Source organism: Lagopus muta, chromosome 32 (genome assembly GCF_023343835.1).
Source record: "Lagopus muta isolate bLagMut1 chromosome 32, bLagMut1 primary, whole genome shotgun sequence".
In the NCBI taxonomy this organism is placed as follows: domain Eukaryota; kingdom Metazoa; phylum Chordata; class Aves; order Galliformes; family Phasianidae; genus Lagopus; species Lagopus muta.
Window position 1 is genome coordinate 175,277 of NC_064464.1, and position 69,227 is coordinate 244,503.

A 69,227-nucleotide genomic window follows, 5' to 3' on the forward strand; every position below is an offset into this window, starting at 1 on the left:
GGCACACTGCTGGCTTGTGTTCAGCCGAGCATCAACCAACAGTCCCAGGTGTTTGAGGGCCACAAAGATGGTGAAGGGCCTGGAGCATCTCTGCCATGAGGAAAGGCTGAGTGAACTGGGTCTGTTCAGCCTTGAGAAAAGAAGACTGAGAGGGGACCTGATCCAGGTCTATAAGTATGTAAGGTGTGGGGGGCAGAATGGCGAGGCCGGACTCTTTTGAGTGGTGAGTGGAGACAGGACAAGGGGAAACGGCCAGAAACTGCAGCATAGGAAGTTGTGCACCAATGTGCGAAGGAACTGCTGTACAGTGAGGTGACGGAGCACTGGAACAGGCTGCCCAGGAAGGTGGTGGAGTCTCCTTCTCTGTAGATGTTCAAGACCTGCCTGGATGCCAACCTGTGTGACCTGCTGTAGGGAACTGCTTTGGCAGGGGGTTGGACACGATGATCTCTGGAGGTCCCTTCCAACCCCTACAGTTCTGTGATTCTTTATGTTGGTGTTTGAGCTACGAGATGTGGTTTAGTAGCTTGTGGTACTGATAGGAATGGGAGAGGGTTGGACTGGATGATCTTGCAGGTCGTTTCCAACCTTATGATTCTGTGTGATTCTGTGTCCCTTTCCTCTTCACACTCACAGCCACTCATCCCCAAGCCTCTGTGCTGCCTGGGGTTGTTGTGCCCAAATACAGGACCCGGCACTCGGCCTTGTTGAACCTCATCCCATTCACCTCGGCCCAGCGATCCAGCTGATCCAGATCCTCTGCAGGGCCTCCCTGCCCTCAGGCAGATCCACACCACCTCCCATCTCGGTGCCATCTGCAGACTCACTCAGGGTGCACTCAATGCCTTCATCTGAGTCATCAATGAAGATATTAAACAGGATGGGCCCCAACACCGACCCCTGGGGGACACCACTGGAAACAGGTCTCCAGCTGGATTTCACTCCACTGACCACCATTGAGCACAGCCCTCCAGCCAGCTCCTCATCCAACGGAGGGTAAAACTGCCCAAGCCATGGGCAGCCATTTTCCGCAGAAGGATACCATGAGAGACCGTGCCAAAGGCTGTGCTGAAGTCTAGGTAGATACATCAACAGCCCTTCCCTCATCCACCAGCCTGGTCCCCCAGCCGTACAAAGAGATGAGGTTGGTCAAACACCGCCTGCCTTTCATGAAGCCCTGCTGGCTGGGCCGGATCCCATGGATGTCGCGCATGAACCATGAGATCTGTGCCAGCAGGATTTGTTCCATCGCCTTCCCTGGCACTGATGTCAGGCTGACAGGCCTGTAGTTCCCCGGATCCTCCTTACGGCCCTTCTTGTAGATGGGAGTCACATCAGCAAGCCTCCGATCCTCTGGGATCTCACCAGTCAACCAGGAGCGCTGGTAGAGCCGAGAGCGGCTCAGCGATCACCGCCGCCAGCTCCCTCAGCACCCTAGGATGAAGCTCTTCCCCTCTGCAGGGTGCCGTCAGGATGCTCCTGGGGATGTCTGCTACCAACAGGGGCATGCAGCGCTCCCTACCTGGAAGGCGAGCACAAAGATCACAGGGTCATTAAGGTCCTCCTCCTCCTCCAAGCTCATCCAGCCCTACTGTCCCCCTGCCATCAATATTTGCAGTGCTGTCAGTCATTCCTTCTGCCTACCCTGGAAAACTCTCCTGTAGAGCCTGCTTGCTTGCCCTGGGTGAATTTGGAAGGATCAACATTAGAAGCCAACAGAGAGCCTGGCCAGCAGGCAGGGATAACAGCACAAACAAGCTGTTTGAAGCCCCAAATTCTGATGATGAAACACTAGATGATTAGCAAAGTGATTTTACCCCGTCTGCAACAAATGCACTCGTTTGCACGAAGAGTGCTGTGGACATAGACGAGCTGGAACAAAAGCACAGAGACGGGGCAGTTCTCCTCTTTGAAGTAGAGATGGTAATTAGTTTGCATTTCTGTACGTGATGGCTTTAAAATGCTGAACACTGAGCGAGTGTAACTCCTCTGCAGGGTTCCACCTCTTGTGTGACACACAAACTGTTGGATCTCCTTTAGATAACAGGATTTTCTTGCTGTCTTTATGCCTGCATCATCCCCCCCCCCCCCAAGCCTTCTGAAGATTTGCCTGGGATGGGCCTTTGGGTATCATCCCAGCGCTGTGCTATGGGGCAGCAATGCTATGGAGTGGCACTATGGGACAGTGACACTGTGGAGTAGTAGGGTTATGGGGCAATGATGCTATGGGGCGGTCCCACTATGGGCAAGTTATGCTGTGGGGCAGCACTAATGGGCAGCAGCACTTTGAGGTGGCACTGAAATTATGGGGTAGTGGTGCTATGGGGCAATGATGCTGTGGGGTGGCACTGTGGGGCAGTGCTATGTAGCAGTGACGCTGTGGGGAAGCAACACAATGGGGCAGTGATGCTATGGGGCATAGACTTTATGGGGTAGTGGTGCTATGGGGCAGTGTTATGGCATACAACTCTATGGGGCAGTGACTATGGGGCAGCAACACTATGGGCAGGAGCACAATGTGGTAGTGACACTGTGGGGCAGCTCTATGGAGCCAAGAAGCTATGGGGCTGTGACTCTGTGACAGCACTATAGGGCAGTGACACTTCAGTGTGGCGATGCATTGGGGCGGTGCTGGCGGGGGGGCAGTGACGCTATGGGGAGATTCTATGGGGCAACTCTATGGGGCAGTGGCATTTTGGCTCCGTGCTGTGGGGAAGTGATGCTATGGGACAGCACAACGGGGAAGTGATGCTGTGGGGCAGTGACACTGTAGGGCAGCGATACATTGGGCTGGTGCTATGGGGCAGTGACCCTTTGTGGTAGTGACGTTTTGGGGCAATGCACTATGGGGCAGTGACACCATGGGGCAGCAATGTGATGGGGACAAGGACACTGGGGAATCGCTCTGAGACAGTGATGCTACATGGGAGCACGATGGGGCAGTGACACTATGGAGCAAAGCTATGGGGCAGGGACACTAATGGGCCGTGACGCTATGGGGCAGCAGTATGGGGAAGGAATGCTGCATGGCAGGGTCGCTACAGGGGACCTCTATTGAGCGGTGATGCTATAGGGCAGCACAATAGGGCAGCGATGCTGTGGGGTGGCGCTATGGGGCAACGAATCTACGGTGCAGGGCTGCAGTGGGGTGGTGAACTATGAGGGAGCACTGTGGGGCAGCGATGCTATGGCTCAATGCTATGGGGCAGCACTGTGGGGCAGTGACATTGAGAAGCAGGTCTATGGGGCAGTGATGCTATGGGGCGGAGGCGGTATGGGGTAGCACGATGGGGCAGTGATGATATAGGGTGCTGCTATGGGGAATCTCTGTGTAGGGCAGGGGTGCTGTGGGGCGGTGAATCCATGGTGCAAAGTAGCTATAGGGCAGCGATGCTATGAGGCAGCAGCAGCGCGGGGTGGTGACGCCAGGGGGCAGCGACGCTGCAGGGACGAGGACACTTCGGGGAACCTTTATGAGGCAGCGGCGGAATTTGGCAGCTCTATGGGACGTGATGCTGTGGGGCAGCGGTGTGGAGTGGCGACTGCATGGGCAGGGTTGGCCCTTGTGCCGCACACGTCCAAAAGAAGAAATGCTCTGTTTATTGGCCACGGCCAAAGCAGCAGCCTCCGCTTTTCAGCATCCAAAAAAAAAAACCCCAAAAGGCAGCCTCTGTTTTGCTGTGCAAAGAACAAATAGTGGAAATAGAAGAAAGGAACACGGCCACCTCCACAAAGCTCCTGCAAGCAAAGAGGCTCCTTGCTGGAGCAGCCAAGGGCCGGGGAAGCAGCTCACAAAGAGAGAAACTCCAGCCCCAGCCGCTTCTCCGTCCCCAGCACACAAACGCTGTCTGCAGGCATTTCATGTCTCTGCCTTCACATCCTTCGCCTCTTCACATCCTGCCTGCTTCCCCCAGCCCCTGCCTGAGATGAACACGCTGCTGCTCTCCTGCAGGCTGCGATGACCACAAGCGAAAGGCAGAAGTTGAACCGTAGCCCGATGGAACGAGAGCAACGGCAATGGGGAATTTGCAGCTTTTCCTCAGCCGGGGGGTAACAGCCGGCTGCAGCTGAGAGCAGGCAGCAAACCGCTGTGTCAGTTGCTCCCTCCTCCGTCCTGCTTTCTTTCCTTCTCCTGTCACCTGAAACGCAGAAAGAAAACTCTCTCTCCACTCCCCCTCCCCAGTGCGGCGCTAGAAAGCGGCGTTCCTTTATATTGCCTTTTCCATTTCTGCTCTTAAGACTTCTTGCAGGGGTTCAGCAAACTCACATTCTCCATCAAAGGCCGCAGCCTCCATTGCTCCAAAGAACATCCTGCCCTGCCGGCGCTGCTCCCACCTTCAGCTGGACGGTCAGCATTGCTGCTCAGCTTGTCTCCCACCCAGACGTCCCAATGCTTCCACCCAGTACAACGGCATTTTCCAAGCCCTCTGCTCTTGTCTGAACAGGACGGAATGTCTCTGCAACAGAAGAACGTGAGCCTCCACCAGCTGTGTTTTGTGGAACGTACCTTGGACGCGTCCTTTTCCAAAGGCGATTTGGCCTGCGGTCTGTTTAAGATCTCTCTCTCCATTAATTGGCCCCGGCCAGTCAGGCATCTATAGAAATTTTCCTCCTGTAATGGTTGGAAGAACGGATGCAGCTCAGCTTTCCCCATGGCTCCAATTAGTGATTTTACACCTTAATTGCCCAGCCTTCCCGTGACCAGGGCCTCGGCTGGGGTCTCACCTTCATCCTGCACTTACTGCCCTTGTATCCGTGGCTTTTGAGTGACCTGCCTCTGATGAGAGGCATGAAGAGGATGGCCTGCAGGTGTGATTATTGTAGAGGAAGAAAATTGGCTATAAAAGGAAAATGTGACCAGAAGTCAAGCAGAAGAAGCACGTGGTTGGTTTTTTTTCCATAGAATGCAGACGAAATCCTATAAATTGCACCAGGGTTAAGTTTAGGTTGGATATCAGGAAAAACTTCTCTACAGGAAGGGTTGTGAAACACTGGAAGGGGCTCCCCAGGGAGCCTATATGCATATAATGCCTGTATGCCTGTATGCATTTAAAAACCATTTGGATGACGTGATTTAGCAGGGGGGTGTTAGAGTGAGGGTAGGATGGTTGAGTTGTGGTTGGACTCAATGATCTTCAAGGTCTTTTCCAACCTGAGCAGTTCTATGAGTCTATGATTCTATGAGTCTATGGTTCTATGATTCTATGATTTTCTGGATCTTTGCTGCTGTTTTTTTTTCCTGGGCAACGCCATCGCCAACAGCCGAGCTGCTGATGCTGTCTGCGCCCATCAGCTTTCAGCGCTGTTGTAAACACCCAAATAATTTCATCTGGATATCTCTGATGAAAGCAGACTTCATTCGCGATTGCAGCGGCGGGCGTCCCGCGAGCCGGAGCGCCCCTAAGGGCACAAGGGCAGCTTTTGGGCCTTGTTTCCCTCTCTGCCTGCCCCCCTCCCCTGTTCCCCATTGCCTGGATACTCCAGGCTCACAATCTTACCCACAGTTTACATTCACTAATCCGCCTGTTATCTGCTCTCAGTCGGTTGCCACCCCGCCGCTTCCAGGATGTCTCAGTGGTTCTGATACCTGATTTCCTTCCAGGTCTTTGTTAAACACAGAGCGCTGGGCAGGGGGAGGGCAGATGGTCAACCTTCTGCAGGACATTCCTGCTGTGGGTCCGGCCAAGTGCAAGCAGACCCACAGTTGTAAGGCCAAGTGCATGCAGACCCACAGTGGGTGACGCCAAGTGCAAGCAGACCCACAGTTGTAAGGCCAAGTGCACGCAGACCCACAGTGGGGAAGGCCAAGTGCACGCAGACCCACAGTGGGTGACGCCAAGTGCATGCAGACCCACAGTGGGGAAGGCCAAGTGCACGCAGACCCACAGTGGGTGACGCCAAGTGCATGCAGACCCACAGTGGGGAAGGCCAAGTGCATGCAGACCCACAGTGGGTGACGCCAAGTGCACGCAGACCCACAGTGGGTGACGCCAAGTGCATGCAGACCCACAGTTGTAAGGCCAAGTGCATACAGACCCACAGTGGGTGAGGCCAAGTGCATGCAGACCCACAGTGGGTGACGCCAAGTGCAAGCAGACCCACAGTTGTAAGGCCAAGTGCATGCAGACCCACAGTGGGGAAGGCCAAGTGCATGCAGACCCACAGTTGTAAGGCCAAGTGCATGCAGACCCACAGTGGGTGAGGCCAAGTGCATGCAGACCCACAGTGGGTGAGGCCAAGTGCATGCAGACCCACAGTTGTAAGGCCAAGTGCATGCAGACCCACAGTGGGTGAGGCCAAGTGCATGCAGACCCACAGTGGGGAAGGCCAAGTGCATACAGACCCACAGTGGGTGAGGCCAAGTGCATGCAGACCCACAGTTGTAAGGCCAAGTGCATGCAGACCCACAGTGGGGAAGGCCAAGTGCATGCAGACCCACAGTTGTAAGGCCAAGTGCATGCAGACCCACAGTGGGTGAGGCCAAGTGCATGCAGACCCACAGTGGGTGAGGCCAAGTGCATGCAGACCCACAGTTGTAAGGCCAAGTGCATGCAGACCCACAGTGGGTGAGGCCAAGTGCATGCAGACCCACAGTGGGGAAGGCCAAGTGCATACAGACCCACAGTGGGTGAGGCCAAGTGCATGCAGACCCATGGAGCGTGCGTTCCTGGGGAAGGTTCATCTAGAGGGTAAATGATGCAAACAATCAGAGATTCCCCTCCCAAGTATAGTGGAAAGACTCCCAGAAAGAACCATGGCAGTGCAGACCATGACATAAAAAATAGAAAACACAGTTTTCTAATCCAAACGCAGAAACGTTTGACTCCCACTGCTCTGAGCTCTCTGGCCTTACAGTCTGCCTTCTTGGTTCCAGCATTTCTGTTGTACCTCAATATCCTTTTCTTGGTTCCCACCATCCTTCTGTCATTTCCCCTGCATTATGGCCAACGCCAGTAATTTCTTGATTCTATCCTTCTCCTTTCTTTCCTTTGCTTTCTCAGTTTGTTCTCTCCTGTGCCTTGCCTCGGCCTGTGCCTTTCCCAGGCTTCTCCCCCTGGCTCAGCTCTCTCTGATCTTGCAGGCAGCTCCCCTGCCCATGAAAATCCCCATTTTAAAACTTCATTTCATCCTCTAGTTCCTCCAGTCTCAACCAATGAAACCCCTGCTAAATACAAAAACCAATGGTGTCTACTGAATGCTCTTTTCCAGTCCCATTTGCAGCCCCGGAGGCTCCCAGCCGCTGCCTGCAGGCTATCGGGTTTCCTGGATCCCTGCAGATAAGGGCATTCTTGCTTCCATTGCATTCCTCCCCACCTCCCAGATGAGGCACCGTTTTACAGCAGGCTTTGCAGCGTCTCTCCAGCGGCTCTCTCCGTCTCTGAGCGCCTTGCCAGCTGTGGCCGGGGGCTTTTGGGGGGTGGGAGTGTGTGGGGTAGGGCTGTTTCTTGTTCCAGTGCCCGTCTGTTCTGCAAACTGCAACCCATCACAACAACCTACAAACACTTTTAATACACTTCATGCTTTTCAGCACGCACTGCGACACACAGACGCTGCTGCAGCTACAAAAGTAAGATAAAGCTTGACCCAGCGTGCAGATTCACCACCACAGGCAGACAAAAATAAGCAAGCAGCTCGGCGCAGCCGCAGCAGCGCTCGCACATCCACGGTCACAACCAAATCCACGGCGACAGCCTCCATAGGGCAGCACAATCAACAAGCGCTTCAGCTCCTCGTGGGCACCATGGATCTCAATCACCACGTTACTTGTGGGAAACACGGAGGCCGGAGGCCCTTGAATCCCTCCGGAACCCCCTGTAACAGGGACTCAAAGCCCGTTTCTCCTTGGCGCTGTTCTCAAACACCCCTCACCGCGTTTCTCCCAGGAAGCACAGGCTGCTCACGCACTCGGGATGCCTGCTGCTCGGCTGTGGGCTCCTACTCGGGGATCCCCTTGGCTCTGTGCAGCTGGTGCTTCTGTCTCGCCTTACTGGCAGCGATTAAAAGGAGCGCCTCGGCTATTCCGGGGAGCCTGCAGCCATGGCTCAGAGCTACCCGAGAATCACTTGGTGTGTGCACTCAACTCAGCTCCTCTCTGGTCCTTCAGTGGAAGAGATTTCGGTCGCAGTGCCCCATCTGGGTGGGGAAGAAAGCTCTCTAACTCCTATGCGGTGTCAGAAAGTGGAGCAGCCTGGAGGTAAAAGCCAGCTGCAGCTCACAGGAGCAAAACTGCCCCGACCAGTTTCCTCCACAACCGAGCCACTGTGCCCCTTGCTCCCCCCTCTGCCCTTCTTTCTTTCTCCTGCCATTGGCTGTGGCTCCGGGCAGCCTGATCTAGAGGTTGGTGACCCTGCACAAAACAGGGGGGTTGAAACCAGATGATCATTTGGGTCCTTTTCAGCTGTCAGCGCTTTACGGGCTGCTTTGTGAGCAGCGGGGCGGAGGGATCCGCGGATCTGCGCCTCTGGAAAAGGGAAACAGGGACCCCAAAATAACTGAAAACAGTGGCAACGACCTGAGGAAAAACAAACTGATTTACTAAATACAGTATTAGAATACAAGATAACACACCATAATGCAATATAATCAGAATTGAAGCTAATAAATCAAATATAATGAGAGAGAGGATGTCTCTTGTGGTTTTTAGCAACCCACTGTAGTGTTCAGTTCTACCAGAGGCTGGTGCATGGTAGGGGATATGATAAATGCACTCAATGCCATGATCTCTGGCCCAAGTATTTACAGGAGCATTTTGAAATGAGTCCCGTTATCTGACTCAATCCTTTCTGGGGTGCCATGTCGCCACAGGACTTGTTTCTCCAGACCCAATATGGTGTTTCAGGCGGTAGCATGGGGTACTGCATATGTTTCAAGCCACCTGGTTGTTGCCTCCACCACAGTAAGCACATAATGCTTACCACTGTGAGATCGTGGCAAGGTGATATAATCAACCTGCCATGCCTCCCCATATTTGTACTTTTTCCATTGCCCTTCCTCCCAGAGGGGTTTCATCCTCTTGGCTTGTTTACTTGTGCCACATGTGTCACAGTTATGAATAACCTGTGCAATGGCATCCATGGTTAATTCCACCCCTTGGTCTCCAGCCCATTTGTATGTTGCATCTCTTCCTTGATGGTGTGAGGTCTCATGGGCCCATCAAGCCTGAAATAATTCACCCTTGTTTTCTGCCAGTCCAGGTCTATTTGAGCCACCTCAATCCTGGCAGCTCGGTCTACCTGATGGTTATTTTGCTGTTCTTCAGTAGCCCGACTCTTGGGCACATGAGCACCCACATGATGCGCCTTTACAGCCATATCCTTTATTTGGGCAGCAATGTCTTTCCACAGCTCAGCAGCCCAAATAGGTTTACCCCTTCTTTGCCCGTTATTTTGCTCCCACTGCTGTAACCACCCCCATAAGGCATTCGCTACCATCCATGAGTCAGTGTAAAGATAGAGCACTGGCCACCTCTTTCCTCCTCTTTCTTCTCTTCTGAGTTGAGATCTGTTTCATTTTCCATCCTCTTACAGGGGCGACTGACATCAATGGTGGTGCCTCCTGTGGTTTTGGTCAGGCTGGCCAGTTCCGATGCTCTCACTGTCCAGCTCCGCGTGGACTCTGTCTTGTTCGACTATGAGAGTATTTAGTTCAGGTTGGAGGGCATTAAGTTTGGACTGAAGGGAGTCTCGCCCATATTCGAAGGCACCTTGTCGAGATTGGAGATTCCTTTTCTCAGCTCGGAGACTCTCCCCTTTGACTCGGAGACTTTCTTTCTCAGCTCAGAGACACTCCTGCCATGTTTTGAGCTTCTCTCTCCTGGCTAGGAGACTCTTTCTCAACCCGGAGATTCTCTGTCTCGCCTTGGAGACTCTCCCTTTGGATTTGGAGACTCTGTTTCTCGACCAGGAGACTCTCTGGGATTGCAGGGAGTCTCTCCCGCTTTGGAGGGCATCTCTCTGAGTTGAGGACATCCCTCTCAGATTGGAGGCCTTTTCTCTCAACCTTTTCTCTCGCTCAGCCCGGAGATTCTCCCTCTCAGCTCTCAGACGCTCTCTCTCAATTTCACAAGCTCCCTCCCTTTTTGGGATACTATTGAATAATGCCCGATCAGCATTAGCCAGGCCCCAAATCATTTGTGCCTCCTCAGATCTGCCTGAGCCGCAACGTTCCTGTCTCAAATAAATGCTTAAGCTCTCAGGGTCTTTCAGGTGTTCAGGAGAAAAGTTCCATGGCACCGAAGATGTCCATCTCTCTGAAGTCTCTCCCAAGCCTCTCCACACCCCCTGCCACTCAGAATTCCCTGGTTCTGGGGCAGGCTTCCTCAAAATACAATAAATACAAAAACCGACCGCAATTGAGAACAGCAAATTCAGGGAGATTAACAACGCCATCAGGTGAGCATTCAAAAACTGCATAAAGGATTCAAAGGAGAGACTGGGAGCCTGCTTAAAAATCACAAGTTATGCAAAATTAGCGGCTCCCTCCGCAAGCAGGATTAGAAGAGAAAGCAGGATCATTTTTTTCCTCTCTTTACAGAAGCAAGATGGCAGTGCTCCAAGTTTACAATTATCATAGGAACGCTGGAACATTGGCAGTCTGCCTGGACTTTCAAGGTCAAGTTTTCAGTGAGCACCAGTGAAAAAGATAAACTTTCCCGATGGAGCTCTCCGAGAGCAGAGATTTGTTCTAAAAAGCTACAAAGCAACTCGCTGCCTGCATTCTCCACCAAGAATGTCAGCGGTTTACGGGCTGCTTCAGCCCGGTTCTGTGACCAGCGGGGCGGAGGGATCCACGGATCTGCGCCTCCGAAAAAAAGGGAAACAGGGACCCCAAATTAATTGAAAACAGCGGCAATGATCTGAGGAGAAACACACTGTAATACAGTATAATCAGAATTGAAGCTAATAAATCAGATATAATGAGAGAATGTCTGCAAGGTGGACCAGCCTCAGCACAAGGCTGAGGTGAGAGGCGCAGTGCAGCTGAGCCGCGGGGAGATGGGAGCAGCGCCCGCAACAAAGGGGAGGCAGAAAGGAGCATCAGGAGACCTTGCCAGCAGTCAAACCTCCTCTCCCTGACCGCCAAGCCCCCTGGGGAATGCAGCTCTCCTTCTCTTCTGGGCAGGTACCCAGGGCTTGAGCACTAACAGCTCAACTCCCAGTGCCCCACGTGATGTTGTGATGTGGAATGCCGAAAGCCAAAAGTCACAAAACCATGACAGCAATCACAACACTCTCTCTGTCTCTTGCTGCCTGGCCATGCGTCGGTGCGCTCCCCAGCTGCTCTGCCTTCAGATCTGAGTGAGGCCTTCAATTTCAGATACACACTCTCTTCCTCATTTTATTTATGAGCCTCAGTTCCAATTGCATATTGTATTACAGTGTGTTGTCTTGCATCCCAATATCACATGCAGTAAATTAACTCTCCTCCTCAGATCGTTGCCGCTGTTCTGTTTTTAGGTCCCTTCCCCCTTTTCCCCTCCCTTTTCCCAGGGTGAAGATCCGTAGATCCCCAGGCTGAAGCAGCCTGTAAACGGCTGACACCCTTGCCTTGCCTTGCCTTGCCTTGCCTTGCCTTGCCTTGCCTTGCCTCCTCTCCCCTCCCCTTCGCTCCCCTTCCCTTCCCTCCGGTGTGGCCTGATGTCCCCCTGTTACGGAAGGCTTACCAGCCCAAAAAAAGGGGAAGGGAGAAGGGGGAAGGTTGGGAGAAGGGAGCTGGGCCCATAAAAAACAGAACAGCGCCAACGATCTAAGGAGGAAACTTAATTTGATATCGGATTGCTAGATAACAGAATACAACACAATACAATAGGAATTGAGAGCAATTAAATAAAATGAGAGAGAGAGAGAGAGAGTGACACAGTGTCTGAAATCAAAGGCCCTACTCTGATTTGAAGGCTGGGGAGCTCTGGAGAGCCTGGAGTGCTGCAGGCTCTGCATCCTGTGCAGACAGCTAACGAGGCTGGACGGTTCTCACAAAACTGGGGCGCTTCTACAGTCTGCCTGCTTCGTGGACGCATGCGTGGCAGCTGAAATTAGAGCTGCTCTTGAAGCTCTTGCCACACTCGAGACACTTCAAGGATTCCTCTCCTTTGTGGACGCCCCGGTGCTGCTTCAATTCAGAAATGCTTTTGAAGCCCTTCCCACACTCGGAGCACTTAAAGGGCTTCACCCTCGTGTGGATGCGCTGGTGCATGGCGAGGTTGGAACTGCTTTTGAAGCCCTTGCCACACTCAGGGCACTGAAAGGGTCTCTCACTGCTGTGAACGCGCTGATGGTAGGTGAGGTAGGAATTCCTCCTGAAGCTCTTGCCACACTCAGAGCATTTGAAGGGTCTCTCTCCGGTGTGGATGCGCTGATGGTAGGTGAGGTAGGAACTCCTTCTGAAGCCCTTCCCACACTCGGAGCACTTAAAGGGTCTCACCCCCGTGTGGATGCGCTGGTGCACTCTGAGGTTGGAACCGCTCTTGAAGCTCTTGCCACACTCAGAGCATTTAAAGGGTCTCTCTGTGGTGTGAATGCGCCGATGGTAGGTGAGGTAGGAATTCCTTTTGAAGCTCTTCCCACACTCGGAGCATTTAAAGGGTCTCTCTCCGGTGTGGATGCGCCGGTGGAAAGTGAGCTGGGAATTCCTTCTGAAGCTCTTGCCACACTCGGAGCACTTAAAGGGTCTGTCTGCGATGTGGGTGCGCTGGTGCACCCTCAAGTCGAAACTGCTTTCGAAGCTCTCCCCGCACTCGAGACACTTCAAGGATTCCTCTCCTTTGTGGACGCCCCGGTGCTGCTTCAATTCAGAAATGCTTTTGAAGCCCTTCCCACACTCGGAGCACTTAAAGGGCTTCAGCCCTGTGTGGATGCGCTGGTGCATGGCGAGGTTGGAACTGGTTTTGAAGCCCTTGCCACACTCAGGACACTTGAAGGGTCTCTCTCCGGTGTGAACGCGCTGATGGTAGGTGAGGTGGGAGCTCCTTTTGAAGCTCTTCCCACACTCGGAGCACTCATAGGGTCTCTCTCCAGTGTGGATGCGCCGGTGCACAGCGAGCTGGGAACTCCCTTTGAAGCTCTTGCCGCACTCAGGACACTCGTAGGGCCTCTCTCCCGTGTGGATGCGCTGGTGCACCCTGAGGTTGGAACTGCTCTTGAAGCCCTTCCCACACTCTGAGCACTCACAGAGGTTCTCTCTCGCGTGGACTCTCTGGTGGAACTTCAGCTCGGAATGACTTTTGAAGCTCTTCCCACACTCGGAGCACTGGAAGGGCCTCTCTCCTGTGTGGACGCGTTGGTGCACTGTGAGCTGGAAAGTCCTTTGGAAGCTCTTCCCACACTCAGGGCACTGGAAGGGCCTCTCTCCTGTGTGGACGCGCCGGTGCTGGGTGAATTTGGATCTCCATCTGAAGCTCCTTCCACAATCAAAGCACTTGTACTGGCTCTTCCCAGAGCGCTTGCGCTGGCGGTTAACCAGGTTGGCACACCTTTTAAGGCTTTTCCTACGCAACACATGCAGATTCAGCTTCTTCTGGCCCGCTTCCTTGCTCCTCAGGTCTTCAGTCTGCTTTGGACCTGTGCTGAAATCCACAGGCTTCCTCGGCCTCTCTCCCGGATGCTTTCCCAGGGGCTTCTTGAAGCGCCCCGCTTGCTCCAGGCGCCTCTGGACATCCTTTCTGATCCTTCCCACGGAGCCGCGGCCTCTCCGCCTTTTGGCCACACCACTTTTCTGCAGACCCTTCTTTAGATTTGTGATCTCAGCTCCTGCTGGATGACAGAGGAAATAGAAAAGTACCACGCGGCACCCCTAACATTCCCCCACCAGAGAGGGCTTTTGCAGCCCTAACCTCCTCCTTCCCTCCACCACCTCACCTGGGCTGAGTTCTGACAGCGCCTCAGGGCTGCGCACATCTGGGATGCAGGGGTTGCCCCCTCTTTCAAGCAGGGAGATCACGGCAGGTTTGGGGGCTGGAAGTGGACCTTCAACGATAGAAACAGTGGAGGTGAGAGCGCTGCCACCCCTCTGGCACAGTCCTACAACTCCGCTCTGTGTTCCTCCACCATTGAAACCACAATTGTGCGAAACCTAACTGACGCCGGCCCATCACACGCTGCCTTCCACTGGAGCCCAGCATGACTCTGGCATCGCCAAAAATTATTTTTTTTCGGAAATATTTCCTTTAAAATTGCCTTTGAAAGGATTTGATCATTTTCACCCCAGTTCCTCAATGCCAAAGGCATCAGAAAGCTTCATGGGAGCTGAACAGAAAACTTTCTAAAGGAGTAACTGGGGTCAGCACTGTTATGCTGCAGCTGGAGGCACAAGAGCTGTTTGCAGGGAGCTCATCCTCCCCCTCCGAGCTGATGTCTGCTTGCCAGCAGTGACTCTGGGGCTTTTATCAGAATGCACTAATCCCTTCTGAAACTGCTGCTTCGGTTTCCTTTGCTCTTGTTATCAGCGTGTTGGTCAATAAGTAACTGCATGGTAGAATATGCCCTGCTTGCAGAGGGTGGCCGTACAGCCAGAGGTGCCCTAAGGAGGAGGAAAGGCAGCAGAGCCCTCACCCAGCGAGGCCAGGCACTGGTACGTCTCCAGCATCACGTCCCGGTACAGCGCTCGCTGCGCAGGGTCCAGCAGCGCCCACTCCTCCCTGCTGAAATGCACGGCCACCTCCGCAAAGCTCACGGGCTCCTGCAAGCAAAGAGGCTCCTTGCTGGGAGCAGCCAAGGCCCGGGGAAGCAGCTCAAACAGGACACAAACTCCAGCCCCAGCCCTTCTCCATCCCCAGCACACACACACGCTGGCTGAAGCCACCTCCCTCCCCCCCTGCATTCACATCCCTCGCCCTTTGCCCTCTCCTGCCTGCTTCCCCAGCCCCTACCTGAGGTGGCTGTGCTGAGGCCATCTGCTGCTCTCCTGCAGGCTGGGATGGTCGCGGCTGGAAGGCAGGAGTTGAACTGGAGCCTGCAGGGAGAAGAGAAACGGCAGGAGAGCTGTGAGGGAACGCAGCAGCCCCTGCCCAAGCCCAGCCCTCCCCAACCCATCTGCAGGGCACTTGCACAGGAAGACAATCAGCAACAGCACTGGTGAAACTCTGGCTGGAACAGATGAACCAGCACAAACTGGGGGGCTGAAAGAACGGAGAGCAGACACTGAGGCAACAAGTGAGGGGCGAATGCGCGTGTCACAGAGCGGACTGGATCCACCTGCGTCCGTGACGGGGCCGTCATGGTGGTGGTTTAAAGCGTGGGTAGTGTTGTTTGTGAAATCAGCTATTCCGTTAGGGATGGAGCTGTTGGTGAAATTAGCTGCTCCTTCTAGGATGTCCAAATCCAAACCACACCACGTTGCATATGGGTAAAATATAGGCGTCTCCACCAGTGCCATCAGGTAGCCATACACGGATGCAATTCCACAGCACATAAATATGAGCTGGATTATTGGCCAGTAGGTTGTGAGTAACGCCATTGCTTTTAATCCTTTACGCAGCGCCCCCACGATAACGAGTTCATCGCTGGTGCCTGCTAAAGAGGGGTTAATGAATTGCAGCTAACGAGAGGAGGGGAAAAAAAAAGAAAAAAGGCCCTACCCAGACTGAGCAGTGCTCTAAGTTTACAAAGATCCCAGAATGCTGGCAGCACGCCTCATCTTTCAAGGTCAGGCTTTCCAGCACAGAAACCTGAGCTACTGATAATGCTCCGTAACGGAGCTCTCTAAGAGCGGAGAGAAGAAGAGATTCGTTCTAAAAGCTAAAAAGCAGCTCTGCCTGCATTCTCCACCAAAATCTGTCACGCCATTGACCAGATCAGTCGATGTCCGTGACAGGGAGGCGACAGGCCTCTGCCCTCTCCCCCCCACCCCAGTGCCACAAAAATGGGAAGGAAGGAAGGGAAGAAAACAGCGGCAACAATCTATGGAGGAAAACTTATTTTACTATAATATTGGAATACAAGATAACAAAACACAATACAATCTAATTGAAATTGAGATTAATAAATCAGACAAGATGAGAGAGAGAGTTCCCGGGACCGAGTCAAACCTGAACAGCTTGGAACGGCCAGGAAAGCACCTCCAGCACCCACTGCAGGTCAGAAAGAGAGCGACCCCCCACCTGGCAGGGCCAGATCCTGTGACTGCTGTAATGTACAGGGATGGGAACCTGGGATTGGGGCAGTGACACTTTAATGCCCCGTACACTACATGATGTTTTGATGTGGAATACTGAAACCCCAAATAAAAACAAAACAAAAAACAGAACCATGACAGTGCATCAGACCACAGACACAGCATGGCAAGGAGCCGGTCACCTTACCCCAAACGGATGGCAGCCCAAGTGCCCCTGCAGTTCTTGCACAGCAGCAGGCTGCACAGCAGGATCTCCCTTCGACCAGAGCTGCCTCCCAAGGTCCTGCACTGAGATCTCTTGCACCCTGACGTCAATCCCAGCCTCGCCGATGCTGATCTTCTGCAAGAGACGCGTGGTTACACTGAAGCTTTGAGAGCTTCTCTAGGGTTATTTCTTAGACTGGCATACGATCCCATAGACATCAGCCCTGATCAAGACCTGGCACAGCAGTGGATCCGCCTGCTGCAAAGGCTCCTTGCCTTTGTGCTTCTAGTTGAGAAAGCAAGGTCAGCCCTGAGCCTCGTGACTGAACAGCAGGGCCGTCTGTAGGTGCGCGTTAACCCTGTGCAGCAAGTAACCGAGTGGATTCAGCCGTCTCCACTCCTGTCAAGGCGCTGTTAAATCACTACAGCGTATCTGTATCACATTAATAGAGTCCTGCATCCCCCTTAGGAGCACGTATTGTATTTGGAGCCACCCGTGACAACCATTAGGGGCCACACAAGGATGAAAGGCGAGAGGTGGTGCCTGCAAAACGCCACGTTTGGGAGTTGCAACACGAAGCAAAGGAGAACTGAAATAAACAGGAGCAGGGGACAGAAACTAAAGCAAAGGAAAATCAGTCTGAAGTATTACGGACAAATGTCTGAAAGCGGAGTGATTGATCCTGCAGGAAACCAAAGAAGCAAACAGAAAACATGAACCCCGGGCATTCCTAGGGGCGTCGTTCTTAATCAGCCTCCTGCCATTATTTTCAGCCTAATTGTAGCGTTGCAGACGCTGGCTAAGAGTGAAGGAAAGGAGAGCATTTCAGCTCCTGCACTGTCGGGGCCAGCAGAGAAAGGAAAGCGGCTTCCCAGCTCCCCTGTCTACCACCAGCAGAGGAGCAGCAGGGCCTGAGGTCAGAACAAAGGATGCCCAAAGGCTTTGGCCGCTCCTGCCCCAGGAAAAAGATGATCTGTGAACGAACGGCGACAGCCACACGTTCATCTTAATGCCAGATATCCTACGGACCACCTGGGAAAGCCTTTTTCATAAACATCCGAACACAAATGTTGGTGCCGACCCAATTCCATTCCGGGAAGCTGGGCGTGCAGTTCAGACAGCGAGGAGTTAAAGCTGAAATGGGACAAATCGTTGTGTACCAAATCTGGCTTCCGGACCAGAAACGCGCGCCAAACGCTCCTCTGCAATTGTAAACCATCCTGAAAAGCACTCGGGTCTCAGTGACTGAAATGGACGGCCTTGGGGCCCGCTCCTCCAGTCCAAACACTGATCCCAGCCCCAGAGAAACAGGGAGACGGCAGCGCGTCCTCTGCGCCCTTCTCCCCGAACCGAAATCCTCAGCTCCATCTCTGCTGCTGCATGGGGTGGGAGCTGCGATGCTCCTGCTGTCACCCACCTGCCTCTATGGCACACAGACTGAGCTCCTTGACTCCACAAAGAAACGCTGTAATTAAAGGTCCTTCCTCTGAACAGGCGGTGCAGCAGCAGCAGCAGCAGCAGCACGTCTGCTTATCATCTAAGCTAGCTGCAGGCCAAGAAACTGGAGAAATGGGAAAAAGGAGTTGGTCCCGGCGGTAAAGCAAGCGGAGAAATACATCAGGGACAGCCTGTGCCGCCTCGGGGGGCTTTGAAGTGCCTGGAAACACCAGGGGGACGGGCTGCGAAGAACTGCTAGAAAACGGTAAAGAGAAAATCGCCAGGGACGTGCAGAAAAGCACCCAGCTCATTGCGCACCCAGCTCGTTGAGCACCCAGCTCATTGAGCGCCCAGCTCATTGCGCACCCAGCTCATTGAGCGCCCAGCTCATTGAGTCCCCAGCTCTGTTGAGTCCCCAGCTTATTGAGTCCCCAGCTCTGTTGAGTCCTCAGCTCTGTTGAGCCCCCAGCTCATTGAGCACCCAGCTCATTGAGCACCCAGCTCATTGAGTCCCCAGCTCTGTTGAGTCCCCAGCTCTGTTGAGTCCCCAGCTCTGAGCACCCAGCTCACTGAGCACCCAGCTCTGAGCACCCAGCTCATTGAGTCCCCAGCTCTGTTGAGTCCCCAGCTTATTGAGTCCCCAGCTTATTGAGTCCCCAGCTCTGAGCACCCAGCTCATTGAGCACCCAGCTCATTGAGTCCCCAGCTCGCTGAGGAACGCTCTAAGCGCAGCCCCCAGCACCCGCACGCACCGAGCCTCAGCGCAGACCCAGCTGCCAGCAGCGCAGCCTGCCGGAGCACCGCCTCCACCGCCGGTATGGAAGCGGGCAGGGCGCGCAGCCCTCGGGGAAGGCAGCGCCGGGACGCTCCTCCGCTCCGCTCCGCTCCTCCTGCAGATGGCAACGCCGTGCCCACGGTGGGTGACGCGCCGCGCCCCGCTCGTTCTCACCTGCTCTGCTGGGAAGAAGTCGGCCGTTCTCCTGGCAGCGGCACCGACGGCTCCGTCTGTGCGCAGAGCGGCCCGCAGCGCTGAGCGCCGTCACATCCCGGCAGCTGCAGCCTGGGAGGTGACAGCGCCGACGGCGCCGCTCGGAGCGACCTTCAGCGGGGGAGGGGAGGGGACAGGAGGGAGCGTGGGGGACACGGAGCCGCGGAGCCCAGCAAAGGTCGAGCCCCGTCCCGTCGGAAGGCAGCCGTCCGTGGCCGTGACGGAAGAGGAGTTCCGGGCTCGGCCGGGCTGCCTGGACCGGGCCGCCGGGCGGAGCGGAGCCGCCGCCGTGATGACGCGGGGCGGGGGGCGGCCGCAGGACGGGCTGCGCTGCGCTGCGCTGCGTGCCGCGCTCCGGGGGGGCGGCCGTGGGCTCTGCGGCGAAGCGCTGTGCGGGAAGCCTCACGGCCGGAGCTTTCATTGCTCGTGAGATTTCCAGCCCGCAGTTCGTGTCTGGGACGAGCGGAGGCGATGTTTGCTGAGCCTGGGCGGAGACGAGATACCCCCCCTTCCTTCGCTGCTGTAGTTTCAACTGAACGGTGTGGGCTACTTAACCAGCAGCGTTGCTGATGATAACAACGAAGGCGTGATGGATTTATCTGTTTTTGTGATGGCGTAACCCGTCAAGAATTGAAGTGATTTGGGAGTAAAAGTGGTGTAAATGTGGGAGGAAATGTGGAGCAACGTGAGTGTAAATATGGACTGAATGTGGGTTAAATTGGAAGTAAACGTGGAGTAAAGGGGGAGTAAATGTGGGAGAAAATATGGGGTGAATGTGGAGTGGATGTGATGTGGGAATAAACCTGGAGCAATGTGGGAGGAAATGTGGAGAAAACGTGGAGTAAATTGGAAGTAAACGTGGAAGACAGCGTGGAGTAGATGTTGAGAACTGTGGGAGAAAATGTGGAGTAAATGTGGAGTGATGTAAATGTGGAGTAATTTGGGAGTAAGCCTGGAGTAAAATGGAGTAAATGAGGAGTGAATGTGGAGTTAAGTTGGAGTCAATGTGGAATAAATGTAGATTATTTTGGAAGTAAATATAGAGTGCAGTGGGAGTAAAGGGGGAGTAAATCCGTAGTAAAGTGGGTGTGAATGTGGAATGAACTTGGAGTAAAACTGGAGTAAGGGGGGTGTAAATGTGGAGCAAAGGGGACGGATCCAGGATGGGGGTGTGAATGGGGAGCGAAGTGGGAATAGGAGGAGTAAAGGGGGTGTAAATCTGGAATAAATCCGGATTAAAGAGGGTGTAAATGTGGAGTAAAAGGAGTGGGTCTGTGATTGGGAGCGTAAGTGGGGGTGGGAGCTGGAATACACTGGGAGTAAATCCGGATTAGAGATGGAGTAAATCCGGAGTAAAGTGGTGTGAATGCGGAATGAAGTGAACCTGGAGTAAAACTAGAGCGAGGGGGGTGTAAATGTGGAGTAAAGGGGGTGGATCCAGGATGGGAAGTGAGTGGGGAGTGAAGGGGGGGTGGGAGGGGTAAAGGGGTGTAAATCCGGAGTAAATCCGGAGTAAAGTGGGCGTAAATCCGGATTAAGGAGCTGCGGGATTCGCGCCACATTAAAGAGGGGGAACTCAATTGCTGGCGGAACCACCGCGCTCGATATCCGTTTCCCGATGTGACCAACTTCCGGTCTAGAAGCCACTTCCGCCCTCATTTCTCCCAGTGCGGTAAAGAATAAGAAGGGCGCGGCCGGGACATAAGCCACGCCTTTCGTTTCCGGTTTCTGACGCACAGTGGTGACGTCATTTCTGCGCCGCTTCCGGCGCCGCCGCCATTCCTGTCTCCGGACCGGCCCGGCCCCACCGGAACCGCCCGCGGGGTCGGGCCCGGATCCGCCATGGCTGAGGACTACCGGGACCGGGAGAGGCGCTGAGGCGGTAACGGAGGCAGCGGGGGAACCGGGAGCGGAGGGAAGGAGGGACCGGAAGCATCACTGAGAAACGCTGGGATCCATTGAGAGCCATTGAGACCCATTGAGAGCCATAGGGACCCCTAGAAATCCCATAGAGAATCATAGGGACCCGTAGAGACCCCTAGAAATCCCACAGAGAATCATAGGGACCCGTAGGGAGCCATAAAAATCCCATAGAGAATCACAGGCAGCCATAGAGAGCCCTAGAAATCCCATAGAGAATCATGGGGACCCATAGAGACCCCTAGAAATCCCATAGAGAATCATAGGGACCAGTAGGGAGCCCTAGAAATCCCATAGAGAATCATAGGCAGCCATAGAGAGCCCTAGAAATCCCATAGAGAATCATGGGGACCCATAGAGACCCCTAGAAATCCCATAGAGAATCATAGGGGCCCATAGGGACCCCTAGAAATCCCATAGAGAATCATAGGGGCCCATAGAGACCCCTAGAAATCCCATAGAGAATCATAGGGACCCGTAGGGAGCCATAAAAATCCCATAGAGAATCACAGGCAGCCATAGAGAGCCCTAGAAATCCCATAGAGAATCATGGGGACCCATAGAGACCCCTAGAAATCCCACAGAGAATCATAGGGACCCGTAGGGAGCCATAAAAATCCCATAGAGAATCACAGGCAGCCATAGAGAGCCCTAGAAATCCCATAGAGAATCATGGGGACCCATAGAGACCCCTAGAAATCCCATAGAGAATCATAGGGACCAGTAGGGAGCCCTAGAAATCCCATAGAGAATCATAGGCAGCCATAGAGAGCCCTAGAAATCCCATAGAGAATCATGGGGACCCATAGAGACCCCTAGAAATCCCATAGAGAATCATAGGGGCCCATAGGGACCCCTAGAAATCCCATAGAGAATCATAGGGGCCCATAGAGACCCCTAGAAATCCCATAGAGAATCATAGGGACCCATAGGGAGCCCTAGAAATCCCATAGAGAATCATAGGGACCCATAGGGAGCCCTAGAAATCCCATAGGCACCCACTGAGAGCCATTGAGAGCCATAGAAATCCCACAGAGACCCATAGGGACCCATAGAGAGCCACTGAGAGCCATAGGGACACATAGGAATTCCGTGGAGGCATGTAAAAATCCCATAGGGACCCATTGAGACCCGTAGAGAGCCATTGGGACCCATAGAAATCCCATAGGGACCCATAGAGAGCCAGAGAAATCCTATTGGGGCCCATTGAGAGCCATAGAAACCCCTTAGAGATCCATTGAGAGCCATAGGGACACATAGAAACCCCATAGGGCCCCATAGGGAACCATTGAGAGCCATAGGGACACATAGAGATCCCACAAGGACCCACAGGGACCCATAGAAATCGCATGGAGACTCTTAGAAATCCAATCATTCTATAGCTCTCCATGCAACTCATTGAGACGCATGGAGAGCTATAGAAGTCCCATAGGGACCCACAGCGAGCCATAGGGACCCATAGGGATCCATAGAGAGCCAGAGGAACACATGGAAATCCCATTGGGACCCATAGAGAGCCATACAGAGCCACAGAAATCCCATTGAGAGCCATAGAAATCCCTAGAGAACCATAGGGACCCATTGAGAGCCGTAGAAATCCCATAGAAATCCCATAGAGAGGCATTGAGAGCCATAGGGACACAAGAAATCCCATAGAGAGCCATAGAAATCCCACAGGGACCCATAGAGACCCCATAGGGTCCCCAAAGCCCTCAGATTCTATGGAGACCCCATACAGACCCCAAAGCCTCAGACCCCATGGGGCCCCATAGAGATCCCATAGGCATCCCATAGAGACCCTATGGAGACCCCAAAATGCTCACACCCCATAGAAACTCCTAGGGAGACTCTAGACCTGTAGAGACCCTAAATCTGTCACATGCTGTGGAGACCCCATAGGGACCCCACAGAGCCCCCAAAGTCTCGGATCCCGTAGGGACCCCATAGGGACCCCATAGAGACCCCAAAGCCTCGGATCCTGTAGGGACCCCATGGAGACCACATAGAGACCCCAAAGCCTCAAACCCCATAGAGACTCCATAGAGACCCCAAAGTTTTCCACCCCATAGGGAGTCCATAGAGATCTCAAAAATTTCAGACCCCATAGAGACCCCAAAGCCTCAGACCTCATGGGGCCCATAGAGATCCCACAGAGATCCCATAGAGACCCCAAAGTTTCAGACCTCATGGGGCCCCATAGAGATCCCACAGAGATCCCACAGAGACCCCATAGAGACCCCAAAGCTTCAGACCCGAGGAGTACCCCATAGGGACGCCGTAGAGACCCCAAACCCTCGCACCTCATAGGGACCCCATAGAGACTCCAATAAAGATGACCCCCATAGAGACCGTCAAAACTTTCAGTCCACATAGAGACCCCCATAGGGACCCCATAGAGACCCCATGGGGGCCCCATAGGGACCGCAAAGCCGCAGACCCTATGGGGCCCCGTAGAGACCCCAAAACCTTCAGACCCCATAGAAACCCTATGGAGATCCTGTAGGGACCCTGTACAGAACCTATGGGGACTCCATACCCTCAGACACCATTGAGACCCCATAGGGACCCCAGAATCCTCAGATCCCATACGGATCCCATGGAGACCCCATAGAGAACCCATGGAGACGCCACAGAATTCCCATAGAGACCCCTAGAAACCCCAAAGAAACCCCCTCAGACCCCATAGGGACCCCATAGAGACCCCATAGAGCCCTGAAAACCTTCAGTCCACATAGAGACCCTATAGAGATCCCAAAATCCTCAGACTCCATAGAGACCTCAGATACCCATAGAGACCCCATAGAGACCCCAAAGCCTCAGATCCCATAGAGACCCCGTAGAGACCCCATAGAGGCCCCAAAGTATTGGGTCCGATAAAGACCCCATACAGACCCCATACAGACCCCAAAGCCTCACACCCCATAGGACCCATAGAAACCCCAAAACCTTGGATCCCATAGGGACCCCATAGAGACCCCAAAGCCTTACACCCCATAGAGACCCCATTGGAACCCCATACAGACCCCAAAGGCTTGGATCCCGTAGAGCCCCCATAGAAGTTTTGGGGTGTAGGGAGGGGATCGCCCCCCATTTAGGCTGACTCTCAGCATTATGGGGTCTCTCGTTTTTTAGGGTGGGAAGGGGGGGGGGAGGGGATGTTCCTTATGGGGTTTGGGGTTGAGTGACCCCATAACTTTGTGTCTTCCCCACCCTACAACTTATAGGGTCGCGCCATGGACCGGATGAAGAAGATCAAGCGGCAGCTTTCCATGACGCTGAGGGGGGGGCGCGGCCCCGAAAAGAGTCTGGGGGAAACCCGAGACGGCCCCAATAGCGACAGCGGTGAGTCTGGCCCTTTAAGGGGGAGGTCTGGCCCTTTAAGGGGGTTTGGTGGTCCTTTATTGGGATGTCTGGCCCTTTAAGGAGGAGTCTGGCCCTTTAAGGCACTGTTTGGCCCTGTAAAGAGTGTCTGGCCCTTTAAGGGCGTGTCTGGCCCTTTCAAGGGAGTTGGTGGCCCTTTAAAGAGTGTCTGGCCCTTTAAGTGGGGAGTATGGCTTTTTAAGGGGGCTCTGGTCCTTTAAGTAGAAGTCTGGCCCTTTAAGGAGGTGTCTGCCCCTTTAAGTGTCAAGTATGGCTTTTTAAAGCTGGGGGGTCTGGCACTTTAAGAAGGAGTCTGGCCCTTTAAGAGAGGTATATGGCCCTGGGATTGAGGTTTGAGGAGCTGCAGTCCTTTTAAATGGGTTCCTGTCCCTTTAAGAGGCGGATCTGTACCTTTAACATCAACGAGGCTGTCCCTTTAAGAAGCACTGGCCCTTTAAGAGAACTCTGGCCCTTTAAGAGTTCCGGACCTGGCATTTTTAGGGTCCCTGTCCCTTTAAGATCAATGGGGTTGAGCTTTCAGGCGCGCCTGGCCCTTTAAGAGAGCCCAGCTCCCCGCTGTGCCACCATCTGTGCCTGCAGCGTCCCAGCTGTCCCCAAATGTCCCCAAATGTGACCCCAATGTGTCCCCAAATCCCAAATCTGTCCCCAAATGTGCCCCCCTACCCCACTGTGACCCCAAATCTGTCCCCAAATCTGACCCCAGTGTGTCCCCAGATCCCATATCTGTCCCCAGATGTCCCCAAATGTGTCCCCAAATCCCGGATCGGTTCTCAGGTGTCCCTACACGTCCCCAGATGTGTCCCCCCATCCCATAGCTGTCCCCAAATGTCCCCAGCGTGAATTTTGGGGTCCCTGAGTTGGAATTTTGGGATTTCCCACTGGCATTTATGGTTTCCAAAGGGATTTGGGGGTCCCTGGTGTGAATTTTGGGGTCCCCCAATGGGATTCTCTGCTTCCTAGGGGATTTTGGGGTCCCCTGTATGTATTTTGGGGTCTCCCAATGGGATTCTGTATCTCCTGTGGGATTTTGAGGTCCTCTATGGGATTTTGGGGTCTCCTATGGGATTCTATGGGATTTTGGTGTCCCTGGGTAGGAATTTTGGGGTCCCCTATGGGATTCTATGGGTTCCTATGGGATTTGGGGTCCTTAATGGGATTTTGGTGTCCCTGGGTTGCAATTTTGGGGTCCCCCAATGGGATTTTGGGTCTCTGATCTGAATTTTGGGGTCCCTGGGTTGGAATGTTGGGGTCCCTGTGGGATTTTGGGGTCGCACAGTTCCAATGTCGGGGTCCTTTTGCAGCTTTTGGGGTCCCTGGGCTGCAATTTTGGGGCCCCTCCTTTGGGATTTCGGGATCCCCGTCAGCTGGGATTGGCTGATTTATGGGGGTGGCTGTCGCTCATTATGGGGTGGCTGATGTTTTGGGGTCTTCCTCCCCCTCCCCCCCAAAAAAACCAACCAGAAGCGGGGCCGGATGAGGGGCGGATGGGGTCGGATGGGGAAAGTGACCCCCCCTCGGGGACGTCCTCGGATGAGGTGGCCTCACCGGTCAGGGTGCGACTGAGGCAGCACCCAAGGGTGCCCAGTGAGGTGGGTTGAATTTTGGGGGGGGTCTTGGGGGCATTTGAGGGGGTTTGGGGGGGGGGGGGGGGTTAGGGGCACTTAGAGGGGGATTTTGAGGGGGATTGGGAGGGGATTAGGGGGATCTGGGGGGGATTTGGGGGGGATTTGGGGGATTTTGGGGGGATGTGGGGGGGGTCTTGGGGGGATTTAGGGAGCTTTAGAGGGGTCCTGGGGGGGGGTACTGGGGGATTTGGGGGTCCTAGGGGGATTTGAGGGGGATTTGGGGGGGCTTGTGGGGATATTGGGGGATTTGGGGAGCCCTGGGGGGGGTTTGGGGGGTGTTAGGGGCACTTAGAGGGGAATTGGGGGGGGATAAGGGGGATCTGGGGGGGATTTGGGGGATTTTGGGGGGATGTGGGGGGGGTCTTGGGGGGATTTAGGGAGCTTTAGGGGGGTCTTGGGGGATACTGGGGGATTTGGGGGTCCTAGGGGGTCTCGGGGGGATTTGGGGGGGCTTGGGGGGGGTTTCGGGGGTGTTAGGGGCACTTAGAGGGGAACTGGGGGGGATTGGGGGGGGATAAGGGGGATCTGGGGGGGATTTGGGGGATTTTGGGGGGATGTGGGGGGGGTCTTGGGGGGATTTGGGGAGCTTTAGAGGGGTCCTGGGGGGGTACTGGGGGATTTGGGGGTCCTAGGGGGTCTCGGGGGGATTTGGGGGGGATTTGGGGGGGCTTGGGGGGATATTGGGGGATTTGGGGAGCCCTGGGGGGGGTTTGGGGGGTGTTAGGGGCACTTAGAGGGGAATTGGGGGGGGATAAGGGGGATCTGGGGGGGATTTGGGGGATTTTGGGGGGATGTGGGGGGGGTCTTGGGGGGATTTAGGGAACTTTAGAGGGGTCCTGAGGGGGTACTGGGGGATTTGGGGGTCCTAGGGGGTCTCGGGGGGATTTGAGGGGGATTTGGGGGGGCTTGGGGGGATATTGGGGGATTTGGGGAGCCCTGCGGGGGGGTTGGGGGGTGTTAGGGGCACTTAGAGGGGAATTGGGGGGGATTGGGGGGGGATTTGGGGGATTTTGGGGGGATGTGGGGGGGGTCTTGGGGGGATTTAGGGAGCTTTAGGGGGGTCTTGGGGGATACTGGGGGATTTGGGGGTCCTAGGGGGTCTCGGGGGGATTTGGGGGGGATTTGGGGGGGGTTTGGGGGGGCTTGGGTGTCTGTTTTGGGGTCTTGGGGGGATTTGGGAGGGATGTGGGGGAGCCTTGCGGGGATTTTGGGGGTCCTGAGGGGATACTGGGGGACTTGGGGGGGTCTTGGGAGTCCTGGGTCCGTCTTGGGGGTCTTGAGGGGAATTTGGGGTGATTTTGGGGGTCTTGGGAGGCTTTAGGGGAATTTGGGATGATTTTAGGGGTTCTGAGGGGGTCCTGGGGGGGGCATTAGGGAGATTTGGTGGGGTTTTAGGGGGTCTTGGGTGTCTGTTTTGGGGTCTTGGGGAAATGTGGGGGGTCCTAGGGGGTCTTGGGGGGATTTGAGGGGGATTTTTGGGGGAGCCTTGTGGGGATTTTGGGGGGTCTTGGGGGGGATATTGGGGGATTTGGGGCGTCCTGGGGGGGATTTGGGGGGGTGCTGGGAGGTCTTGGGAGGATTTGAGGGGGATTTGGGGGGAGTCTTGAGGGGATTTTTGGGGGCCTTGGGGGGATACTGGGGGATTTGGGGGGTCCTGGGGGGCATTTGGGGGGGTGTTGGGGGGTCTTGGGTGTCTGTTTTGGGGTCTTGGGGAGATTTTGGGGGTCCTAGGGGGTCCTGGGGGGATTTGGTGGGGATCTGGGGGGAGCCTTGCGGGGATTTGGGGGGGTCTTGGGAGTCCTGGGTCAGTCTTGGGGGGTCTTGATTGGAGTTTGGGGTGATTTGGGGGGGTCTCAGGGGGCCTCGGGGGGGATTTGAGGGGTCTTGGGGGGGTTGGGGGGCTTTAGGGGGGTCCTGGGGGTCTTTTTATGGGGTGATTTGGGGGGGGGGGGGTCTTGGGTGTTCTTGGGGAATTTGGACGGACCCATGGGGGGATTTGTGGGGTTTGGGGCGGATTTGGGGCACCTTAGGGGGCCCTGGGGGGCCTTTGGGGGCTCAGGGGGTCTCGGGGGTCTCAGGGTTTGGGGTCTGGCTGCCCGCAGGACATCAACAAGCGGCTCTCGCTGCCGGCCGACATCCGGCTCCCCGAGGGCTGCCTGCAGCGCCTGGTGCTGCCGTCCCCGCTCAGCCGCCGCCTGCGCCGCGTCTCGCTGGTGCGTCCCCTGCAAACCAGTACGAACCAGTACGGACCAGTATGAACTGGTATGGGGCGGTACGGGCCGGTAGAAACCGGTACGGCCCGGTACAGCCCAGTATGGGTCACTATGGCCCAGTACGGCCCAGTCAATCCCAGTACAGCCCAGTATGGGTCACTATGGCCCAGTACGGCCCAGTCAATCCCAGTACAGCCCAGTATGGGTCACTATGGCCCAGTACGGCCCAGTCAATCCCAGTACAGCCCAGTATGGGTCACTATGGCCCAGTACGGCCCAGTCAATCCCAGTACAGCCCAGTATGGGTCGCTATGGCCCAGTACAGCCCAGTATGTCCCAGCACAGCCCAGTATGGGTCACTATGGCCCAGTACGGCCCAGTCAATCCCAGTACAGCCCAGTATGGGTCACTATGGCCCAGTACGGCCCAGTCAATCCCAGCACAGCCCAGTATGTCCCAGTGCGTCCCATTACAGCCCAGTATGGGTCACTATGGCCCAGTATGGCCCAGTACAGCCCAATGCATTCCAGTATGGCCCAGCACACCCCAGTATGGCCCAGTACGTCCCAGTACAATCCCAGTACAGCCCAGTATGGGTTGGTATGGCCCAGTACGGCCCAGTACAATCCCAGTACAGCCCAGTATGGGTCGCTATGGCCCAGTACAGCCCAGTATGTCCCAGTACGTCCCATTATAGCCCAGTATGGGTCACTATGGCCCAGTACGGCCCAGTCAATCCCAGCACAGCCCAGTATGTCCCAGTGCGTCCCATTACAGCCCAGTATGGGTCACTATGGCCCAGTACGGCCCAGTACAGCCCAATGCATTCCAGTATGGCCCAGCACAGCCCAGTATGTCCCAGTACATCCCATTATAGCCCAGTATGAGTTGGTATGGCCCAGTACGGCCCAGTACAATCCCAGTACAGCCCAGTATGGGTCGCTATGGCCCAGTACAGCCCAGTATGTCCCAGTACGTCCCATTATAGCCCAGTATGGGTCACTATGGCCCAGTATGGCCCAGTACAGCCCAATGCATTCCAGTATGGCTCAGCACAGCCCAGTATGGCCCAGTACGTCCCAGTACAATCCCAGTACAGCCCAGTATGGGTTGGTATGGCCCAGTACAGCCCAGTATGTCCCAGTACGTCCCATTATAGCCCAGTATGGGTCACTATGGCCCAGTACAGCCCAGTCAATCCCAGTACAGCCCAGTATGTCCCAGTGCGCCCCATTATAGCCCAGTATGGGTCAGAACGGCCCAGTACAGCCCAGTCAATCCCAGTACGGCCCAGTATGTTCCATTGCATTCCAGTATGGCCCAGCACAGCCCAGTATGGCCCAGTAGATCCCAGTATGATCCCATAAGGCCCAGTACAGCCCTGTGTGTCCCAGTCCATTCCTGTATATCCCAGTTCATCCCAGTATATCCCAGTGTATCCCAGTTACCTCCTAATGCACCGCAGTCTGTCCCAGTCCGTACCGCTGTATCCCAGTCCCTCCCAGTGCATTCCAGTATCTCCCAGCTCCCTCCAGTCCCTACCAGTACATCTCAGTCTCTCCCAGTCCCTCCCAGTCCATCCCAGTTTCCTCCCAGTCCATCCCAATACATTCCGGTGCCCTCCCAGTGCATCCCAGTTCCCTCCCAGTATATCCCAGTCTCTCCCAGTCCATCCCATTTCCCTTCCAGTTCATCCCAGTGCCCTCCCAGTTTATCCCAGTCCCCTCCCACTCCCTCCCCGTCCCCTCCCACTCCCTCCCAGTCCCTCCCAATCCATCCCAGTCCCTCCCAGTCCATCCCAGTATGATCCCACTCTCGCTGTCCCCCCGCAGTCGGAGATCGGCTTTGGCAAACTGGAGACGTACGTCAAACTGGACAAACTGGGAGAGGTGAGCAGAGCCGTGAGCGCGCAGTGGGGCTCCTTGGGGCACCGCGGGGTCACCATTGTGTCACCATTTTGTCACCGTTTTGTCACCTCGGGGTCACTGTTGGGCCCTTCTGTCACCTTGGGTCGCCGCTGGGTCGCTGTTGGAGCGCTGTTGGGTCGTTGGGTCGCCGCTGGGTCACCATTGTGTCACTTCGGGTCACTCTTGGCTCACTGTTGGGACATTGGGTCACACTTGTGTCACTATTGGTTCACGATTGGCTCACTGTTGGGCCAGTCACACTTGTGTCCCTGTTGTGTCCCCATTGTGTCCCTGTTGTGTCCCCATTGTGTCACTGTTGGGTCTTTGGGTCACACTTGTGTCATATGGGCTCACTATTGGGCCAGTCACCCTTGTGTTCCCGTTGTGACCCCCCTGTGTCGCTGCTGGGTCTTTGGGTCACACTTGTGTCACATTTGTGTCCCCATTGTGTCACTGTTGGGCCAGTCACACTTGTGTCACTCTTGGCTCACTATTGGGCAAGTCACACTTGTATCACTGTTGTTCACTATTGGCTCACTATTGGGCCAGTCACACTTGTATCACTATTGGCTCACTATTGGGCCAGTCACACTTGTATCACTATTGGTTCACTGTTGGCTCACTATTGGGCCAGTCACACTTGTATCACTATTGCTCACTGTTGGCTCACTATTGGGCAAGTCACACTTGTATCACTATTGTTCACTATTGGCTCACTATTGGGCCAGTCACACTTGTATCACTATTGCTCACTGTTGGCTCACTATTGGGCCAGTCACACTTGTATCACTATTGTTCACTATTGGCTCACTATTGGGCCAGTCACACTTGTGTCACTATTGGCTCACTATTGGGCCAGTCACACTTGTATCACTATTGGTTCACTGTTGGCTCACTATTGGGCCAGTCACACTTGTATCACTATTGGTTCACTATTGGCTCACTATTGGGCCAGTCACACTTGTGTCACTATTGGCTCACTATTGGCTCACTATTGGGCCAGTCACACTTGTGTCACTATTGGTTCACTATTGGCTCACTATTGGGCCAGTCACACTTGTGTCACTATTGGTTCACTATTGGCTCACTATTGGGCCAGTCACACTTGTATCACTATTGGTTCACTATTGGCTCACTATTGGGCCAGTCACACTTGTATCACTATTGGTTCACTATTGGCTCACTATTGGGCCAGTCACGCTTGTGTCCCCGTTGTCCCCCCCCGTGTCACTGCCGGCTCTTTGTGTCACCCTCGTGTCACCGCTGTGAGCTCGCTCGGCCCCGTGTCCCATCAGCATCCCCTCAGCGTCCCTTTCTGTCCCTTTCTCCCCCCTCGTGGTGTCACCACAGCCCCCTGCTCAGCCCTGTTCCCGCTGTTGTCCCCGCAGGGCACCTACGCCACCGTGTACAAGGGCCGTTCCAAGCTGACCGAGAACCTGGTGGCCCTCAAGGAGATTCGCCTGGAGCACGAGGAGGGGGCGCCTTGCACGGCCATCCGCGAGGGTGGGCGCCTTGCACCGGGCCTGGGGGCTCCCGCACCGCTTTGGGGGCTCCGGAGGGACTTTGCACGGGGGGTTGGGGCGTTTGCACCGCAGCTCGGGGGTCTCTTGTACAATTTTGGGGGGCTCTTGAGGGGCGTTGCAACGGGATTTGGGGTTTTGCACGAGGGGTTGAGGAGGCTTCATGAGGACGGGGGGACTTTGCACGAGGGTTTGGGGGCCCTGGCGCCGTTGTGAGGGGCTCTTTGGAGGACTTGCGGGGGGCTTTGGGGTTCTGCACCAGGGCTTGGAGCCTCTTGCAGTGTTTGGAGGGGTTCCTTGGGGGCATTGCAAGGGGATTTGGGGTTTTGCACGAGGGTTTTGGGGCTCTTGCACCATTCTGAGGGGCTCCTGAGGGACTTTGCACGGGGGGTTGGGTGTTTGCACCAGATTTTGGGGTCTCCTGCACCATTTTGAGGGGCTCTTTAGCAGCACTTCAAGGGGCTTTGGTCTTTTGCACCATTTGTGGGGACTTTTGAGGCGCTTTCCAAGGGGCTTTGGGGATTTACATGAGGGTTTGGGGGTCAATCCAACATTCTGGGGGGCTTTTTGGAGGCTTTTCAGGGGGCTTTGGAGGTTTGCACGAGGATTTGGGGGTCCGTGGCGCCATTTTGAGGGGCCCTTGGGGCACTTTGAGTGTTTGCACGAGGGTTTGGGGTCTGTAGCACCATTTTTGGGGCTCCTTAGAGGGCATTTCAAGGCGGTGCGAGGGTTTGCACGAGGGTTTGGGGTCTCGCACCGTTCTGAGGGCTTTGTGGGCTTTTCAAGGGGGTTTTCACCAGGGTTCTCACGAGGGGGTCCCACAAGGGCTCTTTTCACGAGGGTTTTCACGACTGTTTTCCCCGCAGTGTCGCTGCTGAAGGACCTGAAGCACGCCAACGTCGTGACATTGCACGACATCATTCACACGCAGAGCTGCCTCACGCTCGTCTTCGAGTACCTGGTGAGCCCCCAAAAACCCCAAAATGCCCCCAAATTCCCCTCTGGAATCCCAAAAATTCAACTCTGGAACCCCAAAAATCTGCAAAAGTGACCTCAAAAAATCCCCCCACGGAACCCCAAAATTCCAACCTTGGAACCCCAAAATCATGAAGGGTGGCCCCAAAAATCCTCCGTAGAACGCCAGAATCCTTACATTTGACCCCAAAAATCCACACAGAACCCCAAAATCCCCACATTTGACCCCCAAATCCCCACATTGGACCCCAAAAATCCTCACATTTGACCCCAAAATCCCTCATCCAGCCCCTAAATTCCCAATTTGGAGCCCCCAAATCCCCAAATTTCACCCCCAGGGACCCCAAAATCTCCAAAAGTGTCCCAAAAACTTCTACACGGAACCCAAATGCGCATCTGGAACCCCAAAATCTTGGAAAGTGACCCCAAAAATCCCTCAGGAAACTCAAAATTTGAGATCTGGAGCTCCAAAATCTTGAAAAATGGCCCCAAAAATCCCCCATGGAACCCAAAAAATCCAACTTTGGAACCCCAAAATCGTGAACAGCGTCCCTAAGGAGCTCCAAAATCCCCACATTTGACCCCAAATTCCCCCATAGAAGCCCTAAATTCCCGATTTGGAAGCCCAAAATCCCCAGATTTCACCCCAGAAATCCCCTCAGGCACCCCAAAATCTCCAAGGGTGACCCCAGAAATCCTCACAGAACCCTGAAATCTCCAAAAGTGACCCCCAAAATCCCCATGGAACCACCAGAATCCCCACAGAACCCCAAAATCCCCCACAGAACCCCAAAATCCCCACATTTGACCCCAAAATCCCTCATCCAACCCCTAAATCCCCGATTTGGAACCCCCAGATCCCCAAATTTCACCTCAAAAATCCCCTCTGGGACCCCAAAATCTGACCAAGTGACCCCAAAAATCTTCCATGGAACCCCACCATCCCCGCATTTGACCCCCAAAATCCTCCACGGATGCCCCAAATTCCCAACTTAGAACCCCCAAATCTCCTCAGCGAGACCCCAAAATGCCCCCAAATCACCCCAAAAATCCCCCCTTCCAAAAACGCGACCCCTTTTTTGGCCTTTTTCGGGGGTCTCAGGACCGGGATCTGAAGCAGTACCTGGACGACTGCGGCAGCCTCATCAACATGCACAACGTCAAGGTGTGTTGTGCAAGGGCTTGGGTGTGCAAGGGGCGTGCAAGGGGTGTGGGGTGGGACCGAAGGGGTTTGTGGGGTTTGCAAGGGGTGTGCAGGGAGCGGGGGGGCTGTGGGTGTGCAAGGGGCGTGCAAGGGCCTGGGGAGGGGACAAACAGGGTGGGCGGGTGGGTGTGCAAGGGTTGTGTGAGGTGTTGGGTGTGCAAGGGGGGGGTGAGGTGTGCAGGGGGTCTGGAGAAGGGAGTGGGGGGGTAGTGGGTGTGCAAGGGGTGTGCAAGGGGTGCGGGGTGGGATCAAAGGGGTTTGTGGGGTTTGTGAGGGGTGTGCAAGGGGTTGGGCGTGCAAGGGACGTGCAAGGGGTGCGGGGTGGGATCAGAGGGGTTTGTGGGGTGTGCAAGGGGCGTGCAGGGGGGTTGGGTGTGCAAGGGGTGCGGGGTGGGACCAAAGGGGTTTGTGGGGTTTGTGAGGGGTGTGCAAGGGGTTGGGCGTGCAAGGGGCGTGCAATGGACGTGCAAGGGGTGTGGGGAGAGGACAAAGAGGGTGGGTGGGTGTGCAAGGGTTGTGTGAGGTGTTGGGTGTGCAAGGGGGGGTGGAGAAGGGAGTGGGGGGGTAGTGGGTGTGCAAGGGGTGTGCAAGGGGTGCGGGGTGGGATCAAAGGGGTTTGTGGGGTTTGTGAGGGGTGTGCAAGGGGTTGGGCGTGCAAGGGGTGTGCAGGGGGGTTGGGTGTGCAAGGGGTGTGGGGTGGGACCAAAGGGGTTTTTGGGGTTTGTGTGGGGTGTGCAAGGGGTTGGGCGTGCAAGGGACGTGCAATGGACATGCAAGGGGTGTGGGGAGAGGACAAAGAGGGTGGGTGGGTGTGCAAGGGTTGTGCGAGGTGTTGGGTGTGCAAGGGGGGGGTGAGGTGTGCAGGGGGTCTGGAGAAGGGAGTGGGGGGGGTAGTGGGCGTGCAAGGGGTGTGGGGTGGGATCAGAGGGGTTTGTGGGGTTTGTGAGGGGTGTGCAAGGGGTTGGGCGTGCAAGGGACGTGCAATGGACGTGCAAGGGGTGTGGGGAGAGGACAAAGAGGGTGGGTGGGTGTGCAAGGGTTGTGCGAGGTGTTGGGTGTGCAAGGGGGGGTGGAGAAGGGAGTGGGGGGGTAGTGGGTGTGCAAGGGGTGTGCAAGGGGTGTGGGGTGGGACCAAAGGGGTTTGTGGGGTTTGTGAGGGGTGTGCAAGGGGTTGGGCGTGCAAGGGACGTGCAAGGGGTGCGGGGTGGGATCAAAGGGGTTTGTGGGGTTTGTGAGGGGTGTGCAAGGGGGTTGGGCGTGCAAGGGACGTGCAATGGACATGCAAGGGGTGTGGGGAGAGGACAAAGAGGGTGGGTGGGTGTGCAAGGGTTGTGCGAGGTGTTGGGTGTGCAGGGGGTCTGGAGAAGGGAGCGGGGGGGTAGTGGGCGTGCAAAGGGTGTGCAAGGGGTGTGGGGTGGGATCAAAGGGGTTTGTGGGGTTTGTGAGGGGTGTGCAAGGGGTTGGGCGTGCAAGGGACGTGCAAGGGGTGCGGGGTGGGATTAGAGAGGTTTGTGGGGTGTGCAAGGGGCGTGCAGGGGGGTTGGGTGTGCAAGGGACGTGCAAGGGGTGTGGGGAGAGGACAAAGAGGGTGGGTGGGTGTGCAAGGGTTGTGTGAGGTGTTGGGTGTGCAAGGGGGGGTGAGGTGTGCAGGGGGTCTGGAGAACGGAGTGGGGGGGTAGTGGGTGTGCAAGGGGTGTGCAAAGGGTGTGCAGGGGGGTTGGGTGTGCAAGGGGTGTGCAAGGGGTGTGGGGTGGGACCAAAGGGGTTTGTGGGGTTTGTGAGGGGTGTGCAAGGGGTTGGGCGTGCAAGGGACGTGCAATGGACGTGCAAGGGGTGTGGGGGGAGGACAAAGAGGGTGGGTGGGTGTGCAAGGGTTGTGCGAGGTGTTGGGTGTGCAAGGGGGGGTGGGGTGTGCAGGGGGTCTGGAGAAGGGAGTGGGGGGGTAGTGGGTGTGCAAGGGGTGTGGGGTGGGATCAGAGGGGTTTGTGGGGTTTGTGAGGGGTGTGCAAGGGGTTGGGCGTGCAAGGGACGTGCAAGGGGTGCGGGGTGGGATCAGAGGGGTTTGTGGGGTTTGTGAGGGGTGTGCAAGGGGTTGGGCGTGCAAGGGACGTGCAAGGGGTGCGGGGTGGGATCAGGGGGGTTTGTGGGGTGTGCAAGGGGCGTGCAGGGGGGTTGGGTGTGCAAGGGGCGTGCAATGGACATGCAAGGGGTGTGGGGAGAGGACAAAGAGGGTGGGTGGGTGTGCAAGGGTTGTGCGAGGTGTTGGGTGTGCAAGGGGGGGGTGAGGTGTGCAGGGGGTCTGAGGATGGGAGCGAGGGGGTAGTGGGCGTGCAAGGGGTGTGCAAGGGGTGTGCAGGGGGGGTTGGGGTGTGCAAGGGGTGCGGGGTGGGATCCAAGGGGTTTGTGGGGTTTGTGAGGGGTGTGCAAGGGGTTGGGCGTGCAAGGGACGTGCAAGGGGTGCGGGGTGGGATCAGAGGGGTTTGTGGGGTGTGCAAGGGGCGTGCAGGGGGGTTGGGTGTGCAAGGGGTGCGGGGTGGGATCAAAGGGGTTTGTGGGGTTTGTGAGGGGTGTGCAAGGGGTTGGGTGTGCAAGGGGCGTGCAATGGACGTGCAAGGGGTGTGGGGAGAGGACAAAGAGGGTGGGTGGGTGTGCAAGGGTTGTGCGAGGTGTTGGGTGTGCAAGGGGGGGGTGAGGTGTGCAGGGGGTCTGGAGAAGGGAGTGGGGGGGTAGTGGGTGTGCAAGGGGTGTGCAAAGGGTGCGGGGTGGGATCAGAGGGGTTTGTGGGGTTTGTGAGGGGTGTGCAAGGGGTTGGGCGTGCAAGGGACGTGCAAGGGGTGCGGGGTGGGATCAAAGGGGTTTGTGGGGTGTGCAAGGGGCGTGCAGGGGGGTTGGGTGTGCAAGGGGTGTGGGGTGGGACCAAAGGGGTTTGTGGGGTTTGTGAGGGGCGTGCAGGGGGGTTGGGCGTGCAAGGGGCGTGCAATGGACATGCAAGGGGTGTGGGGAGAGGACAAAGAGGGTGGGTGGGTGTGCAAGGGTTGTGTGAGGTGTTGGGTGTGCAAGGGGGGGTGGAGAAGGGAGTGGGGGGGTAGTGGGCGTGCAAAGGGTGTGCAAGGGGTGCGGGGTGGGATCAGAGGGGTTTGTGGGGTGTGCAAGGGGCGTGCAGGGGGGTTGGGTGTGCAAGGGGTGCGGGGTGGGACCAAAGGGGTTTGTGGGGTTTGTGAGGGGTGTGCAAGGGGTTGGGCGTGCAAGGGGCGTGCAATGGACGTGCAAGGGGTGTGGGGAGAGGACAAAGAGGGTGGGTGGGTGTGCAAGGGTTATGTGAGGTGTTGGGTGTGCAAGGGGGGGGTGAGGTGTGCAGGGGGTCTGGAGAAGGGAGTGGGGGGGTAGTGGGTGTGCAAGGGGTGTGCAGGGGGGTTGGGTGTGCAAGGGGTGTGGGGTGGGATCAGAGGGGTTTGTGGGGTTTGTGAGGGGTGTGCAAGGGGTTGGGTGTGCAAGGGACGTGCAAGGGGTGCGGGGTGGGATCAGAGGGGTTTGTGGGGGTGTGCAAGGGGCGTGCAGGGGGGTTGGGTGTGCAAGGGGTGTGGGGTGGGACCAGAGGGGTTTGTGGGGTTTGTGAGGGGTGTGCAAGGGGTTGGGTGTGCAAGGGGCGTGCAATGGACGTGCAAGGGGTGTGGGGAGAGGACAAAGAGGGTGGGTGGGTGTGCAAGGGTTGTGTGAGGTGTTGGGTGTGCAGGGGGTCTGAGGATGGGAGCGAGGGGGTTGTGGGCGTGCGAGGGGCGTGCAAGGATGGCAGCTGTGGGGATTGCAAGTGTGGTTTCTCTGTGGGCTGTGTGGGGTCATGGGGGGCTGTGGGGCGACGCGTGTGCCAGGGGCGTGCAAGGCGTGCAAGGCGCGTGCCCCGGGGCCGGGGGTCGGGGGGGGGGCAGCTGTTCCTGTTCCAGCTGCTGCGGGGTTTGGCCTTTTGTCACCGCCACAAAGTGCTGCACCGGGACCTGAAACCCCAAAACCTCCTCCTGAGCCGGCGAGGGGAGCTGAAGCTGGCCGACTTCGGTAGGGGGGGGCGGCTGGGGGCACCCCGAAATCCTATAAGGCTGTGGGGACCCCAAAATCCCATTGCGGACCCCGAGTTCTATAGGGAAGAGCCCAAAAACCCCATAGGGTTTGGTATGGGAACCCAAAATCCCATAGGAGAGCCCGAATCCTATAGGAGACCCCAAATCCTACAGAGGGCCCCAAAATCCTTCCGGGGACCCCAAAAATCCTACAGGGGACCCCAAAATCCTACAGGGGACCCTAAATCCTATAGGGGACCCCGAGTTCTATAGGGAAGAGCCCTGAAAACCCCATAGGGTTTGGTAGGGGAACCCAAAATCCCATAGGAGAGCCCGAATCCTACAGAGGGCCCCAAAATCCTGCCGGGGACCCCAAGATCCTACAGGGGACCCCAAAATCCTACAGGGGACCCCAAAATCCTACAGGGGACCCTAAATCCTATAGGGGACCCCAAAATCCGATCGCAGACCCCGAGTTCTATAGGGAAGAGCCCAAAAACCCCATAGGGTTTGGTATGGGAACCCAAAATCCCATAGGAGAGCCCGAATCCTATAGGAGACCCCAAATCCTACAGAGGGCCCCAAAATCCTTCCGGGGACCCCAAAAATCCTACAGGGGACCCCAAAATCCTACAGGGGACCCTAAATCCTATAGGGGACCCCGAGTTCTATAGGGAAGAGCCCTGAAAACCCCATAGGGTTTGGTAGGGGAACCCAAAATCCCATAGGAGAGCCCGAATCCTACAGAGGGCCCCAAAATCCTGCCGGGGACCCCAAGATCCTACAGGGGACCCCAAAATCCTACAGGGGACCCCAAAATCCTACAGGGGACCCTAAATCCTATAGGGGACCCCAAAATCCGATCGCAGACCCCGAGTTCTATAGGGAAGAGCCCAAAAACCCCAAAGGGTTTGGTATGGGAACCCAAAATCCCATAGGAGAGCCCTAATCCTATAGGAGACCCCAAATCCTACAGAGGGCCCCAAAATCCTTCCGGGGACCCCAAAAATCCTACAGGGGACCCCAAAATCCTACAGGGGACCCTAAATCCTATAGGGGACCCCGAGTTCTATAGGGAAGAGCCCAAAAACCCCATAGGGTTTGGTAGGGGAACCCAAAATCCCATAGGAGACCCCAAATCCTACAGAGGGCCCCAAAATCCTGCCGGGGACCCCAAAAATCCTACAGGGGACCCTAAATCCTATGGGGACCCCAAAATCCCATCGCGGACCCCGAGTTCTATAGGGAAGAGCCCAAAAACCCCATAGGGTTTGGTATGGGAACCCAAAATCCCATAGGAGAGCCCTAATCCTATAGGAGACCCCAAATCCTACAGAGGGCCCCAAAATCCTTCCGGGGACCCCAAAAATCCTACAGGGGACCCCAAAATCCTACAGGGGACCCTAAATCCTATAGGGGACCCCGAGTTCTATAGGGAAGAGCCCTGAAAACCCCATAGGGTTTGGTATGGGAACCCAAAATCCCATAGGAGACACCAAATCCTACAGAGGGCCCCAAAATCCTGCCAGGGACCCCAAAAATCCTACAGGGGACCCCAAAACCCTACAGGGGACCCTAAATCCTATAGGGGACCCCAAAATCCCATTGCGGACCCCGAGTTCTATAGGGAAGAGCCCAAAAACCCCATAGGGTTTGGTATGGGAACCCAAAATCCCATAGGAGAGCCCTAATCCTATAGGAGACCCCAAATCCTACAGAGGGCCCCAAAATCCTTCCGGGGACCCCAAAAATCCTACAGGGGACCCCAAAAATCCTACAGGGGACCCTAAATCCTATAGGGGACCCCGAGTTCTATAGGGAAGAGCCCTGAAAACCCCATAGGGTTTGGTATGGGAACCCAAAATCCCATAGGAGAGCCCGAATCCTATAGGAGACCCCAAATCCTACAGAGGGCCCCAAAATCCTTCCGGGGACCCCAAAAATCCTACAGGGGACCCCAAAATCCTACAGGGGACCCTAAATCATATAGGGGACCCTAAATCCTATAGGGGACCCCAAAATCCCATCGCGGACCCCGAGTTCTATAGGGAAGAGCCCCCAAAACCCCAAAGGGTTTGGTAGGGGGAGCCCGAAATCCTATAGGGCACCCAAAATCCTACAGAGGGCCCCAAATCCTATAGGGGACCCCAAAATCCTATAGGGCACCCCAAATCCTACAGGGGACTCCAAAAATCGTACAGGGAACCCCAAAATCCTACAGGGGAGATCATATCCTATAGGGGACCCCAACATTTTACAGGAGACCCCAAGATCCTACAGGGAACCTCATATCCTATAGGGTACCCCAAGTCCTATCAGGGACCCTAAATCCTATAGGGGGACCCCAAAATTCCATCGCGGACCCCGAGTTCTATAGGGAAGAGCCCAAAAACCCCATAGGGTTTGGTAGGGGACCCCGAAATCCCATAGGGGACGCTCGAACCCCATGGTGTCCCATAGCAGACCCCAAAATCGTATAAGGGGAAGGACTCAAAAGTTCCATACAGGGTCCCAAAATCCTATTTCACACCCCAAATCCTCGTAGGATCCTATAGGGGACCCCAAATCCTATAGGGGACGCCAAAATCCTACAGGGGATCCCAAAATCCTATCGGGGACCCTGAATCCTGTAGGAAACCACAAAAATCCTATAGAGCACCGTAAAAATCCTATAGGGGACCCCAAACCATATAGGCTGCCCCAAACCCTATAGGGCGCCCAAACCCTATAGGACACCCCAAACCTTATAGGCCCCCAAACCCTAGAGGCTCCCAAATTCTATAGGGCCCCCAAACCCTTTAGGGCACTCCAGAGACTATAGGGGATCCCAACCCCTATAGGGCCCCCAACCCCTATAGGGCCCCCAAACCCTATAATGCTCCCAAACCCTATAGGCTCCCAAACCCTATAATGCTCCCAACTCCTATAGGGCTCCCAAACCCTATTGGGCACCCCAAACCCTATAGGGCCCCCAAATTCTATAGGGGACCCCAAACCCTATAGGGCTCCCAAACCCTATAGGGCCCCCAACCTCTATAGGGCCCCTAAACCCTGTAGAGGGCCCCAAACCCTATAATGCTGCCAAACCCTATGGACCCCAAATCCTATAGGGCCCCCAAATTCTATAGGGGACCCCAAACCCTATAGGGCTCCCAAACCCTATAGGACCCCCAACTCCTATAGGGCCCCTAAACCCTATAGAGGGCCCCAAGCTCTATAGGGCCCCCAACCTCTATAGGGCCCCTAAACCCTATAGAGGGCCCCAAACCCTATAGGGCCCCCCAACTCCTATAGGGCCCCTAAACCCTATAGAGGGCCCCAAACCCTATAATGCCCCCAAACCCTATGGACCCCAAACCCTATAGGGCCCCCAGATTCTATAGGGCACCCCAAACCCTGTAGGCCCCCAAACCCTTTAATGCCCCCAGCCCCTATAGGCCCCCAACCCCTATAGGGCCCCCAACCCCTATAGGGCCCCCAAACCCTATAATGCTCCCAAACCCTATAATGCTCCCAACTCCTATAGGGCTCCCAAACCCTATTGGGCACCCCAAACCCTATAGGGCCCCCAAATTCTATAGGGGACCCCAAACCCTATAGGGCTCCCAAACCCTATAGGACCCCCAACTCCTATAGGGCCCCTAAACCCTATAGAGGGCCCCAAACCCTATAGGGCCCCCAACTCCTATAGGGCCCCTAAACCCTATAGAGGGCCCCAAGCTCTATAGGGCCCCCAACCTCTATAGGGCCCCTAAACCCTATAGAGGGCCCCAAACCCTATAGGGCCCCCAACTCCTATAGGGCCCTTAAACCCTATAGAGGGCCCCAAACCCTATAATGCCCCCAAACCCTATGGACCCCAAACCCTATAGGGCCCCCAGATTCTATAGGGCACCCCAAACCCTGTAGGCCCCCAAACCCTTTAATGCCCCCAGCCCCTATAGGCCCCCAACCCCTATAGGGCCCCCAACCCCTATAGGGCCCCCAAACCCTATAATGCTCCCAAACCCTATTGGCTCCCAAACCCTATAATGCTCCCAACTCCTATAGGGCTCCCAAACCCTATTGGGCACCCCAAACCCTATAGGGCCCCCAAATTCTATAGGGGACCCCAAACCCTATAGGGCTCCCAAACCCTATAGGGCCCCCAACTCCTATAGGGCCCCTAAACCCTATAGAGGGCCCCAAGCTCTATAGGGCCCCCAACCTCTATAGGGCCCCTAAACCCTATAGAGGGCCCCAAACCCTATAATGCCCCCCAAACCCTATGGACCCCAAACCCTATAGGGCCCACAGATTCTATAGGGCACCCCAAACCCTGTAGGCCCCCAAACCCTTTAATGCCCCCAGCCCCTATAGGCCCCCAACCCCTATAGGGCCCCCAACCCCTATAGGGCCCCCAAACCCTATAATGCTCCCAAACCCTATAATGCTCCCAACTCCTATAGGGCTCCCAAACCCTATTGGGCACCCCAAACCCTATAGGGCCCCCAAATTCTATAGGGGACCCCAAACCCTATAGGGCTCCCAAACCCTATAGGACCCCCAACTCCTATAGGGCCCCTAAACCCTATAGAGGGCCCCAAACCCTATAGGGCCCCCAACCTCTATAGGGCCCCTAAACCCTATAGAGGGCCCCAAACCCTATAATGCCCCCAAACCCTATGGACCCCAAACCCTATAGGGCCCCCAGATTCTATAGGGCACCCCAAACCCTGTAGGCCCCCAAACCCTATAATGCCCCCAGCCCCTATAGGCCCCCAACCCCTATAGGGCCCCCAACCCCTATAGGGCCCCCAACCCCTATAATGCTCCCAAACCCTATAATGCTCCCAACTCCTATAGGGCTCCCAAACCCTATTGGGCACCCCAAACCCTATAGGGCCCCCAAATTCTATAGGGGACCCCAAACCCTATAGGGCTCCCAAACCCTATAGGACCCCCAACTCCTATAGGGCCCCTAAACCCTATAGAGGGCCCCAAGCTCTATAGGGCCCCCAACCTCTATAGGGCCCCTAAACCCTATAGAGGGCCCCAAGCTCTATAGGGCCCCCAACTCCTATAGGGCCCCTAAACCCTATAGAGGGCCCCAAACCCTATAATGCCGCCAAACCCTATGGACCCCAAACCCTATAGGGCCCCCAAATTCTATAGGGGACCCCAAACCCTGTAGGCCCCCAAACCCTTTAATGCCCCCAGCCCTTGTAGGCCCCCAACCCCTATAGGGCCCCCAACCCCTATAGGGCCCCCAAACCCTATAATGCTCCCAAACCCTATAATGCTCCCAACTCCTATAGGGCTCCCAAACCCTATTGGGCACCCCAAACCCTATAGGGCCCCCAAATTCTATAGGGGACCCCAAACCCTATAGGGCTCCCAAACCCTATAGGGCCCCCAACTCCTATAGGGCCCCTAAACCCTATAGAGGGCCCCAAGCCCTATAGGGCCCCCAACCTCTATAGGGCCCCTAAACCCTATAGAGGGCCCCAAACCCTATAGGACCCCCAACTCCTATAGGGCCCCTAAACCCTATAGAGGGCCCCAAACCCTATAATGCTGCCAAACCCTATGGACCCCAAACCCTATAGGGCCCCCAGATTCTATAGGGGACCCCAAACCCTGTAGGCCCCCAAACCCTTTAATGCCCCCAGCCCCTGTAGGCCCCCAACCCCTATAGGGCCCCCAACCCCTATAGGGCCCCCAAACCCTATAGGCTCCCAAACCCTATAATGCTCCCAACTCCTATAGGGCTCCCAAACCCTATTGGGCACCCCAAACCCTATAGGGCCCCCAAATTCTATAGGGGACCCCAAACCCTATAGGGCTCCCAAACCCTATAGGGCCCCCAACTCCTATAGGGCCCCTAAACCCTATAGAGGGCCCCAAGCTCTATAGGGCCCCCAACCTCTATAGGGCCTCTAAACCCTATAGAGGGCCCCAAACCCTATAGGGCCCCCAACTCCTATAGGGCCCCTAAACCCTATAGAGGGCCCCAAACCCTATAGGACCCCCAACTCCTATAGGGCCCCTAAACCCTATAGAGGGCCCCAAACCCTATAATGCCGCCAAACCCTATGGACCCCAAACCCTATAGGGCCCCCAGATTCTATAGGGCACCCCAAACCCTATAATGCCCCCAGCCCCTATAGGCCCCCAACCCCTATAGGGCCCCCAACGCTATGGGCCCCCCCCATCTCCCCATTGGGGGCCGTTCCCCGCAGGCCTGGCTCGCGCCAAGTCCATCCCCAGCAAGACGTTCTCCAGCGAGGTGGTGACGCTGTGGTACCGCCCGCCCGACATCCTGCTCGGCTCCACCGACTACTCCACGCACATCGACATGTGGTGAGCGCAGCGCAGCGCCCCCAGGGCACCACGGGGCACAAGGGGGGGGGCCTGGGGCGCTGCCATGTGGGGTCAGGGCTTGGGGTCACTTTAGGGGGCGTTGCACGGTGACCTCCGGCTCTACAAGGCTCATAGAGGTGGGTTTGGGGGTTTCTTGCACGAGGATTTGCACCAGGAGCCACACAAGGCGTCCAGGGCCGTTGTGATGTTATGGGGTCGGGGCTTGGGGTCACTTTAGGGGGCGTTGCACAGAGACCTCCGGCTCCATAAGGGTCACCTTATAGAATCCCTTATCTGAGTCCCTTGCACAAGGATTTGCACGAGGGGTCACACAAGGGGTCTGGGGCTGGCACACAGCTGTGGGGTCGGGGTTTGGGGTCACTTTAGGGGGCGTTGCACGGTGACCTCCGGCTCTACAAGGCTCATAGAGGTGAGTGCTGTGGTTTCTTGCACGAGGATTTGCACCAGGAGCCACACAAGGCGTCCAGGGGCGTTGTGATGTTATGGGGTCGGGGCTTGGGGTCACTTTAGGGGGCGTTGCACGGAGACCTCCGGCTCCATAAGGGTCACCTTATAGAATCCCTTATCTGAGTCCCTTGCACAAGGATTTGCACGAGGGGCCACACGAGGGGTCTGGGGCTGTCACACGGCTGTGGGGTCGGGGTTTGGGGTCACTTTAGGGGGCGTTGCACGGTGACCTCCGGCTCTACAAGGCTCATAGAGGTGGGTTTTGTGGTTTCTTGCACGAGGATTTGCACCAGGAGCCACACAAGGCGTCCAGGGCCGTTGTGATGTTGTGGGGTCGGGGCTTGGGGTCACATTAGGGGGCGTTGCACGGAGACCTCCGGCTCCATAAGGGTCACCTTATAGAGTCCCTTATCTGAGTCCCTTGCACAAGGATTTGCACGAGGGGTCACACGAGGGGTCTGGGGCTGTCACACGGCTGTGGGGTCGGGGCTTGGGGTCACTTTAGGGGGCGTTGCACGGAGACCTCCGGCTCTACAAGGCTCATAGAGGTGGGTTTGGGGGTTTCTTGCACGAGGGTTTGCACGAGGATTTGCACCAGGAGCCACACAAGGCGTCCAGGGGCATTGTGATGTTATGGGGTCGGGGTTTGGGGTCACATTAGGGGGCGTTGCACGGAGACCTCCGGCTCTACAAGGCTCATAGAGGTGGGGTGCTGTGATTTCTTGCACGAGGATTTGCACCAGGAGCCACACAAGGCGTCCAGGGGCGTTGTGATGTTATGGGGTCGGGGCTTGGGGTCACTTTAGGGGGCGTTGCACAGAGACCTCCGGCTCTACAAGGCTCATAGAGGTGGGTTTTGGGGTTTCTTGCACGAGGATTTGCACAAGGAGCCACACAAGGTGTCCAGGGCCGTTGTGATGCTGTGGGGTCGGGGCTTGGGGTCACTTTAGGGGGCGTTGCACGGAGACCTCCGGCTCCATAAGGGTCACCTTCTAGAATCCCTTATCTGAGTCCCTTGCACAAGGATTTGCACGAGGGGTCACACGAGGGGTCTGGGGCTGGCACACGGCTGTGGGGTCGGGGTTTGGGGTCACTTTAGGGGGCGTTGCACGGAGACCTCCGGCTCTACAAGGCTCATAGAGGTGGGTGCTGTGGTTTCTTGCACGAGGATTTGCACAAGGAGCCACACAAGGTGTCCAGGGCCGTTGTGATGTTGTGGGGTCGGGGCTTGGGGTCACTTTAGGGGGCGTTGCACGGAGACCTCCGGCTCCATAAGGGTCACCTTATAGAATCCCTTATCTGAGTCCCTTGCACAAGGATTTGCACGAGGGGTCACACGAGGGGTCTGGGGCTGGCACACCGGCTGTGGGGTCGGGGTTTGGGGTCACATTAGGGGGCGTTGCACGGAGACCTCCGGCTCTACAAGGCTCATAGAGGTGGGTTTGGGGGTTTCTTGCACGAGGGTTTGCACGAGGATTTGCACGAGGAGCCACACAAGGCGTCCAGGGGCGTTGTGATGTTGTGGGGTCGGGGCTTGGGGTCACTTTAGGGGGCGTTGCACGGAGACCTCCGGCTCCATAAGGGTCACCTTATAGAGTCCCTTATCTGAGTCCCTTGCACAAGGATTTGCACGAGGAGCCACACGAGGGGTCTGGGGCTGTCACACGGCTGTGGGGTCGGGGCTTGGGGTCACTTTAGGGGGCGTTGCACGGTGACCTCCGGCTCTACAAGGCTCATAGAGGTGGGTTTGGGGGTTTCTTGCACGAGGGTTTGCACGAGGATTTGCACCAGGAGCCACACAAGGCGTCCAGGGGCGTTGTGATGTTGTGGGGTCGGGGCTTGGGGTCACTTTAGGGGGCGTTGCACGGAGACCTCCGGCTCCATAAGGGTCACCTTATAGAATCCCTTATCTGAGTCCCTTGCACAAGGATTTGCACGAGGGGTCACACGAGGGGTCTGGGGCTGGCACACGCGTGTGGGGTCGGGGGTTTGGGGTCACTTTAGGGGGCGTTGCACAGAGACCTCCGGCTCTACAAGGCTCATAGAGGTGAGTGCTGTGGTTTCTTGCACGAGGATTTGCACCAGGAGCCACACAAGGTGTCCAGGGCCGTTGTGATGTTATGGGGTCGGGGCTTGGGGTCACTTTAGGGGGCGTTGCACGGAGACCTCCGGCTCTAAAGGGATCCTAAAAACAGTGTGGGGGGTTTCTTGCACGAGGGTTTTCACAAGGGTTTGCACGAGGGGTCACACCGGAGGTCCGGGTGTTGCGTTGATGTGGGGTGGGAGGTTGGGCTTCTGGTGTCCTGTGCCTCTTATGGGGTCGGGGGCTCTGGAGCATTTGTAGGGTCAAGCAGCGTTTTGGGGTGACCCTTGCACGAGGGCTTTGCACGAGGATGAGTTCATGGTGACTTATGGGGTCTGGGGGGAATCTCTGGGGTCTGGGTGGGATCTGTGGGGCCTGGGGGGAACCATGGGGTCTGGGTGGGATTTATGGGGTCTGGGGGTGGATTTATGGGGTCAGGGTTTGTTATGGGGTGCCTCTTGCACGAGGGTTTGCACGAGGATGAGTTTGTGGAGACTTATGGGGTTGTGGGGGGATCTGTAAGGCCTGGGGGGGAAACTATGGGGCCTGGATGGGGATTTGTGGGGTCTTGTGGGGGATTTCTGGAGTCTGTGGGCATTTATGGGGTCACAGCGGTTGTGGGGTGCCTCTTGCACGAGGGCTTTGCACGAGGATGAGTTCATGGTGACTTATTGGGTTGGGGGGAAATCTTTGGGGTCTGGGTGGAATTTATGGGACCTGGGGGGGGGGGGTATGGGTTTTGGGGGGGATTTCTGGGGTCTGTGGGCATTTATGGGGTCAGGGGGTTGTGGGGCATCCCTTGCACAAGGGCTTTGCACGAGGACAAGGTCATGGTGATTTACGGGGTCTGGGGGAAATCTGGGGTCTCAGTGACATTTCTGGGGTCTGGGGGGGGGATTTATGGGGTTGGGGGGGGTTTGTGGGGTTTGGGGGGGATTTATGGGGCTGGGGGTGCTGTGGGGCGTCCCTTGCACGAGGGCTTTGCACGAGGATGAGTTCATGGTGACTTATTGGGTTGGGGGGAATGTTTGGGGTCTGGGTGGGATTTATGGGGCCGGGGGGGGATTTCTGGGGTTTGGGGGGGGATTTCTGGGGTCTGTGGGCATTTATGGGGTTGGGGGGTTATGAGGTGCCCTCTTGCACGAGGGTTTGCACGAGGATGAGTTTGTGGAGACTTATGGGGTGTGGGGGGATCTGTAAGGCCTGGGGGGGAAACTATGGGGCCTGGGTGGGATCTATGGGGTCTGGGGGTGGATTTATGGGGCTGGGGGCGCTGTGGGGCGTCCCTTGCACGAGGGCTTTGCACGAGGGCCGTGTCGCCACAGGGGCGTGGGCTGCATCTTCTCAGAGATGGTGACGGGGCGGGCCGCTGTTCCCCGGAGCCACGGCGGAGGAGCAGCTGCACTTCATCTTCCGCCTCCTGGGTACGGGGATGGGGGGGGGGGGGGGGGGATTGGGGGGGAAAATGGGGGGAAAAATGGGGGAAAATGGGGGAAAATGGGGGAAATTGGGGGGGATTTGGGGGAAAATGGGGGAAAGAAATGGGGATTATGGGGGATTTGGGGGAAATTGGGGTGAAATTGGGGGAAAATGGGGGAAAATGGGGGAAAATTGGGGGGAAATTGGGGGGGATTTGGGGAAAAATGGGGATTATGGGGGATTTGGGGGAAATTTGGGGGGAAATGGGGGAAATTGGGGGAAATTTGGTGTGAAATTGGGGGGAAAAATGGGGGATTTGGGGTGAAATTGCAGGGGTTTTGGGGGGGAAAATGGGGGGGACTTGGGGGAATTTGGGGAAATGGGGGAAAAATTTAGGGATTTGGGGGAAAAAAATGGGGGAAAAATGGGGATTATGGGGGATTTGGGGGAAATTGGGGTGAAATTGGGGGAAATTGGGGGAAAATGGGGGAAATTTGGGGGAAATTGGGGGGGATTTGGGGAAAAATGGGGGAAAAATGGGGATTATGGGGGATTTGGGGGGAAATTGGGGTGAAATTGGGTGAAATTGGGGGAAATTTGGGGGGGAATTTAGGGGAAATTGGGGTGAAATTCGGGGAAATTGGGGGAAATTTGGGGGGGAATTTGGGGGAAATTGGGGTGAAATGGGGGAAATTGGGGGAAATTTGGGGGGAATTTGGGGGAAATTGGGGTGAAATTGGGGGAAATTGGGGGAAAATGGGGGAAATTTGGGGGAAATTGGGGGGGATTTGGGGAAAAATGGGGGATTATGGGGGATTTGGGGGAAAATTTGGGGGGAAATGGGGGAAATTGGGGGAAATTTGGTGTGAAATTGGGGGAAAAATGGGGGATTTGGGGTGAAATTGGGGGGGATTTGGGGGAAAATGGGGGGACTTGGGGGAATTTGGGGGAAATGGAAAATTTAGGGATTTGGGGGAAAAATGGAGGGAAAAATGGGAGATTTGGGGGAAAATTTGGGGGGAAATTTAGGGGAAAAATGGGGGATTTGGTGGGGAAATTGGGGGGAAATTGGGAGGATTTGGGGGGAATTTGGGGGATTTGGGAGAAATTGGGGGAAAATTGGGGGAAATTTGGGGGATTTGGGAGAAAAATGGGGGAAAAATGGGGGATTTGGGGGAATTTGGGGGATTTGGAGAAAATTGAGGGGAAAAGTGGGGGATTTGGGGGAAAAAATGGGGAAAATTGGGGGGAAAATGGGGGGAATTTGGGGGAAATTTGGGGGATTTGGGGAAAAATTGGGGGGGATTTTGGGAAAAAAATGGGGAAAAAATTGTGGATCTGGGGGAAATTTTGGGGGGAAATTGGGAGGAAAAAGGGAATTTGGGGAAAAAATGGGGGGTTGGGAGGAAAATTGGGGCATTTTGGGGAAATTTGGGCGATTTGGGGGAAAAATGGGGGATTTGGGGGAAATTTGGGGTAAAATTGGGGGATTTGAGGGGGAATAATTTGGGGATTTGGGGCAAATTCAGGGATTTGGGGGGAAATTTGGGGTAAAATTGAGGGATTTGCGGGAAATTTGAGAGATTTTGGGGAAAGTTGGGGATTTTGGGGGGGATTTTGGGAGAATTTGGGGGATTTGAGGCAAATTGGGGAATTTCAGGGGGGGGATTTGGGGAAAATTGGGGGCTTTTCTGAGGAATTTGGGGTATTGGGGAGAAATCTGTAGGATTTGGGGGGCGAAATTTGGGGGATTTGGGGCAAATTGGGGGATTTTGGGGGGAACTGAGGGATTTGAGGGGAAATTTGGGGAAAAATTGGGGGAATTGAGGGGGGTTTGAGGGGAAAATTGGGGGATTTTTTTGGGAGCATTTTGGGGACATTTGGGGGGCTTTGGGAGAAATTGGGGGATTTTGGGGGGGATTTGGGGCGAATTTGGGGTTAGAATTGTGGGATTTGGGGCACAATTTGGTGGAAATTTGCGGGGAATTTGGGGCCAAATTTGGGGTGGAATTGGGGAATTTGGGGGGAAATTTGGGGGATTTGGGGCCAAAATTTTGGGGGGCTTGGGGGAAAATTGGGGGCTTTGGGGGACATGTGGGAGATTTGGGGGAAGAAATTTGGAAGATTTGGGGATTTTGGAAGAATTTTGGGGCTTTGGGGGCGGGAAATTGGGGAATTTTGGGGGGGGGTTGGGAGAAAATCAGAGGATTTGGGGCAAATTGTGGTTTGTGGGTGGGGAATTCTGGGGTGAAATTTGGGGGTCAAATGGGGGGATTTGGGGGGTCTGGAGGGAAATGGGGGATTTGGGGCCGATTTGGGGTGAATTTGGGTCCCTTTGGGTGTAAATGTGGGTCATGCTGGAGAATTGGGGGGCCCTTTGGGGGTAAATTTCTGCCATTTGGGGTCATTTTGGGTCATTTTGGGGCAAATTTGGGGTGAATTTGGTCCTTTTTGGGGTGAATTTGTGTAAATTTGGGTCCATTCATGCCATTTTGGGGAAAATTTGGGTCATTTTTAGGCAATTTGGGGTCATTTGGGGATAATTTGGGTCATTTTGGGGGTGAATTTGTGCCATTTTGGGGTGAATTTGGGTCATTTTGTGTGGATTTGGGTTATTTTGTCGTAAATTTTATGTTAACTCATCATTTTTTGGGAAATTTTGGGTCATTTCAGTGCGATTTTGGGTCACTGTGGGACAAATTTGGGCGCCGTGGGGTGAATTTGGGGTCATTTGGGATGAATTTGGGTCAATTTTGGGTAAATTGGGGTCATTTTGGTGATTACTTGGAGTCATTTTGGTGTGAATTTGGGTCATTTGGGGACAGTTTGGGTCATTTCTGTAGGATTTGGGGTCATTTTGGGGTGAATTTGGGCCATTTGGGGGCAAATTTGGGTCATTTTTGGGGTGAATTTGGGTCATTTCTGTACGATTTTGGGTCATTTGGGGGATTTTGGAGTGAAGTTGAGTCATTTTAGGGGTGAATTTGGGCCATTTTGGGGCAAATTTGGGTCATTTTTAGGCAAATTTGGGTCATTTGGGGATGAATTTGCATTATTTTGGGATAATTTGGGTGGTTTTGGGGTGAATTTGGGTCGTTTTTTGTTAAATTTGAGGTCATTTTGCGGTAAATTTTGGGGTGAATTTGGGCCTTTTTGGGGTGGATTTGGGTCATTTTTGAGTGGATTTGGGTCATTTTGGGGTCATTTTGGGTTGAAGTTGGGTCATTTTGGGGCAAATTCATGTCACTTTTTTGACAATTTTGGGTCATTTGGGATAATTTGGGTCACTTTGAGTTGAATTTGTGCCATTTTTGTGTGAATTTGGGTCATTTTGGGGTGACTTGGGGTCGACTTGGGGGAATTTGGGTCATTTTGGGCTGAATTTGTGGCATTTTGGGGGTGAATTTATGGCATTTTGTGTGTAATTTGGGTCATTTTGGGGTGACTTTGTGGCATTTGGGGCCGCAGGGACCCCAACGGAGGAGTCGGTGGCCCGGGGATCAACGCCAACCCCCCGAGTTCCGCTCCCATCGATTCCCCCTTTATCGCCCCGAGGGGCTGCGGCGGCACGCACCAAGGTCGGCCCTATATCGTAATGCAGCCCCCACAAGGGGACCCCAAAGGGACCCCCACAGCCCCATAATGCCCCCACAAGGGATCCCACAGCCCCACAAGGGACCCCAAAGGGACCCCACAGCCCCACAAGGGACTTCACTGCCCCCATAAGGAACCCCAGAGGCCCACAAGGGACCCCCACTGCCCCCACAAGGGAACCCCACAGCCCCACAAGGGACCCCACAGCCCCATAAGGGACCCCACTGCCCCATAAGGGACCCCAGAGGCCCATAAGGGACCCCACAGCCCCACAAGGGACCCCACTGCCCCCTATAAGGGACCCCACAGCCCCACAAGGGGACCCCCACTGCCCCCACAAGGGACCCCACAGCCCCCACAAGGGACCCCACTGCCCCCATAAGGGACCCCAGAGGGCCCATAAGGGACCCCACAGCCCCCCATAAGGGACCCCCACAGCCCCAAAAGGGATCCCACAGCCCCATAATGCCCCCACAAGGGACCCCACTCGCCCCCATAAGGGACCCCCACTGCCCCATAAGGTACCCCAGAGACCCATAAGGGACCCCACAGCCCCATATGGGACCCCACTGCCCCACAAGGGACCCCACTGCTCCACAAGGGACCAAACTGCCCCCATAAAGGGACCAAACTGCCCCCCACAAGGGAGCCCCCAGCCCCACAAGGGACCCCGCAGCCCCACAAGGGACCCAGAGGCCCATAAGGGACCCCACAGCCCCATAATGCCCCACAAGGGACCCCACTGCCCCCATAAGGGACCCCACTGCCCCCACAAGGGACCCCAAAGGGACCCCACTGCCCCCATAAGGGACCCCACAGCCCCACAAGGGATCCCACTGCCCCCCATAAGGGACCCCCACTGCCCCATAAGGTACCCCCAGAGACCCATAAGGGACCCCACAGCCCCATATGGGACCCCACTGCCCCACAAGGGACCCCACTGCTCCACAAGGGACCAAACTGCCCCGATAAGGGACCCCCCACTGCCCCCATAAGGGACCCAGAGGCCCATAAGGGACCCCACTGCCCCCCACAACGGGACCCCACAGCCCCCATAAGGGACCCCAGAGGCCCATAAGGGACCCCACAGCCCCATAATGCCCCCACAAGGGACCCCCACTGCCCCCATAAGGGACCCCACTGCCCCCACAAGGGACCCCAAAGGGACCCCACCTGCCCCCATAAGGGACCCCACTGCCCACAAGGGATCCCACTGCCCCCACAAGGGACCCCACAGCCCCATAAGGGACCCCACAGCCCATAAGGGACCCCACTGCCCCACAAGGGACCCCCAAAGGGACCCCACTGCCCCACAAGGGAGCCCCATAAGGGACCCCACTGCCCCCACAAGGGACCCCACAGCCCCACAAGGGGCCCCACTGCCCCCACAAGGGACCCCACAGCCCCTTAAGGGACCCCACAGCCCCACAAGGGACCCCACAGCCCCCATAAGGGACCCCAGAGGCCATAAGGGACCCCACAGCCCCACAAGGGACCCCAAAGGGTCCCCACAGCTCCACAAGGGACCCCACAGCCCCACAAGGGACCCCACTGCCCCCACAAGGGACCCCACAGCCCCTTAAGGCACCCCACTGCCCCCACAAGGGACCCCACTGCCCCACAAGGGACCCCACTGCCCCACAAGGGACCCCACAGCCCCCATAAGGGACCCCAGAGGCCCATAAGGGACCCCCACAGCCCCATAATGCCCCACAAGGGACCCCACAGCCCCATATGGGACCCCACTGCCCCTATAAGGGACCCCAAAGGGACCCCCACTGCCCCACAAGGGACCCCCACTGCCCCCACAAGGGACCCCACTGCCCCCAAAAGGGACCCCACAGCCCCACAAGGGACTCCACAGCCCCACAAGGGACCCCACTGCCCCCATAAGGGACCTCACAGCCCCATAATGCCCCACAAGGGACCCCACAGCCCCTTAAGGGACCCCACAGCCCCACAAGGGACCCCACAGCCCCATAAGGGACCGCAGAGGCCCATAAGGGACCCCACAGCCCCCACAAGGGACCCCACTGCCCCCATAAGGGATCCCACTGCCCCACAAGGGATCCCACTGCCCCCATAAGGGACCCCACAGCCCCATAACGTACCCCAGAGACCCATAAGGGACCCCACAGCCCCATATGGGACCCCACTGCCCCTATAAGGGACCCCAGAGGCCCCACAAGGGACCAAAGTGCCCCACAAGGGACCAAAGTGCCCCACAAGGGACCCCACTGCCCCCATAAGGGACCCCAGAGGCCCATAAGGGACCCCACAGCCCCACAAGGGACCCCAAAGGGTCCCCACAGCTCCACAAGGGACCCCCACAGCCCCACAAGGGACCTCACTGCCCCCATAAGGGTCCCCACAGCCCCATAAGGGACCCCACTGCCCCCCACAAGGGACCCCACTGCCCCCACAAGGGACCCCACAGCCCCTTAAGGGACCCCACAGCCCCACAAGGGACCCCACAGCCCCATAATGCCCCACAAGGGACCACACTGCCCCCATAAGGGACCCCCACTGCCCCCACAAGGGACCCCAAAGGGACCCCACTGCCCCCATAAGGGACCCCACTGCCCCACAAGGGATCCCACTGCCCCCATAAGGGACCCCACTGCCCCATAAGGTACCCCAGAGACCCATAAGGGACCCCACAGCCCCATATGGGACCCCACTGCCCCTATAAGGGACCCCAGAGGCCCCACAAGGGACCAAAGTGCCCCACAAGGGACCAAAGTGCCCCATAAGGGACCAAACTGCCCCACAAGGGACCCCCGCAGCCCCACAAGGGATCCCACTGCCCCCATAAGGGACCCCACAGCCCCCATAAGGGACCCCAGAGGCCCATAAGGGACCCCACAGCCCCACAAGGGACCCAAAGCCCCACAAGGGACCCCAAAGGGTCCCCCACAGCCCCATAAGGGACCCCACTGCCCCCACAAGGGACCCCACAGCCCCTTAAGGCACCCCACTGCCCCCATAAGGGACCCCACTGCCCCCATAAGGGACCCCAGAGGCCCATAAGGGACCCCACAGCCCCACAAGGGACCCCAAAGGGTCCCCACAGCTCCACAAGGGACCCCACAGCCCCACAAGGGACCTCACTGCCCCCATAAGGGTCCCCACAGCCCCATAAGGACCCCACTGCCCCCACAAGGGACCCCACAGCCCCTTAAGGCACCCCACTGCCCCCACAAGGGACCCCACAGCCCCACAAGGGACCCCACTGCCCCCCACAAGGGACCCCACTGCCCCCATAAGGGACCCCACAGCCCCATATGGGACCCCACTGCCCCCATAAGGGACCCGAGGCCCCACAAGGGACCCGCAGCCCCGTAAGGGACCCCACTGCCCTATAAAGAACCCTGTAAGTGACCCCAATGCCATATAAGGGGCCGCAGTGCCCTATAAGGGGACCTCAAGACCCCCAAGTGCCTCTCATAGCCCCCCCAGCTGCTGCCTCAGAACCACTACTGCCCCCCATTGCCCCCCAAGTGCCCCCACAGACCCCCAAGAGCACCCCATTACTCCCCAGCAGCCTCCCATTACCCTCCGAATGCCCCCCATTCCCCCACAAACTGCCCCCCCAGACCCCCAAGTGCCCCCCAAATGCTCCCCAAGACCCCCAAGTGCCCCCCCCCCCCACCTGACCCCCATCTTCCCCTCTCCCCCCCCCAATTCCAGGTTGGATCACGAAGGTGCTGATCTGCTGGGAAAGCTGCTGCAGGTGAGGCCCCGCCCCCTTCCAACAAGCCCCGCCCCCTCTCAAAACGCCGCCCATCCATAAGCCCCACCCCCCCTTATTTCAGACTCCACCCCTCCCCAACAGAACCTTTTCATAAGCCCCGCCCCCTGCCGCAAACCCCGCCCCTTTTCATAGGTCTTCAGGCCCCGCCTCTTCCAGAAGCCCCGCCCCTTTTCGTTAGCCCCGCCCCATCTTAAACCATGTCCTTCCCTCAAGCTCCGCCCCTTTCCAACAAGCCCCGCCCCAATCACCCCAAACCCATCCCTCTTAAAGCCCCGCCCTTTCCATAAGCCCCACCCCTCCCTCAAACCCCTCGTTCATAAGCCCCGCCCCCCTGTCAATCCCCGCCCTTTATAACACCTCATGTCTTGAACCCCCCCCCCTTAAAGTCCCTCCCCTTTTCCTGAGCCCCGCCCCCTTCCTCTAAGCCCCGCCCTTATTATTACAAGCCCCGCCCCTCCCCCTGCAAACTCCACCCACAAGTGAAGCCCCCAGACCCCCAGCTGACACCCCCAACCCACATGTGAACCCTCCTGGACCCCCAAGTGCTTCCTTAAGTCCCTCAGATGCCCTCCCAGGCCCCCAAGTGCCCCTCCAGACCCACAGGTGCTCCCCCCCACCCATGTGACCCCCCCCCCAGCCCTCCCCCCACCCCCAATCACTTCACCACACCCTGGAGGTGTGGGCGTGGCCTAATATTTTGGGGGGGTCCTGGCCAGTTTGAGGGGCGCCGGCGCGTGCCGGCAATGGAGGCGATGGAGCACCCATTCTTTGCCTGCCTGGGGCCGCGGGTCTGCGCCCTGCCTGACAGTGAGTGGGCGGGGCCTAAGGGGCTTAAGGGGCGGGGCCTGAGTGGGTGCGGTCCTTGGTGGGCGGGGCTAAAGCCTGGCGGGGTCTGGATTGGGCAGGGTGGGAATGAATGTGGGGGTGGGAACCATTGGGATGAATGGGGAGGAGGTGTGGCTTAACGGAAGGGGCGTGGTGTAAGGGTGGGGGCGGGGCTTTGGGTGTGGTCGTTGGTGGGTGGGGGCTAAAGTGGGTGGGGCCTGCATTGGGTGGGGGGGAAGGTTGGGAATGAATGGGGTGAAATGGGGACCATTGGAATGAATGGGGAGGGAGAAAGGGGCGTGGCTAAAGGGGAGGGGTGGGGCTTGAGTGGGTGTGGGTTTGGGGGCGGGGCTAAAGTGGGTGGGATCTGCATTGGGTGGGGTGGCCATGGCGGGTAATGGGGGCCATTGGGATGAATGGGGGGGGAGAAGGGCGTGGCTTCAGGGGAGGGGGCGTGGCCTCGTTGTGGGCGGGTTCTTTCTATGAATGTGAATGAACGCAGCACTTAATGAAGGAATGAGTGAATGAGTGAATGGAGGAATGGAGGAATGGATCCGTGAATGAAAGACTGAATGGAAGGGAGGGGGGCGTGGCTATGGGTGGGCGTGGCCTCGTGATGGGCGGGCATGGGATGAATGGCCCGGTGAATGAATGAAGGAAGGAAGCAAGGAATGAATGAACGAATGAATGGACGGAATTTATGAATGAACGAACTGAGGAATCTCTGAAGGACCGACAGCCGAATTTCTGAACCATCCGGTGGGAAGAAGGGGGCGGCGGCCAATGGCCAACAAGGGGGGGCGGAGCTTAACGCTTTGCCCCCCCCCCCCCCGCCCCCCTCCCCCTTTCTGCAGCCACCTCCATCTTTGCCCTGAAGGAAATCCAGCTGCAGAAGGAGACGGGGCTGCGCTCTGCCATCCCTGCCCGACCCCGGTGAGCCCCAGAAAGCCCCAAATCCACCCCCAAAGACCCCCCCCCCCCCCCTTGCAATTTCAGGCCCCCCCCCCCCAACAAACTTTGAGACTCCCCCCACCCCCATTTTTGGGCTCTTTCCTCCAATTTTGGCCTCCCCCCCCCACCCTTCAATTCGGCCCCCTCCCCAAGATTTTGGGGACCCCGCTATTTGAGGACCCCCCCCAGTTTTGGGACCCCACACCCCAATTTTAGGACCTCCCACCCATCCCAATTTTGGGGCTCATTCTCCCAATTTTAGAACCTCCCCCCCTCCCCCCCAATTTGAGGACCTTCCCGCCCCTCAATTTTGGGACCGCCCCCAATTTTGGGACCCCCGTTCAATTTGGGAAACCCCCCTAAATATTGGACACCCCCCCCCCCCAAATGTGGGACCCCCTGTGTTTAATTTGGGACCCCCCCCAGTTTTAGGCCCCCCCCTTTTATTTTGAGAATCATTCCCCCAATTTTGGGACCCCCCCCCCACCTTGGGACCCCCCCCCTCCAATTCTTGGACCCCCCTAATTTGGGACCCCCCCTCCAAATATTGGGACCCCCCCACCACCAATTTTGAGACACCCCCCCCAATTTTTGGGCTCTTCCCTCCAATTTTGCCCCTCCCCCCCCCCCCCCCCCCCCCCATTTGAAGACCCTCCCCCCCCACCTTGAAACCCCCCCTGAAATTTTGGGACCCCCAAACCCCATTTGAGGACCCCCCCCCCCTCCCAAATTTTGGACTCATTCCCCTAATTTTGAGACCCCCCACAATTTGAAGACCGTCCCCCCCCCCCCCCCTCCCAGATTTTAGGACCCCCCCAATTTGGGACCCCCCCCCTATTTTAGAACTCCTCCCAAATGTGCCCCCCCCCCCCCATAATTTTTAGGACCCCCCCCAATTTTAGGCCACCGTCCCCCAACAATTTTGAGACCCCCCCCTCAATTTTTGGGCTCTTTCCTCCATCTGTGGGTGCCCCCCCCCCATATGTGGGACCCCCCCACCCCAGTTTGAGCCCCCCCCCAGATTTGAGACCCCCCCCCCAAATTTTTGATCTCTTTCCTCCGATTTTGCGCCCCCCTCCCCTTCAACGTGGGACCCCCCCCCAATTTTAGGACCCCCCCCAATTTTGGGACCCCCCCCCCCCCCCATTTCTCCACAGGTGCCACAGCCTTTCGGGTCCACGACTCTGAGTTCTGATGCAGGCAGGTATGCACCCCCCTGCCCCCCCCCCCCCAAAAAAAACCCAAAAAGGGGGGGGGTCCAATTTGGGGGGGGGGGAGGGCACTCATTTTGGCGGGGGTCCCAAAGAAAATCCTATTAAAGGGGGGTTCCAAATTTGGGGGGGGGAGGGTCCATAATTTGGGGGGGTGTCCTAAGGTGGGAGGGGGGAGGGGGGGCAGGAATTTGGGGCCCCCCCCCCATAAAAATGCCCCAAAAGTGGGGGGGGTCAAAAATTTGGGGGATTGGTTGGTGGTCTTAATTGGGGAGGGGGGGGGGGGGGTGGGCACAAAAGAGGGGGGGCAAAAAATACCCCAAAAATCCCATAAAAGGGGGTTATAATTTGCGGAGGGGGGGCTCTAATTTGGGGGGGGGTCCATTTTTGGGGGGGTGACCATAATGGAGGGGGAGGGGTCATTAATTTTTTTTGGGGGGGGGGTCCCAAAGAAATTAGCTACAAAAGCCAATTAAAGGGGGTTCCAATTTTGGGGGGGGGGGGGTGTCCATAATTGAGTGGGGGCATTAATTTTGGGGGGGGTCCATAATTGAGGGGGGCCCCTAATTTGGAGGTGGGTTCTTAATGTGGGGGGGGGGGCACTAATTTGGGGGGAGAAACCCCGTAAAAAAACTCCAAAAAGGCCTCAAAAAGGGGGGGGGGGCAATTTTGGGGAGGGGGTCCTGATTGGAGGGGGGGGGGGGGCACTAAAATGGGCAGGGGGGGCAGAAAACACCCTAAATATTCCCCCCTTCCCAAAAAAGATCCAATTGGGGGGGGGGCCATAATTGAGGGGGGGGGGCATTAATTTGGGGGGGGGGGTTCCAGTTCTGGGGGGGTGTCCTTATGGGGTGGGAGGCAGTAATTTGGGGGGGGGTCCCCATAAAAATACCCCCCCGAAAAAACAAAAATGGGGGGTCCTAATTTGGAGGGGGGGTCTCTAACTTTGGGGGGGGGGTGGGCATTAAGTTTGGGGGGGGTCGTTCCTATTGGGAGAGCTGGGGGGGGGCTCATTAATCTTGGTGGGGGGGGCATGGTTAATTATTTTGGGGGGGGGGTTTTAACCCTTTCTTCCTCTCTCCGCAGCCCCCCGGGTGCCGCTGTCCCCCCCCCCCCTGTGACACGGACACAAATCTCTTCCACCTCCCCGAAAAAAAATAATAATAATATTTTTTGGGGTTCCCCCCCCCCTTTAGGAACTGTGAGATACTGGGGGGGGGGGGGGGGGGGGGCAACATTTTGGGGGGGGGGGGGCACTGAATTTTATTTTATTTTATTTTATTTTGGGGGGGGGGGGCGTTGAGTTTTATTTTTGCACAAATGGAGAACCTGACGGGGGGGGGGGCTTAATTAATTGGATTAATTGGGGGGGGGGGGGCATTAATACTTCATAAGCATTTTTGAAGGGGGGGGGGAAGCTGGGGCTTTTTTTGCCCCCCCTTTTTTGTGCTTATATTCCATGCTTACTCATGGCTTCCTCATAGGTTACTCCTAGGTTACTCAGGACCCCCCACCCCCTTAAATTGGGGGGGGTCTCAGTTTTTTTTTTGGGGGGGGGGTCCCACCTTCCCCTCCCCCCATCTTCCACCACCCCCTCTTGGTGTCCCTGTAGCCCTACTCCACCTTTACTCCAAGGTTACTCCAGGGTTACTCATAGGTTACTCAGCCCCCCATCTGCTCAATCTGGTGGGGGTCTCTGGGCCCTTTTGTTGGGGGGGGTCCCTGAGTCAGGTTTTTTGTGGGGGGGGGGGGGGGGGGGCACTTTGTGTCTACAGCCCTACTCCACCTTTACTCCAGGGTTACTCGCACCTTACTCTGCCCTTACTCTTGGTGTGCTCAGCCCTTACTCAGCCCTTATTCATCCTTTACTCTGCTTTTACTCAACCCTTCCTCTGCATTTACTCTGGGCTTCCTCACCCCTTACTCTAACTTTACTCACCCCTTACTCTGGGCTTACTCAGCCGTTACTCTGGTTGTACTCAGCCTTTATTTCCCCGTTACTCTGGATATACTCAATCCTTACTCCACCCTTACTCTGCCCTTACTCCAGGTTTATTCCCCGCTTACTCCTCTCTCAGTTGTTGTTTCATACTTAGAAATTACTCAGCCCTTACTTTGGGTTCCTTGGTACTCCATTGTTACTCAGCCCTTACTCTGACTCTACTCAGCCCTTACTTAGGAGTTTCTTGGCACTTTGTCACTTCTCAGCCCTTACTCTGACTTTACTCAGGCCCTTCTTGTTGGAGTTTTTTGGTGCTTTGTCTCTACTCAGCTCTTACTCTGACTTTACTCAGCCTTTATGTGGAGTTTACTCATTACTCCACCACTACTCCACCTTTCCCCCAGCAACTTCCTCTGCCTCTACTTCCTCATTACTCACCCTTTTCTCCCTGCTTCCCCCCTCTCCCAGGCATTTCTCCGACTGCCCTCCCCCTTACTCCAAGGTTCCTCAGCCTTTACTCGCAGGTTACTCACCGCCTCTCAACACCACCAATCCCTCACTGGGCCTTGTGTTGGCTTACTCAGAGGGCTCCTGGCCTTACTCAGCATTACTCACACATTACTCAAGGTTTACTCCGAGCTCCCCCCCTCCCTGCAGTGCCTTCGCTCATTGTTTTCAGGGCTGCATCTCGGCCTTTTCCCCCTTACTCCGAGGTTACTCAGGCCTTACTACGGGCTTTTCCCCAGGACAGGGCTCACAATGATGTTACTCAGCCACTACTACAGCTCCCTTACTCTAATGTTACTCTGAGGTTACTCCTAGCTTACTCCTGTTTTACTCTGAGGCTCCCAACTCTTCCAATCGCCACTTTACTCCAGCATTACTACAAGGTTACTCTGAGGATGATAATTCTTTACTCCAAGGTTCCCCAACACTTCCAATGCCATCTTACTCCAACTGTTGTACTACTCTGATGTTACTCCTAGGTTACTCCCAGTTTCCTCTGAGGTTCCCAACACTTCCAGCCCCACCTTACTCCAGTGTTACTCAGACTTTACTCCAGCATTACTCCCAGGTTATTCTGAGGTTACTTGGCGCTTCCTACCGCTTTTCTCTGAGGTACTTAACTCTTCCTCTTTACTCCAACGTTACTCAGGCTTTACTCCATCCTTGCTCTGAGGTTACTCCGAGCTTACTCCGGCTTTACTCCTAGCATCGCAACTCTTCCAATCCCACTTTACTACGAGGCTGATATTCTGTTGCCACTCCAAGGTTACTCCAAGCTTACTCCGAGGTTACTCCAAGGTTACGCCGAGGTTACTCTGAGGTTACTCCTGTTTTACTCTGAGCCTCCCCACCGCCCCCCCCCCCCGACTTCCCTCCCCGGTTCCTCCCTCTTGGCGCGCTTCCCATCACTTTGACCTTACTCTGACTTCACTCCAGCGTTACTCCGAGGTTACACCGAGTTTACTACCCCCCCGCCCCCCCCCCCCCCCCACGGGTGTAGATATGTACATAGGGGCAGGTTTTGTACATGCGTAGCACTGGGGGGAGCCGGGCCCTATGGATTCTATGGTCCTGCAGGGGGGCGGGGGGAGCCGGAGCCTTTTGTGGCTGGGGGGGGGGGGGGGGGGGGGGCGGCCCTATAATGTCTGTGGGAAATCCTATAGGGCCTGTGTGGGTCTGGAGCCTGTTGGGGGGGGGATCCCGGCCCTATAGAGCTTATAGGGGATCCAGACCCTAGAGAGCCTGGGGGGGGGTCTGGCCCTATAGAGCCTATGGGGGATCTCAGCCCTATAGATCCTGTATGGGGGACACACCAATAGGGTCACTGGGGCTGATCCTGACCCTACAGCTCCTATGGGGTTTTGGGGTCAGTGGGGGGAGCCTGGCCCTATAGATCCTATATGGGGGGCACCCCTATAGGGTCTATGGGGCTGATCCTGACCCTACAGAGCCCATGGGGACCCCTTGGCCCTACAGCATGGATGGGGCTGATCCTGACCCTATAGTGCCTGGGGGATGGGGGGCAGGGGGGCAGTACAGACCCTATAGGGACCCTATAGGGCCGGGGGGGGGGGGGGGGGGGGGAATTTACAGCCCCTAAAACCCCAAATCTGTGGGTCCAATAAAGGCTGTATGGGAACGAGGGTGGAGTCCTGCCTGGGGGGGGGGAATGGAGGGGGAGGGGGGACATCCCATAATACTCAGCATCCCACAGCACTCAGCACCCCATGGCCCCCATAGAACCCATAGGATCCTATAATCCCAGATGTAGGACGTCAGAATCCCATAAACCCCCGTAGAATCCTATTAATCCCAAATACAGGACCCCAAAAATCCCATAATCCCCCATAATCCCCCATAATCCCAAATATGGGACCCCAGAGTCCCCCATAGAATCCTATAATCCCAGATATAGGACCCCAGAATCCCAAACATAGGACCCCAAAAAATCCTATAATCCCCCCATAAAACCCCATAATCCCAAAAATAGGACCCCAGAATCCCCCATAGGACCCCAGAATCCCAAATACTCGACCCCACAGGACCCCATAGAATCCTATAATCCCAGATACAGAACCCATAATCCCATAATGCAGCCACAGGATCCTATAATTTCAGCTCTAGGACCCCGTAGTCCCATAATCTCCCCACAGAATCCTATAATCCCAAATCTAGCGCCCCAGAATCCCCCATAGAGCCACGTCATCCCAAATACACGACCCCATAGAATCCTATTACCCCAGATATAGGGCCCTCGGTCCCGTAATCCCCCATAAAAACCCCGTAATCCCAGATAAAAGGGCCCAGAATCCCAAAACCTCCCCATGGAATCCCATGATACAAAATATGGGACCCCAGAATCCCAGAATCCCCCATAGAATCCCAGAGGACCGGATCAAAGTTGGGGGGTTTGGGATCAGAAATGGGGGATTTGGGGTCAGAAATGGGATTTAGGGTCAGAAATGGGGGATTTGGGGTCAGAAATGGGATTTGGGGACAGAAATGGGATTTAGGGTCAGAAATGGGGGATTTGGGGGTCAGAAATGGGATTTAGGGTCAGAAATGGGGGATTTGGGGGTCAAAAATGGGATTTAGGGTCAGAAATGGGGGATTTGGGGTCAGAAAGGGGGATTTGGGGGTCGCAGAGGATTTGGGGTCAGAAATGTGAGATTTTGGGGTCAGTAATGGGGTTTAGGGTCAGAAATGGGAGATTTGGGGTCAGAAATGGGATTTAGGGTCAGAGTTCTGGGGTTTGGGGTCAAAAATGGGATTTAGGGTCAGAATGGGGGATTTGGGGTCGCAGAGGATTTGGGGTCAGAAATGTGAGATTTGGGGTCAGAAAGGGGGATTTGGGGGTCAGAAATGGGATTTAGGGTCAGAAATGGGGGATTTGGGGTCAGAAATGGGAGATTTGGGGGTCAGAAATGGGATTTAGGGTCAGAGTTCTGGGATTTGGGGTCAAAAATGGGATTTAGGGTCAGAAATGGGGATTTGGGGTCAGAAAGGGGGATTTGGGGTCACAGAGGATTTGGGGTCAGAAAATGGGAGATTTGGGGTCAGAAATGGAGGATTTGGGGTCAAAAATGGGATTTAGGGTCAGAAATGGGGGATTTGGGGTCAGAGAATTTGCGGTCAGAAAAGGGATTTAGGGCTCAGAAATGGGAGATTTGGGGTCAAAAAATGGGATTTAGGGTCAGAAATGGGAGATTTGGGGTCAGAAATGGGATTTAGGGTCAGAAATGGGAGATTTGGGGGTCAGAAATGGGATTTAGGGTCAGAAAAGGGGGATTTGGGGGTCAGAAATGGATTTAGGGTCAGAAATGGGAGATTTGGGGTCAGAAATGGGATTTTAGGGTCAGAAATGGGAGATTTGGGGGTCAGAAATGGGATTTAGGGTCAGAGTTCTGGGATTTGGGGTCAAAAATGGGATTTAGGGTCAGAAATGGGGGATTTGAGGTCAGTAATGGGGGATTTGGGGTCACAGTGAATTTGGGGTCAGAAAAGGGATTTAGGGCTCAGAAATGGGAGATTTGGGGTCAAAAAATGGGATTTAGGGTCAGAAATGGGAGATTTGGGGTCAGAAAATTGGGATTTAGGGTCAGAAATGGGGGCTTTGGGGTGGCAGAAGCTGTAGGTCCCGGAAGCCTTGTAGGATTTCCCCTTTATTTGTCGGGTTTTCCCAATTGCGCCCTTTTTGACCCCAAAACGCCGCCGCTCTCACAGCTGACCCCAATGCGGGGGGGGGGGGCGCGGGGACCCCGAGGCTTCGGGGGCCGATCCCGAAATCCTATAGGGTGCGAATGGGGTTCTGGGGTCACCGTGCGCTTTTATGGGGTCGCTGTGGGGTTTTATGGGGTTCTATGGGTCGCTATGGGGTTGCTATGGGGCACAAATAGGGGGCTATGGGGTCATTGTAGGGTTTAGGGGGTTCTAGGGAGTTCTATGGGGTCACTATCGGGTTTTATGGGGTTCTATGGGGTCACTGTGGGGTTTTATAGGGTTATGGGGTTCTATAGGGCTGTCATAGGGTTTTAGGGAGTTAGGGGGTTCTATGGGGTCTCTATGGGGTGCTATGGGGTCCTATAGGGCACAAATAGGGGTTTATGGGGTTGTTGTAGGGTTTTAGGGGGTTCTAAGGAATTCTATGGGGTTGCTATTGGGTTTTATGGGGGGTCTATGGGGTTCTATGGGGTCACTGTGGGGTCCTATGGGGTTATGGGGTACTATGGGGTGGCTATGGGGTTTTATGGGGTTCTTTGGGGTTCTATGGGGTCACAGTGGGGTTTTATAGGGTTATGGGGTTCTATGGGGCCGTCACAAGGTTTTAGGGGGTTAAGGGGTTCTAAGGGGACACTGGGGTTCTATGAGGTTCTATGGGGTTTTATGTGGTTATGGGGTCCTATGGGGTGCTATGGGGTTCTATAGGGCACAAATGGGGATTATGGGGTCGTTGTAGGGTTTTAGGGGGTTAAGGGGTTCTATGGGGTTCTATGGGGTTCTATGGGTTCATAGTGGGGTCTATGGGATTATGGGGTCACTATGGGGCTCTATGGGGGTTATGGGGTCCTATGGGGTCACTGTGGTGTTCTATAGGGCACAAATGGGGGGTTATGGGGTCGCTGGGGGTTTTATGGGGTTATGGGGTTGCTATGGCGTCACTATGGGGTTCTATGGGGTTCTAAGGGGGCAGCGTGAGGTTTTATGGGGTTCTGTGGGTCGCTATGGGGCTTTATGGGGTTATGGGGGTTATATGAGGTTCTATGGGGTCACTGTGAGGTCTATGGGGTTACGGAGTTATATGGGGTTATGGGGTTCTATGGGGGTGCTATGGGGTTCCATAGGGTTATGGGGTTCTATGGGTCGCTATCGGGTTCTATGGGGCACAAATGGGGGGTTATGGGGTCACTATGGGGTTCTATGGGTTTCTATAGGGTTATGGGGTTCTATGGGGTCGTTATGGGGTTCTGTGGGGCACAGTTGGGGGGTTGTGGGGTTTTATGGGGTCACTGTGGGGTTCTATAGGGTTATGGGGTTCTATGGGGCACAGGCGGGGGTTTATGGGGTCACTATGGGGTTCATATGGGGTCGGGGGTTATGTGACAGTGGGGTGGCTATTGGGCAGCTATGGGGCAGTTATGGGGCAGCTATGGGGTGGCCATGGAGCAGTTATGGGGTGGCAATGGGGCAACTATGGGGTGAACTATGGGGCAGCAATGTGATGGCTATGGGGCAGTTACAGGGCAGCTATGGGGCAGTTGTGGGGCAGCTATGGGGCGGCTATGGGGCCCGCATCTCACCCAGTGCAGGAGCAGCGCTGTCTCCTGGAGGCGTCACTTCTTCATAGGCACCATCAGGGGGCGCTGTGGGGACACAGACCCCATAAATCCCCCATAGAAACCCCATAGATCCCCATAGGTCCCCATTGACAACCTACAGAGACCCCATAGAAACCCCATAGATCCACCTTAGAACCCCATAGAACCCTATAGACACCCCATAAAACCCCACAGACACCCCATAGATTCTCCACAGGCACCCCATAGATCCCCATAGACACCCTATTAATACCCCACGGACCCCCCCATAGAACCACAGACCCCCCATAGAAACCCCCTAGCGCCCCATAGACCCCCTATAGAAACCCCATAGATCCCCATTGACGCCCCAGAGCTCCCCCACAGAACCCCATAGAACCCCACAGACACCCATAGACCCCACGCCCACTTCCGGCCCACTTAGGCCACGCCCCCTCAAAGCCACCAATCAACACCAGGCACCCCCCTACTTAAGCCACGCCCCCCATTCAGCCACGCCCCACCTAGACCACGCCCTCAGGGCCACTCCCCTACATAAAGCCCCCGCCCACCAACGAAACGAGGCCCCGTTTTATAAGCCCCTCCCACCAAGCAGGCCACGCCCCCTTTAAGGCCACCCAATCAGGATGCGCCATCATTAAACCACGCCCACTTTCGGTCTGATCGGACCATGCCCCATTCTGGCCACGCCCCCTTTAAACTGCCCACCAATCAGATCCTCATCATAATTGTTCTACAAGCTCCGCCCACCATTCAGGTCACGCCCCCCTTTTGGCCATTTAACCAATCAGGCCTCGCCCCCATTATACCACGCCCCCCCTTCAGGATCGCTCCCTATTGGCTAAGCGCATCTCTTACTTCCCATTGGCTTTCCGGAGTGGGCGGGGCTTCTGGGGTGGGTGGGGCTTCCAGAGAGGGCGTGGTCTCGTCCGAAGGGGGCGTGGTCTCCAATGAAATGAACGTGGTCTCGGGTCACGTGGTCTCGTCCGGATTGGGCGAGGTCTCGAGCTGAAGAGGGCGTGGGTCTCGACCGGAAGTGCCGTGCTCTCCACCGGAAATGCCCTTGTCCTTTCCCCCGGCCCCGCCCCTTGTTCACCACCGCGTACGTCACGTCCATGGCGGGCGGCGAGGGGAGGGGCGGAGCGGGAACGGAGATGCTCCTGCGGGGAGGGACTTCCGGTTGTGGAGGACGGGACTTCCGTCAGCGGGTGGGGGTTGTGGGACTTCGGTTGACTGGACGGGGGTTACGTTGAGGGGGGCGTGCGGGACTTCCGGTTGTGGGGGGAATGGGCTCTGATTGCACTGGAGGGAGACTTCTGGTTTTAAGGGGCGGGACATCCGGTTTTGTGGGTGGGAAGGACTTGTACATGTGGGCGGGAATTCTCCCAGTGGCTTAAGCAACTTCGGTTGCAGTGGGCGGGACTTCCGGTCAGGTGTAAAAGGAGTTGTCGGGCTTCCGGTTTGAGGGGGAGGAACTTACAGGGGGGCGGGGCTTGGGATCAATGGCAGCCCTGCCCCATAGACGTGGGACCCTGCCCCATAGATTTGAACTCCGCCCCATAGATTTGTCCCCTGCCCCATAGATGGGAGCCCTGCCCCATAGATATGACCCCATGCCCCATGGATTTGACCTCTGCCCCATAGGTATGGGACTCCTGTCCCATAGATTTTGACCCCTGACCCATAGATATGACCTCGCCCCATATATATGACCTCAGCCCATAGATACAGGACCGCCTGCCCCATAGGTGGGAGTCGAGCCCCATAGATGGGAACCCTGCCCCATAGATGGGAGCTCTGCCCCATAGATGTGACCCCTGCCCCATAGTTATGACCCCCAGCCCCATAGATATGGGACCCCCTGCCCCACATCCTGATCTCTGCCCGATAGATATGGGACCCTGCCCCATAGATATGACCCCAGCCCCATAGATATGACCTGCAGCCCCATATCCAGTCCCCAGCCCATACCTATGACCCCCACCCCATAGATATGGGACCCTGCCCCATAGATATGACCCCAGCCCCACACCCAGACCCGTGCCCCATAGATATGGGACCTTGCCCCATAGATTTCAGGCCCTGCTCCATATCCAGACTCTAGCCCATGGATTTGACCCCAGTCCCATAGATTTGACCCTCTGCCTCATGGATTTGACCCCTGCCCCACAGATTGGCCCCCCAGTCCCCCATATTCTCACCTGAGCAATGGGGGCCGTGGGGCCGCCCCCCCCACGCTGTGGGTCCCGGAGGTTCCTTCCCTTCCTCGCGGGGAGGCGGAGGCGGAAGCGTCATGGCGGCCTGCAGGAAACCACGTCAGCAATGGGGGGCGGGGGGGCAACGGCAGCACGAACGGACGCACGGACACCACGGGGACCCATAGGGACACAGAGGGGCCCATAGGGAGCCATAGGGACACATAGGGAGCCACAGGGACCCATAGGAACCCATAGGGACACAGAGGGATCCATAGGGAGCCATAGGGACACATAGGGAGCCACGGGGACACATAGGGAGCCACGGGGACCCATAGGAACCCATAGGGAGCTACAGGGATCCATAGGGAGCCACAGGGAGACATGGGGGAGCAATAGGGAGCCATAGGGACCTATAGGGACACATAGGGAGCCACAGGGACCCATAGGGACCCATTGGGACCCATTGGGAGCCATAGGGATCCATAGGGAGCCACAGGGACCCATAGGAACCCATAGGGACCCATAGAGAGCTACAGGGATCCATAGGGAGCCACAGGGAGACATAGGGAGCAATAGGAAGCCATAGGGATCCATAGGGACCTATAGGGAAACATGGGAACCCATACGAACCCATAGGGACACCATAGGGAGCCCATAGGGATGAATAGGGAGCCACAGGGACGCATAGGAACCCATAGGAACCCATAGGGAGCTACAGGGATCCATAGGGAGCCACAGGGAGACATGGGGGAGCAATAGGGAGCCATAGGGACCTATAGGGACACATAGGGAGCCACAGGGACCCATAGGAACCCATAGGGACCCATTGGGAGCCATAGGGATCCATAGGGAGCCACAGGGACCCATAGGAACCCATAGGGACCCATAGAGAGCTACAGGGATCCATAGGGAGCCACAGGGAGACATAGGGAGCAATAGGAAGCCATAGGGATCCATAGGGACCTATAGGGAAACATGGGAACCCATACGAACCCATAGGGACACATAGGGAGCCATAGGGATGAATAGGGAGCCACAGGACCCGTAGGAACCCATAGGGAGCTACAGGGATCCATAGGGGAGC

The 69,227-nt window shown here is 56.2% G+C and overlaps 3 protein-coding genes and 1 long non-coding RNA gene across 9 annotated transcripts in view; 1 reads left to right on the plus strand and 3 right to left on the minus strand.

Moving 5' to 3' along the window:
• Nucleotides 1–8,513: 8,513 nt before the first annotated feature.
• LOC125686185 (zinc finger protein 737-like) lies at nt 8,514–17,722 on the minus strand. Of its 2 annotated transcripts, none has more exons than XM_048929909.1 (5): nt 16,295–17,722; nt 14,864–14,946; nt 14,547–14,673; nt 13,854–13,961; nt 8,514–13,748 (listed from the first exon to the last, which is right to left on the minus strand). In XM_048929909.1, the coding sequence occupies exons 2-5, from the start codon at nt 14,885–14,887 to the stop codon at nt 11,989–11,991; spliced, it is 2,019 nt and encodes a 672-aa protein (XP_048785866.1). In that variant the 5' UTR covers nt 14,888–14,946; nt 16,295–17,722; the 3' UTR covers nt 8,514–11,988. The 2 variants fall into 2 exon arrangements, with proteins under 2 accessions (XP_048785866.1, XP_048785867.1); XM_048929910.1 differs by having other exon boundaries at nt 8,514–13,745; nt 16,295–17,721.
• A 2,682-nt stretch (nt 17,723–20,404) lies between these two features.
• Nucleotides 20,405–59,389, plus strand: LOC125686183 (cyclin-dependent kinase 16-like). The gene is given in 19 exon segments (XM_048929908.1): nt 20,405–20,619; nt 23,882–23,999; nt 25,500–25,627; nt 27,766–27,876; nt 29,709–29,765; nt 31,172–31,286; nt 32,170–32,264; nt 33,381–33,443; nt 37,409–37,532; nt 43,756–43,876; nt 47,753–47,792; nt 47,794–47,851; nt 51,315–51,334; nt 51,336–51,424; nt 55,131–55,173; nt 55,911–56,001; nt 56,874–56,952; nt 58,128–58,174; nt 59,268–59,389. Coding segments are annotated over 17 exon segments (1,374 nt in total). The 5' UTR covers nt 20,405–20,619; nt 23,882–23,890; the 3' UTR covers nt 58,159–58,174; nt 59,268–59,389.
• Nucleotides 43,902–46,450, minus strand: LOC125686184 (uncharacterized). Of its 3 annotated transcripts, XR_007373705.1 has the most exons (5): nt 46,367–46,450; nt 46,061–46,216; nt 45,756–45,911; nt 44,868–45,605; nt 43,902–44,425 (listed from the first exon to the last, which is right to left on the minus strand). It is a non-coding gene; the product is annotated as an uncharacterized LOC125686184 (long non-coding RNA). The 3 variants fall into 3 exon arrangements; XR_007373707.1 differs by lacking the exon at nt 46,367–46,450 and having other exon boundaries at nt 44,868–45,461; nt 46,061–46,164; XR_007373706.1 differs by lacking the exons at nt 45,756–45,911; nt 46,367–46,450 and having other exon boundaries at nt 43,904–44,425; nt 44,868–45,461; nt 46,061–46,167.
• Nucleotides 59,390–63,952: 4,563 nt separating the features above from the next.
• Nucleotides 63,953–69,227, minus strand: part of LOC125686195 (zinc finger protein ZIC 5-like) — an 8,056-nt gene continuing 2,781 nt past the window's right edge. For 2 of the 3 annotated variants that reach the window (XM_048929927.1, XM_048929926.1), the window contains exons 2-5: nt 68,147–68,246; nt 66,804–67,105; nt 65,928–65,990; nt 63,953–64,417 (exon numbers count right to left, since the gene is read on the minus strand). In XM_048929927.1, the coding sequence (XP_048785884.1) occupies nt 64,293–64,417; nt 65,928–65,990; nt 66,804–67,105; nt 68,147–68,246 (590 nt within the window). In that variant the 3' untranslated portion in view covers nt 63,953–64,292. Of the gene's footprint in view, nt 64,418–65,927; nt 65,991–66,803; nt 67,106–68,146; nt 68,779–69,227 lie in introns of those variants that run through there. The other variant, XM_048929925.1, reaches the window with a different exon arrangement.

Bases quoted from the DNA above. Each gene is read 5' to 3' on its own strand.
- LOC125686185 (XM_048929909.1), bottom strand. From the start codon at position 14,887: ATGGCCTCAGCACAGCCACCTCAG. The intron at 13,962-14,546 runs GTGAGGGCTCTG...CTATCGTTGAAG, and splicing joins CCAGTGCCTGGCCTCGCTGG to GTCCACTTCCAGCCCCCAAA. The intron at 13,749-13,853 runs GTGAGGTGGTGG...TCTGTCATCCAG, and splicing joins GCTGTCAGAACTCAGCCCAG to CAGGAGCTGAGATCACAAAT.